We start from the raw sequence: 63,122 nt of genomic DNA on the forward strand, positions 1-63,122 counted from the left end.
ACACTCCTCCTACTTGCCCTAGTGGACTTCACTGCACCCACATCTTACCAAAAACCCTGTGTGCCTTTTCAGCATGCGGGCCCTGAGCAAAGATTTCAGGAACCTCCATTTCTCATGTCCTTAAGACCCAATCCCTGTAAATTACTTATATTCAGGGTTTCCTAAGCACAAGTTTCTATTTAAAGCCGTATAACTTTTCACGAGCTAATAAGGCTGGAACCCCCTAAGCTACAGGGCAGGATCATGAAGCATGAGAAAGCAAACTGGCACCAGGAAAACACTTCCAGAACATTCCAGAGCTGGATGACTTTAATTTGGAAACAGCATTTGGCCATCAACATTCAGGTTTAAGGCACATTCTCAATTACAAGAAGCCCTGTCACTGGCAGGGAGCTGGCTTTGTTCTTGTGGTTTGCGTGGAAGAAAGAACAGATGACTTTCTGGCCTTTTCTTTTCTAAAAAGGAGTGAGTTTGGCAATAACAAAGCTCATGACACATTTTCACCAGATGCAGAGTGTGTACCCTTAAGGGTTTTCCCTTTTACTCCTCAGTGAAGACACAGCACTCCAATCCCCACCTCTTTCACCCAAACTTTTTATGCAGCAAAGACGTGTATGCAACTGTCTGCAACTATATATTAAAGAAAAAAAAAAAAACCTTCTAAACATACGAAATTACATGGCTAAAAGGAAGCCAAGAGTTTCAGCCATAAGCAAAGGGGAATGACTGCATGAGTCAGGAAACAAAACATCTACTTTAGCTGCAAGAGGCTGTGAGGGGTGGGGATGGGCAGGAGGCATCCTGAGAGACTGACGAGGTTTGGCACAAGCACAGTGCACGGATCAAGAGGGTGGGGGAGGAGCTGGGGCCACGGCTCTACGGCTGGTCTGAACGGTGACACCTGGGGGCGGTTTTGTAGATTTGTTAGAAACAGACAAACATCCTTTTGGCCTTTTCCTGGCATTGCTGTTGCCAGCAGGTGGACCAGGTGACCCACCAGCCACTGCTCAGTCGTTGCCACCACAGATCTTCAGCAGAATCTTCCGGTAATCCCCTGAAGTGTCTCCCTGGTCACAGAAAGGAGTAAGACATCAAGTTAAGAAAGGCTCGACCAGTTCTGGCTTCCTGGCTCTTGATTTTCTTCTGCCCAAAGTGCCCTTACAGAGAGGTGGCCCTATCTTACGAAATTTCCCATTCTGCTGAGCAGATGAGCAGGTCACATGCTGGCATCACAAGTACATGGACCATGGACAGTGTAGCTCAGCCTCCCTAGTCTCCTCCCTGAAAAAAACTGAAAGCTGTACTCACCCCAATGATCAAAGTCAGAATTTGAAAAACAAACACAAAAAATTTTTGAACAGCCAGAAACACCCCTACCCAGGTCTAACTAATGGCGGCCTTTGCCCAGTGCATTTCTGCTGTACTCAACAGGGATTATACCATAAGGCACTGTACCCTGTACCGGAACTGTCATCTACTGTGATACGATCATCCAGTGGAGGAGAGAGTTACTATTTCAGCTCCCAGTTCACATTAAGCTCTCCTCCAACTGTCCCACTGCACTTAGACGTAAGGCCACAGTGAGCTAATTTCTAATCATTTTCTTCCTTGAGGGCAAGGCCTATGGCTTATTCCAGATGCCCACAGCCTACTGGCAAACACAAGATTGCTATCAGCAGCATTGTTTCTATAGCCAAGAAAAGAGAGAGAAGCTTCTCTCAAGAAGATGCCCAACATCAAACATCAGTGAGTCTGAAATCAGGACCTGGGTGTGGCAATTTCAAGATTCATGTGAGCTCAGACTTTAACTATCAGAATTCCCCTCCTTCCCACTCCCCCTGCAATAGGAATCAATTCTGTCAGACTGTCTCTAACACACAGTGATAAGAGAGGCACTACTATCTATTAGACACGTACATGTCATACAGTATGCTTTACATGGACCGCTTCCTTCAAGATCCAACACTTCTGGGGGTGGGATCATCTCAAGGATGATGGAACTAGGGTTCAGGGAGGTTTAAGCAAGCTGTGTGAGATCATACAGTGAGAAAATACTAATAGAAAAGCCAGAATTGGATCCCAAGTGGTGTGACCCCCGAGCCCTCGCTCTGAACTGCCTTCCTTTGCTGCCTCCTCCATAAAGCCGAAAGAGGTGACTCGTCAGGAAGCCAGAGCCATGCACCCTCTGGGGGGCCTGGGACCTGAGTTCTCACTGATGGATGCCAGATCCACAGGGTGGCTGGACTCTGGAGGTCAGGCACCAGGTGTACATGTGTGTGGGGGGTGGTACTGTGTGTCTCTCATGCTGATTGTGGACCCTCCTCTGCCAATCATTTCCTGAACAGCAGTTGTGCTAGATGCTGGGATAGAGGGAGGGTCAAGACCCTCCCTGCCGTCAGGAGCTGACAAGCGGCTGCTGTGAAAGCTGAAGAAGGCAAGCAGAGGACCACAAACAAGATGCCTGTGCTTGGCTGAGGCCAAGCCTATAGGAGCTCTGAGGAAGAGCAACGGGGATAGTGGGAGCAGCCAGGGAGACAGCCCAGACAGCCCCCAGAGGCCCGTACCGTGATATCGTGGTACAGCGACTTGCCATACAGCCGCTTATACTCCGCTCTGATGTCCAGGAGGTCGATCTCGCTGCGAGACACCATGATGCGGATCAGGGTCCGGTCTTTGGTTCCTGCTCCCTAAAGAGAGTGGCCCAAGGGCATGAGCTATGTACCTCCTCACCGTCCAGTCCCCAGCTTTCCTGGGCCCTGGGCCCCTCCCCGCCCCCTCTGGAGGAAGGGTGGCTCTCCTCAAGCTTCCTCCCCTGAGCAAGGTCCCAATCACAGGATGGGCTGAGACACCCCCCTCACCCAGACCCTGTACCTGGGGATTACTTACCCTCATGGCCTTGTTGAGCCTCTCAGCAAAGAAGGCTGGGGTATTCTTAAGACATTTCACTGGAAGAGAGAAACAGCATAAACTGATCTGCAGAAAACTTCAGTCAGGGGGACACGGGGCACACAGCCACCTCCTAGAAGGCCGGCTGTCCATCAAACACACCACGGCATCCATCTTCCTCCTCCCTCATCTCCTTCAGGCTCAATTATCCCACGATCCTGGCTCCAGCCCTCTGGAATAGAAACATGCAGCCTGGACACCAACGCAACCCCTTTCCTGGTAACCAGTGTGATGGAGGAAGCTGGTAGGGAAGGAATGTGGATGGTGGTAAGGAACCATATGGCTGCTCAGGCAGGAGGGAACCCACTGGGGATGGTGTGACCCTCGGGGGAAAGGCTGTCTGAGCAGAATGAATATCTAACTAGGGTTCTCAGGCCATGATACCTACCCTGGGGGACCTGGGGGAACCTGTCCCATTCAGAAAGCTCCAAGAAAAGCAAAGCAGAAGATGGACAACCCATGAGAGTCCCAAGTGGGTATAAAGAGGGGCCAAACCCGCAGGTGGAGGGCAGGGGGAGGACTGGCCTGGAGCATGCCAGGCCCTGCTCTGGAGGACAGGACCCGGGCACTGTGGGAAGCGCACAGCGTCCCGGGAGCTATGCCAGCTTTCCTCAGCCAGGGCCTGTTTTGCTGTTGCAAGTAAAAAAAATCTTTCCACGTGTTCCCATCACAAACATCTGACAACTGCCTGCAGGGATATATTTTTAGAGAAGACTTGGCAGGATGTGAGTCATCTTCCTCCCGGAGAGCGGCTGGTCGTGCTCCCACTGGTGCTCACACTGCAGCTCCCTCCCCGGGGCTGGGCTTGAAATATAAACAAGACCGCTGGGGGCACAACCACACACAGTGATCCAGGAAGCAGCCTGATTTCCCACTGCGTAGGCACCTGGATTTAACAATCTTGGACCCTATCACTATGCTCGCCCTCAACCGGAGGGTGGGTGAGCACCCAGAAAACTCACAACACACCCCAGACCCCAGCAGGAGGGCTGAGACACCTACCCACAGCCAGCATGCCCTGCTCCAGGTCCCCGGACATCTCCCGGCAGATGCTCTTCTCAATGTCACGTCCTGTCATTCTCTGATACTCATTAAAAACTAGTGGGAAGACAGAGGGACACGTTATGAACTGAATTCTGCCCCTGATGCTCGCCCCAAATCCCTATGTTGAACTGTCCTAACTCCCAGAACTTCAGAATTTAACTGTACTTGGAGATACAGTCTTTAAAGAGGTAATTAAGTTAAAATGAGGCCCTCAGCATGGGCTCGAATCCAATCTGGCTGGTGTCTTTTTAAGAAAAGGAGATTTGCACATACAAGCAAACACCAGGGCTGCAAACACAGAGCTAAGAGCATGCGCAGACACAGCAAGGAGGGGCCATGTGCAGGCCAAGCAGGGAGGCCTCAGGAGAAACCATCACTGCCGGCACCTTGATCTTGGACTTCTGGCCTCCAAAACTGGGAAAAAAATAGATTTCTGCTGTTTAAGCCACCTGGCCCATGGTATTTTATTATGACAGCTCGAGCTGACTCAGACAGGACACATGGTGAGACCTCTACCTCTTCCCAGAGACCCCCCTCTCCCCACTCTGCTCTTGGCACCCTAGGCGGTCCCAATGACCACACTAGCCCAGCTCTCAAGTCTGCCAGTTCTTCACCCCAAGGCAAGGGCACTCCCCCGCCCCCCAGGCCTGCTCACTCAGTCCCCTTACCAGCACCTCTGCTTCTATTGTACCTTAATCCCCTGTCCAGAAGCCCTGACACCGATATGCTCTTCTCAGATCCACCACTTCCAGCCCCAGCCCTTCTCCATCATTCTGTGTGTCGGTCTTTCTCAATCTGACTGTAAGCTAACACCCCTCCAGCACCCCAGCTTACCCTGGGTTGGGCTGAGCACCCGTGGGAAGTGGGCTGTGGGTTCTAAGAGAGGCAGGTGGAGCCATGGAGACCTGAGTCCTAACTTGAGCTCGGCCCCCAGGATGTAACTTCCTCTTCTCTGGCCAAGGTCTGTTTCTGTATTCTCCAAACTGCTGTCATTTGCATATCAGAATCATGATTTCTACTACCTCTGTATCCAACTCAGATCAGCTCCTCTTTTCTCCTGACTAGTATCATTCATGCAGTTGGGGTTCTGATGTGCTATAAACATATCTCATACTCACTAAAATAAATAATGACCAAGATGAACGTATGTGCACTCTTGCTCCATTATAGTACAGTGCGGAGGTTCACATGTGTGCTGTGGAGGCGGTCAGCCTGAGGGCAAATGCCAACTCTGCCACATTACCAGTTGGGTACCTGACTTCCCCAGCTGCCCTTCGCCCCACTCCTCATCTGTAAAGTGGGAGAATGGCGCCTATTGGAATTTATTAAAGGCTCAGTGCATGCCCATAGTGGGTGCTGGAGATCCCACCCCACTGCTAGGTGTGGTCATCGTTCTCCATCCTCACCTGCCCTCTTATACGCTGACACTGCTGGCCTCTAGGACACCCCTTTCTCTGGGTGCCCCTCCTAAGTCTCCTGCCATGGCCAGAGCCCTGTCCTCAGACCGCTGTGCTCCCTCCCGAGGGGACCACTTGCAGTCCCAGAGCCTCAAACTCCTTCGACCCACTCAGCTTCCAAACTTCCACCTCTAGCCAGACCTTTTCTGACCTCCAGGCTCACAAACCTAGTGGCTTCCACGGCACCTGTAGCTCGATTCCCTTGTCTCCTTAAAGCCTCCCACTCTCAGTCAAGGGCCCCACCCTCTTCCTCTTCCACTGGCTCAGCAGGGACAAATCCCGGGGTCCTTTCTCTCTCTCACACCCCACATCCAATTCATCCACAAACAGAGCCAGAATCTGACCCCTTCTCACCATCTGCTCCTACCAACTGTCCACACCACCATCACTTCTCCCCTGGACTGACTGCAGCCATCTCCTAACTGGTTTCCCACCATAGACCCCGTCACTCTTCTCAGCACAACTCTCAGTACACTTGCAAAACCTAAGTCAAATCACACCCCTCCCTCACACCACTCCCTCCACTGGCTCCCTGTTTTATTCAAGATAAACACCTAAGTCCATGCAACTGTCAGCAGGACTTCCTACTGTATAGTACAGGGGACTATATCCAATCTCCTGGAATAAACCATGGAAAAGAAAATTTTAAAAAGAATGTATAAATGTGTAAAACTGATTCACTTTGCTGTACAACAGAGATTGGCACAACATTGTAAATCAACTATATTTCAATTAAAAAACAAATTAAAAACTGCTCCCAAACAAAAACTCTGAAATTCCATATTCTAGCAGGTGAAGACACCAGCCACCAGGAGGCCCCCCTTCTCTCACCTCCTCCCCTGCTTTCCTCAGAACCAGATGCCAGCACATGCAGGAGACACGCTGAGACTATCTTGTAAATCGCCACTAGGGGGCTCTTTCAAGGAAGTGAAAGGTCCATGCAGTGAGGAACTGCCAAGTGTTTCTGCAATCCATTTCCTGGCTACAGGGAAGCCAGGACGGCCTTACCTGCCACCAGGTGGGCCCGGCTCCGGGAGCACAGAATTGCATTGAACTTGGACTCATCCGTTCCCAGGCGGTTCTCCCCAGCTGCATAGAGCTCCTGGACAGAAGATGGACCGATAGGCATGCAGGCCTCACCCCCAACTCCAGGCCCAGGTCACCTAGGACAGCTAGGCAGTCTCTCTGGGCCCTGAAGCCCAGAAGGGAGGGAAAGGGGGGCAGGGCCCCAGCTGAGTTCCATTCACTGTGCTGAGACAGATGCCATCCACACATCCTGAGCCAGGAGAGCCTAGGCTGCTGGGGTCCAGGACAGGCAAGGAACCGGGGCGGGGGGGGCAGCAGCACAAAGGAAAACATAGGTTGAGTACTAGCTCTGCCACCCACTTGCCAAGGGACTCGAGGCAGGTCACTGGCCCTCTCAGCGTTCTCAGCTCTAAAGTGGGAAGAGTGAATTAGATTCAGGGTCACCAACCTGAAAGCCCAAAGGGGCCACTGGGTAACTTAAATGCAGGAATCAGGGCAGTTGTAAGGCCAGAGAGTGGTGGGGACCATGGGGACTACACAGAGGTGTTTCTCAGCTGAGAACAGGACAGAGGAACAAGGCTCACAGCCCCCAGATCCACTTTCCATGTAGTGGTTTAGTTGCTAAGTTGTGTCCAATTCTTACAACCCCATGGACTGTAGCCTGCCAGGTTCCTCTATCCCTAGAATTTTCCAGGCAAGAATACTAGAGTGGATTGCCATTTCCTTCTCCAGGGGATGTTCCTGACCCAGGGATGAAAACCTGCACTGCAGGCAGATACTCTACCAACTGAGCTACCAAGGGAGCCAGAAATCCCGATGTCCATATGAAATTTCTCATCTTTAAAGGCAGTTTCCCTATCTATAAGCAGAAACACATAAAACAACAACTATTACAATTAATAAATCGCAGTTATGGATGTGGGGCTTTATGTGATAGGTGCCTGCCTGTCATTTTATTGCATACACCATTTTATGTTTGTAAATGGAAAGAATTTGCAGCTTCCTCTTAAGCCGTTGAAGGTCTAAGCTCAGTATATATGCCAATTGGTAGGTAACCTCTGAACCAGATGGCTCCAAAGTGCTTTCCGGGCCTCAGGTAGCAGTAGCTCGTGGACTGAAAGGCGCTGATATTTGAGGGCAGACGGTGCACATCAGGGGCTCAGAGACCCCACACGTCAAGGTGAGGCCAAGAGGTCCAGAACTAAGAAGGCAGAGTAGTCACCATGAAACCCTTCAACCAAGGCAACTTCTGCCTGAGCTAAGAAATGGCCTGGACAGGAAACAGCAATGGGAAAATCCCCACGGGGGCAAGGCCAGAGCCTGGGGCTTTGAGGACGTCCAGCCCTGAGTTCAGTTATGGAAATGGGGGCCCCAGCCAGAGAGATGTTAAGAAGGGATCTGGGACCAGGGCAGAGGCAGGCGCTGTCTGGGCACAGGGAGTGAGCGAGGTATGTGGGCCTCTGTCCAGGCTCTGCCTCCAGGTTTCTCAGGACACAGCTCTACCTTCCTGAGCCTCAGTGTCCTCACCTGGACACCTCAGTGCCCTCCAGCCCCCAGGAAGCCAGGGCCCTCTCCAACCAGAACTGCTATGGTGGTCTGACATCATCGGTAGGAAACCCAAACTCCTCTGGAGAGGCACTTGGATGCCTGGACAAGGAGAGGAAATGGCCAGAGACAGCTCCCCCTTTGGTCTGCAATTCACACCAGGCTGGGGACAAGGGCAGAATTCCAAGGCTACACAACTAACATGGCAGCTGGTTTCTAGGTTCAAATCAAAAGCTTAACAGAATAATGGTCTAGGCAATCAAACACATGTACAAAATCACATGAAATCCCACATCCATCACTGATCTACCAACTGCTAAAATTAGTATTATCCCACATGGTCCCTCCTACAGGGCGGGAGACTGAGGCCCATGGAGGTGGGGTGACCTGCTCAAGGCCACAGTTGATAAGCAGCAGAGCCTGTGAAACTTACAGCATCTGGAATCCACTCCTAATCTTTGCTGTTTCCACCCCTCATGACACAAGGAAGTGGGAGACGCCCCCTGCTCAAGAAGCCAGGTGAGCGGCCATCACTCACCTGCACATCTCTCTGGACGAGGGTCATGTCCACGTTCGTGCTTTCATCCCGGTTCCCCTGAAAGGAAGCAGGCTGTGAGGCAAGGCCACTCCTTGGAGTCACATCCCTCCCTCCCTGCTCCTCCTCCCTGTGGCTCAGACGTCCACCTCTCCCTGCTGTGAGCCCAAGCTCTGCCCTGGGAAAGTACCTGAGAGAGAGAGATGAGGAGCCGCTGGAAGTGCCCTGACGTGTCGCTCCGAATGGCCTCCTCCAGAGTCTTTTTGAATTCTGAAAGCAAGATGCAGGGAAGGGGCACACTGTAGCCCCGTGGAACAAGCTGCCCACTGCACACAGTCAACAGTGAGCCTGGCATGAGGAGACAGGTGGCCCACATGGCCCCCAGGAACATACAACTGGAGACCAGGAAGGGCTATGACTCCCAGGCTGACCTGGCCCTAGTCGTGCCCAGGAGGTTTCCCCCAGCCCTCCCTTAACCTCAGTCACCTGCTTCTGTGTAAACAGCAAGCAGGGCTGGGCCTGGGATAGAAGCCCAGTGTGTTGGGGATGGGAGGAGATGGGGAGATAAGGTCTGGAAGGAAGAGTTCAGGCCCCGGGAGAGGGTGTGGCCACGGCGGGTGAGGCCCTGGGGCCAGTCTAACCTGTCTTGTAGAGTCTGTTCAGTTCCCGGATGTGCTCATTGCTGCGGGAGGCGAGGATCTCAATCAGGCAGGCTTCATCAGTGCCCGCCCCCTGCGGAGCCAGAGCACAGGACAAAGCAGGAGCTTGTGACAGCCTCCTCGCTGGCAGGCAGGGAAGGGCAGGTGCCATGATCCCCCAGGACACAAACCCCAGGGGAAGAGGCCACAGACACAGACCCACCCATCATGCAGCTGCTGCTACCCTGGCCTGAAGCAGCCAAACTCCCCCACACAGTCTCAGGAAAGTACCAGGGAAGATAGCAACATGGTGACAAGTAGAGATCCATTTGAAGGATTATCCCCATTCCATCTTCCAGGACACCAAGAAATCAGAGAAGTGTGGTGACTTGTCCGAGGCACACAGTAAACGGTGGGGCTGAGAGGCAGCCCTAGATCTGTTTTACCCCAAGTTCAGTCCACAGATAAGGTGACAAACAACTGAGAAAACGGGTTGAAAGCGAGAGCATGGACACGTGGGAAAACCTGACTCCCAGGGTGGAGAGTCGAGCATCCTGAGACACTGAAGAAAAGAACATTGAGGATGGAAGGGACAGCTGAGGACGGGACAGTGAGAGGCAGGGGACAGGGTCAGCAGCCTGGTTTCTGTATTGGGTTGCATCTTGGTTCTGACGATCACTAGCTATGTGACCTTCGGCATGTTACTTCACCTCTCTGTGCCTCTGGTTCCTTGACCATAAAATGGGAGTGATACTAGGGGCAGATATGGTAGGGTGTCCTGGGAGCAAGAGAATCGAGAAGGACTTTCTTGACATAAGAGAAACCATTTCTGGTCTAAACCATTTTGTGATCTAAGCCTGGCCACGGTACTTGTCCTTAATAGAACAACAGGGCAATAGGAAAGATAACAAAACATATGTAAAGACCCTGGGTTCTGTGTCAATGGTAAAGACAAGCCTGAAGCACTTTCTTGAGCTGTTCTGCAGAATTTAAACCCCCTTGGGCACTCAACCACCAAAAGAAATGGAACCTAAGGGATGATGATGTTGACCTTTTCAGGTATGGACTCTGTGGACCATCCAAGCCCCTTCATGAATATGCACCTATTAGCTTAAAATTTTCCCAGTTTTGCAGTTCCAGGAGACACTGCTTTGGGAAAGATCCCTGATGTTCTCACTTGCTGCAAGTAATAAATCCCTCTCCTGCTTCTTGGGCTTCCCTGGTGGCTCAGACAGTAAAGACTCTGCCTGCAATGCAAGAGACTCGGGTTTGATCCCTGGGTTGGGAAGACCCCCTGGAGAAGGGAATGGCAATCCACTCCAGTATTCTTGCCTGGAGAATCTCATGGACAGACAAGCCTGGCAGGCTACAGTCCACAGAGTCACTTTCTCCTACTCCTTGGCTTAGTTGTGTCTTTTGACACCCTCGGAGAGATGGACCTAGTTTCAGGGGATGTCCCTTCGGGGCAGGAAGAGTCACTGTGCCCACTAGGCCCTGAGGAATGTTAGATTTCTTCTAGGGCACCTGCTCAGTTCACAAGGACTCCCCCATCTGTGGGAGTGGCCCCACCCCATCCATAGGACATCTGCTGAGGGACACCTGCTTGACAGTTACAGGACTAGGGGGAGGCTGAACCCAAAGTCCATCAAAACCTGCCTCCTATTCGGAATTTGGACCAAGGGACAGCTGGCCTCCTCTGTGGCTGGATCTCTGACAGGTACTCAGGAAGGGGTCCACAGGGATGCTGTGCCAAAGAAGGAGAGGCACAGAAGCAGATGGAAGAATGAAGCAGACACTCAAGCAGCAGACATGAGAAATTCTGCCCAGTCCCGTCCCTCTCCAAGTCAGGCTGCTGTTTCTATCCTGATTCTCCACCCTGGCTCTGCTTAAGCTCCTCAAGAGTGTTCTGTTACCTGCTAACAACAGAGTCCTGATGAATGAAGATGATATCATCCACTCCTCCCACCCCTACTAGCACTGCATCACTGATTTTCTCTGAGCCCCAGCTCCTACCATTTAAGGCAGAGAGACTTAGATGCTCCCTGATGATGAGTGATGCCTCATTTGCCTCTTGGAGGAGCCACCAGAAGTTCCCTTTTCTATAGTACTTGGACCCCAGGAGCTATGCTGACAACAGTAGCTAATAATCGAGCTAAGACATACAACGTGGTCTAGGTCTTTATGTTCATCATGTCCACACACACACACAGAACATACACACCTTGATAGCTTCCTTTATCTCATAAGCATCAAAGAGGACAGGCGTCTTCATCAGGGCCAAGATTGTCTTCTCAAAGTTTCCTGACAGTTCAGATTTCAGATCTTTGATCAAATCCTAATTGGACATTCAGACAAACAAACAAGACCTATTTTGAGAATCCATAGGAGGTGACCAATAGGGAACAATATCCCAGATCCAGCAGCATCTACATAAAAGACAATCCTCAGGCCCCAGCCTGACCTGCAGAATTGTAACCTGCATTTGAACCAGATTCCCAGGGAACTCATAGCCCATTAAAGTAGGAGAGACACTAGGCCAGAGCATTAACCTGCACGTACTAGTCTATATGTACTCAGTGGTTATCTATTAATTAAGATCCAAAAGCCCCCAAATTCAAACTTTCATGTGTTCAGTACTTAAAGCCTCTTCCTTCAAACAGAAATAACTTGCCCATAGTCTCAGTGAGTCACAGCAGAGCCAGGATGGAACCCAGATCCCTGGGCACCTCTCAGCAAACCAGTACCCTGTGGACTCTGGGATTTCTGCTTCAGAGCATCCTTTGCCTCTAGAAGATGCCATCAGTTGACAGCCACCGAGAAATGCCCTAACATGCCTTACAGTTCATCTAGGAGATCCAGGTCCTGAGGAAAAGCAGGAGTAGGCTGCTCCTATCAGGAGGATATGCCCTGATTCAGGAAGGAACCCCCACCAACACTCACCTTCCCATATGCTGTCTTGAAGGACAGGAGGATCTGCTGCCGTTGCTTGTTGGAGCGACTACCCAAGCAGTCAATGATGGCCTGCTCGTCAGTCCCTGGTGGAATGAGAGGTGGGAGTGGGCGTGGCTGGGGTCACAGGGATGCTCTGTGGCTAGAGACTTTCTTGGCCTGGATCCTCCAATTCTCCTGAGCATCCGCAATACATCCCCATATCCACCTTCTCTAACACGCGGGCCAGTCTGCCTCCACCCAGCAACCCCAGCCCACAGAGCCACTGTGTAACTGCCGAGGGAGTCAGGAGGAGGCAGTTGGGACTCATGCCACACTGGGTCTCTCACCAAAGCCCTTCATGGCCTTCCGCAGGACCTCAGCATCTCGCAGGGGGTCAAAGCCAGATGCATCTGTGATGGTGCCTCGGTTTCCAAACTACTCAGACAGACAGACAGACAGTAAGATGCTACATTTCCTAGATATGAGACTGCCTGGCCCAGACTCTGGAAATGACCTTTCTTCTAAAAGCTGGGGGACCTGAAGGAGCCTGCAGTTGACAGCACAGGGGACTCAACACTGAGCCGGCCTAATGTACATTACCTGTCCTCGTGTCCTGGCACTGAAGCATCTGCCTGGCTCCCGTGGCTTGGAGCCTACCTAGAGCTGAGTCCTGGTGCTGGAAATCTACCCTATGCCCAGGTCCTCCAGGCTGGGCTCTTGATGAAGGAGAGGCCTCAGGAACAGGGTCCCAGCCTCTCCTCAAGGCCTCAGCACTGCACATCGGGGCTCCCCTAACAGGCCTGCTCAGTCACTCTGTGCATATCACAAACAGGTGCTCCTCCGGGATGCCTTCATGTGTCCAGCCTTCACGACGGTACATGCAGACCGGCTACGATCTGGATTCGCTCTGGTTTCCTGGCACCGTGTTCTGGACTCTACGACCTGCTTGCCTGCTGGGCTTCTTCCTCAAATGACAGCTACACTCCAAGCACACTGTATTTTTCCTGCCTAAACTCTCCCTTGATGGATGATCTAGGACGAACTAGCTTTAACAGAGGAGATAAGCTGAGAGAAAGATGAGGGGAAGGCAGATAGGGACGATGCAGGGCAGGGCAGGGGTGGCGGGACGTGTGGGTATTGGGGAAGGAGGGGAATGGACCCTCTGACTAAAAATAGTAGTCAACCACATTCCACTAGCCCTGTGCTTGGCTGGTTTGGCTGTGTAACCATGACAATGAATTCTAGGCTCTGCAAACACGAACTGCTCTCCAAAATGAGCCAAGAGCAGTCCTGAAAGAACCGGCAACAATTTTACACACTCAAAGGGGCTGGTTTTGAGTCTGGGAGGGCACATCCAGGGATTAAAGACTAAGGGCCACTGGGCAAAGGCCTTTTGAGACAGTTCTCACAAAGCCCAGGCAGTAAATAACACAAGAGGATGAAGAGTACCTGGAGGCGTTCAGACCCGCCTCACACGGGGACCATCTAACCAAGCTGGGACAAACAGGGCGGCTCCCTGGGCCCTCAGGAGTGCAAACAGGGGTGGGAAGTCTGTGAGAAAGTGACACTCTGAACACTACAAGTCAGAGCTACAGGACTGAGCCCTCCCCCGTCCCTGCTAGGGGACACTAGGCCCCTAGGGGTCTCAGGCTCTTAGGGCCAGGCCCGGACAGACAGTAGCACAGGGTTGGCACTTACCTGGGCTGGGGACACGGCAGGGGTGACAGTCCCAGAACCTGAGTACCCTGGATAGCTTGGCACCGGCTGCTGCCCAGGAGGTGGCATTGGTGACTGTCCAGGGTAGGTCATGGGCGGCTGTCCAGGGTAGGCCCCCGGGGGCTGCTGCCCAGGGGGCAACATGGGCTGGCCTGGCACAGGGGCCCCTGGGTATGGCGGATATGAAGGCATCCCAGAGGGTGGGTTTCCTCCAGGGGGCGGGTACATTCCATATGAAGGAACAGGCTGCTGGGCAGGAGGGGGCTGCCCAAAACTCCCTGGGGGAACTGGAGGGTAACCAGCCCCAGGGGCCCCTGGGTACAGGTTTGGCACATTGGCTCCTCCAAATGTCCCGGACATGTTGGCTGCCTGAAAGTCCACAAAGCAGAGCCTTAGAATAACAGGCCTGGAGAGGTAAGGCCACACTCCATCCATCTATCTGCCCTTCCCCACCCTGAGCCTTGCAGTGGGTGCCCGGGAGCCACACTCAGCCCAAGCTGACTCCGAGCACCACTGGCTTCTCAGCAGGCCAACCGTGCCCACCCACCTTGTCGCACATGCCCTCCGCCTGCACCACTGACCCCTTAACCTGCCTGTGTACCAAAGCACCCACCCTCACTTTAACACCACACCACTGTTTCCTCATGCTACTGTCTGTCTCCTCCCAGTGGATGGTAGGTACTCCTAGGCTGGGGTTTTCTATCCCCAGCACCTACAATGGGCCTGGTGCAAATTAGACTATGTAGTGGTTACACTGTTCACACTGAGCATACGTTTATCTTTAGAGTATAAAATACACCATTTTATAAGCAAATCAAAAGTAGCACGCCTGCCTGTGTTACCAGGCACCTGCCCCCAGGCCCAACCAGGACAGTCATCCACATGTACCAACACGGACAACACACACCTGCATGTGGTCACATGTGCATCACACACACACACATACACACACACACAACCCCCCTCACCTTCCTCCCGTCCCTATGCTGAGCGCATACAGAAGGTGCTCAATGCATATTCCTCACCCCTACCCAATCCCCCAGCGCTGAAAGAAACCTGGAAGACCACGCAGCCCAACAAATTGCCCCACCCTCACTTTACAGTTGAGAAAAACGAGATGCACAGAGGGACTGTGAGGTGCCAAGAGCCTTGATGGAAACCCTTCTGTCCTAAGATACAGTTCGACACCCTGAGTGCCCACAGGTAAACACACACCCCTGACACCATGGAAGCCAGCAGCTTTTCTCCCTCTGGCCCCAGGAGAGTGACCCCCGGGGCAGCCCAGTGGGAGGGCTGGACTCACCACTCCTGAGAGGTAATCCTGGTTGAACTGCCCTGCGTAGTTGGCCACATTATCCAGCCCGATGGGAGGCATGGTGGGTGGCGGGTAGCCAGCACCTCCCCAGGCACCACCACCTGAAAGCAACACCGATCCATCAGTCCCCCGATCAGCCACCAAGAGGACAAGGCAGAGACATCAAGCTCCCAGGTGGTCAGAGAGGAGGCCAAATGGAGCCTTGGGCAGTCCTATAGGCCACAATGAAAACGCTCAGGCAACAAAGTCTAGCGTGATCCCACTGCCAGAGAAGAGAAGAAGGAACCTTCCCCACCTTTCAGGAAGGAAGGCACCGCTCAGCAAACACTCCCAAGACTCTCTGCAGGGTATTATGGTAGGAGGGCCACGGGCAGACCTGCTCTGCTGGGCTCACCACCACGGACCAGGAGTACAGACAGGTCACTCGGGGAGGCGTGCTGAGCCCAGCAGAGTGGGGGCTCAGGGAGCACTCAGAGTCCAGAGTGATGGGAAAGCACGGCGGGTGGGGCGGGGTGTCCTGCTCATTTGGTGGTATGCCGTCCCCACATGTGTGTAAGAGGCAGGGAGAAGCAGGATGACAGGACAGAGGGAGACAGGGCTTGGCTGTGGAAAACAGACACCTGTCCTAGTCAGGAGGACAATCGGGGAACAGCAGTACAAAGTCCCAGCTCTGAAACCAGCAGGACTGGAGTTTATGCCCTGGGTGAGCACTCAACCAGCCTGGCTCAGTTTCCTCGTGCGAAGTGGGCATAATCAGTGATGGCTCAAACTGCTACGAGGAGGATTGAGAGAGCTACTGCCAGGCAGGGCTTAGCCGGGAGCCCGGTGAGCATTCATGTGTGACAGCCCTCACCGTAGCCCTCACAAGCGGCACAGCAGCTAGCATCACGGCTGGCCTGTCAGAAGCAGCCCTGTCCACGGCCGCGAAAAGGCCCTGAGGGCCTCCAGTGTGGCTCTCCAGCTCCGGGACACTCAGGACAGGGCCTCCCCGGAATCACTCGCCAGTTCCCTCTCCTGCTGCTCAGGTGCTGACAGAGGTGGAAGTGGTGGGACACAGATGCCCAACAGGCTGGCGCAGCCTCCCTGCTACTGGCCCACAGCAGCAGCTGCAGCAGTAACATCTGACCCCCAGGGACCGCCTCTACTTCCTGCCCATGCAGGGGCCCTGCTGCTGGGAAGCCACGCGCCGTGCACACGGGGCAAGAGTGACGGGGCCTCAGAGGACACTGCCAGAGCCTTTACCCGGCTATCGGTCCTGTCTGGGCCAGCCCAGTGAAGGAGACGCTTGAATTCATTTGCAGAGGAGAAAACCGCGTCCCAGAGAATGGAACATGTTTGTCTGTTCCCAATACTGGAGAAGGAAATGGCAACCCACTCTAGTACTCTTGCCTAAAAATTCCTATGGACAGAGGAGCCTGGTGGGCTACAGTCCCTGGGGTCACAGAGAGTCAGACACGACTGAGTGACTTCACACCTCACACTCATCAGCTAATAAGGCAAGAGACGGGGGCCTGGCCTCATCCTGGCTTTTCAGAAGTGGCTTCAAACCCTGGCCTCGCCTGGCCCCAGGATCCAAGCTCTTCTCCAGCCCCTTCCCACCTGGCTGCACTGTGTGGTATGAAGGGAGCAAGGAAATGACTAGAAAGCACCATCACTCCTTCCCTCTGCATGCCTGGATGCTGTGAAGAGAGGGCAATCCCTCCCCCACAGGCCCCAGACCTTCTTACCTGGTGCAGCTGGTGGGTAGCCACCTGCGGGCGGGGGGTAGCCTGGGTAGCTCATGGCTAGATCTGAAAGGAAAGAGGAAAGCGTGCTCAGGTTCGGCCAGGGGCTCCCATTAGCTTTACTGGAGAACAGCGACACCCACAAGCCAGCCCCGGCAGGAGGAGCTGCATGAGGCCTGACCCGAGGTGGGGCAACCCAGCTCACCCTTTACCCACCAGGCCCCTGCCAGAAACCGCAATCGGGGAATTACAGGATTCAACACCCACGAGCTGGTGAGTTTCCTTCAAAACCCCTTCCACCCAAGCTCCACTCCCGCCTGTGCGGACAAGGGATGCCGCACGTGTGAAGCTGCTCTCCCGTCTCTCTCTCAGGGGTCCAGGTCTATTTGCCCGAATCTTCTTTATTACCAGCCAGCCAGCATTGGGGAAAAGCCCACGCTCCCGCCTCCCTGTACCCGACCTACAGACCCCGAGCGATCCACAGCGGCCTCCAAGTTTGATCTGCCCCAAACTACAATTTTTGTTCTCCAGCCTCTGGTTCACCCGGCAAGGGAATCCTTGGGTATGGGATGACCATTCCCAGAAATAAGGAGAGCCCTCAGGAGGGCTCATCTGATCAAGTGAGGCAATACCATCCTGTCCCTACAGATGGAGCTCAGACAGGGCAAGAGACTTGCAGGTCAGTAGTAAGGGAAAGAGACAGGCCCGGAACCTAGAATTCCTGGTGATGGTGGGAAACCTGTCCTCACAAACCCCTCTCTGTACAGATCCCTCTGCCGTGTCTCATGCTAGTGGAGCTGCCCAGAGGGACACGATCTATTGTGATATCACACTCTCAGACCATCAGCAACCTGCTTACTCCTGCCAATCAGTGGCTGTTGCAATTTGAGAGGCACCCAAGGACCAGTGAGAGTGAGGAGACCTGTAGGCTCCCCTAACAATCACACCTGCTGAGCCCAGGTGAGCTGCTCCTCCTTGCACGCCAGGCCCCAAGCGAGTTCTCAGAACTGCAGTGTGCATCAGAACCCACCTGGAGGGCTTGTTAAACACACTGCTGGGCTCCACCCGCAGGGTTTGAGTCAGCAGAGCCAGAATTCATATTTCTAACTAGTTCGCAGGTGATGTTACTCGTCCAGGAACTCTGAGAAACACCTCTCTAGACACCATTATCCACCTACAAGATTCTGGGCCGCCCTTCACAGCTGCACTGGAGAACTGTGCACGATGTTTTTAAGGAAGATGAAGGGCTTCCTTAAGGTGCCACTGGTCCCCACAAGTCTGGTTCTCAGCCCTCTGGGCATGGTAATATATTTGGGTCAGTGGGTCCACGGGTGACTGCAATGGGAGGCCAGATGGCGGCCTAGTGACCTTGCAGAGAGCTAGAATTGGCGACCTGTGGTGTGGGCCAAAGACCTATTCCCAAGCACGCTGCGAAGTGGCAACTAAGGTCCCCAGTGGTGCTTTCAGTCTGACCCCTCTGCCAGAACCCTGAGGCCTCGCTGGTGAGGCAACACCCTGGGGATCTGAATGATGGATGGGCCAGGAACCTCCTCATGGAATAAAGAGGAACTGCCCATCGGAAAAACAGAGGAGCTGCAGTCCTGTTCCTGACACCGTTCTCCCTGGAGACCACCCCCAAGAGGAATGAGCCTGGAGGCCTCATCCACAGTGGGATGGGAAAACAAAACGGAGGAGCAGGATACTGCCCTGTTCCCTACATCAACGTAAAATGTCAGCCAGACACTAAGCTTCAGACTTCAGAAGCAGTCCTTACCCCCAAAGATAAAATTAAGTTTCTGTGTAAGACAGAAATAAGGAAAATAACATAAAGACAAGAGAAAGGACAAATTTAGGAAAAACGTTTTATGGTAAGAAAAAGACCAATAACCTTTAGAGAAACTCAAATGATGCAAACTATAACAGAAAAGGAACATTAGATGTTCCCCCTCACTAACATGGTGAGGCTCGCCAAGTAAAAACAGAGAGATGTTAAAATTAAAAATGACACAGTCTTTGACTCAGAAGCTCTACTTCTGGAAATCTATTTCCCAGATGCACTTAACTGTGACATTTACTACAACAACAACAACAAGGAATCCCTAAATACCCACCTGCAAGAGCCTGGTTAAATAAATCACAACAGATCCATACAAGGGATATTCTGTATATTATATTCATATATCTATATATTATATTATATACTACAGAATTAGCCAGCTCTATGAGTGGCGATTTGAAATGATCACCATTATTAATCAAGGTGTAGTGCTGTGTGTATGCTAACTTTAAAAAAAGAAAATGTACAAATTTAGCGCTGAACACACAAACACACACACCCTACAATCCCTGGAATGTTAAACAAGAAACTGGGTAACACTGATTGCCTCTGGAGGGGAAAACTGGAATAGAAATGAAATTCACTGTTTATATTTGCATTTCTTGCCACATGCATTTGGGCCTATTAAAAAAACAACTTTAAAAAAGACCCAATTCAGTTGGGGATTTCTGAGCTCACTTGAGGTCGTGGCTGTTCTTCCAAGATTCGAATAACTCACACAGGGTCCATTCAGCGCAAGGCAGCCCAGCTCTGAGCCTGGGGTTAGAATTATTACATAAATACACCATCGTACTTGGACCTGGAGGGACTGCTAGGGTTCCCGCCTGGGGCAGAGCCACAGGCCAGCCTCAGCCACTCACAGGGTGATGGTGCTCATTCCCAGAGCTCCCTGATGATGAGCTCTGCCCTGCAGTGTCCACAGGCCGGGTCTAATCCTACATCCAAAGAACAGTCCTTCCTCCCGCCCCCCCACCCTGGCTTCTCCTCTCCCCAAAAGCCCACCTCCAGTCTTCCCCTCTTCTGAAAGAACAGTCTCATTTTCTTCCCACCATTTCCTGCCTGAAGTAGTTTCATGTTTGTGACCCACTCCCTTCTCGCTCGCAGAGCTCCCTTGGGAAGCAAAGGCTCCAGGTAGGGTGTGGAGAGCCCACAGCAGTAGCTCCCCCAGCGTCCCTGGACTGGTAATACCTGCATGTTCTGGACAATGGAGACAGGATGCTGATGCCTGTTAAATTTCCCCCCTCCATTCTACCTGTTGCTCCAGACTACAAGATCTCCTGCAATCTGGACCAGTATCAAGCATCTTAGAGCTCTCTCTCAGCTTTCTTTTATATTCACTGGTTGGGAAAACGTGGCATTTGCGTTCTTCCCAGTGAGTGACACTGAAAGGGCGCTCCTGCACTGTCTCTACCAACCTCTCCCCACCCAGGACCACTCAATCAGTTATTGGACCACCTAACTCTACCACAGCCCGATCGACACCCATTTCCTCATCTAGTTCACAACAGCAGGAAGAGGGCCTCCATCAAATGAGGATTCTAACACATCTACCCCAGCCCCCCGCCCGCCTAGAGCGCTCTAGCTTATCTGTCTAGGAATCTCCAGGAGAAAAGCAAAGGCAGCCAGGGAACCTGGGTCGACCTTCGGGGGCCCTATCCTCAGTCCCAGTGCCCTGGCTCGCCCCCTCCCAACGACCACATGTCCTAGGAGAGTCCAGGATCAGCAGGCAACTCTTAGACTCCCAACATCCACAGTCTTCGCCTCACCTTTTTAAAATAATTTTACTCATTTATTTTTGGTTGTGCTGGGTCTTTGTTGCTACGCAGGCTTTTCTCCAGTCGTGGCAAGTGGAAGCTGCAGTGTGTGGGCTTCTAGTTGCACTGGCTTCTCTTGCTGTGGAGCATGGGCCCCAGGGCACACGGGCTTTAATAGCTGCACACGTGGGCTTAGCAGCTGGCAGCTTCCAGGGTCTAGAGCACAGGCTCAGTAGCTGTGGCGCACAGGCTTTGCTGCTCCATGGCATGTGGGATCCTCCCGGATTAGGGATTCAACCCATGTCTCTTGACTGGCAGGTGGATTCTTTACTACTGAGCCACCAGGGAAGCCCCCCTTTTTCTGTGAAAATTAAGAAATTTGCTTATGGCCCAGTCTTTACATACTCTGGCCTCCACTTTTTCTCAAGAGGGCACCAGCAGGGTCTGCTGCCCTTGGCAAAGTTAGTCTGCACCCGGGGTACCAAATCCGGCTCAGAGGGGAGTTCGGGCAGGGCATGGTGGGGGCAGGGGTGGAGCCCTCACCTTCCCCTCCGCTCTGTCCAACCCTCACTCTGCACAACAAAAGGTAACACAGTGAATGACCTGCAGATCTGCTTTCTCTTTGGCATCTACAAATATCACACCTTCTATGCTGACCAATGCCTTCCTCCTATTTCTGCCCTTTAACAAAGAAAAAAGGTGCCTGCGTGGGGTGCTTCACATAGTGGACAGGCGGGATTCTGACAGGCCAGGCACTTCCCTGTTCTGTGCCGGTTCTCATCAGGGCACTCTGTCGTGGGACTCACTGGAGAGGGCCTCCAGGTGCCGCAGGCAGCTGGCCTCTTCCGGGACTAATCCAGTTCCTAGAAACCAGTCTCTGGGGAACTGTCAGCCTCAAGTACTGCCTCTCAAGATGCAGCACAAATACCAGCCTTCCCTTCCTTCCTCACTGGGACCATCTACCTGCAGCTGTGCACCAAATTTCATCCAGCTGTGGCCCTCTCTGGCTAAACTAGGGCTTCTCATGCTTCAGGCTGCAAGACAATCACCTGCTGGACTTGTTTTAACCCAGATTGTCAGGTCCTGGCCCCACAGTCTCTGCAGGGTGGGTTTGGGAACTGGCCCCAAAATGCTGCTGCTGCTTGACTCTGGACCAGTTTCTGCAGCACTGCTTACTCATGCATGAGAATCACCTGGACAGCTTGCTAAAAATGCCCAGGCCTTGGCCCCAATCAGTCTGGGCACTTCAATCTGGGATGGTCCTGGGAATGTGAAATATAAACAAGCACCCTATCCCCATCTCCAGGAATTCTGATGTAATTGATTCTGCACTCCACAATCTAGGAAACACTTTTTCCTTTAAGGTACTTGGACACTTTCTAGCATATTCTATCTAATCTTTATTCTCAGCAGTAAGTAAACTCTGAGGATAAACACCAAGATCTGAGCATCCCAGGGTCCCTTGAGACCAAGCCTCAGGTTACTTGGTGAATGTTGAAAGCAGAAAGCAGGTACAGAGGGGGCTTCTCGGGGCCTGTAAAGGGGCTTATTCCCTAAAACCGTGTACATGTATACAAGAATACCATTACATTTCAAGGATTCCACAAGAGTAGGCACCCAGAGTCCTCAAACACAGCAATCTAGAAACGCTGTATTGGGAGAAGAGGCAAAATCACCCAGAACAAGAGGTACCTCACTGCCCTGACCTAGCCACCGCCCCCCATAATGAAGTCTTGTCGTTCCCCCACCTCAAGAGTGGGAGATGGAGATATATGTTAGGCTGGCTATGCTCTCTGCACATATTCTCGTGTCCTGCCTGACTTCCAGTGATGTGGAAGAAAAAGGATGGTGGCAGGGCCATGCATGCCTGGCACAAGGATCATGCAGTGTCCTCCCCAGCGGGCCAGGGTTGCAGCAGGCTAACACTGAGAGGAGGCAGAAACCTGGAGCTCTTCCTGGGCCAGAAGTCACATGCCGTGAGACCTCCCGCCCAATGCCCAGCAGCAAACCAAAAGGGCCTGGACTAGAGTGCATGCTTTCATGGGATGACCCCTTCCCAGTCTGGGGGCTGGAGTATTTACTTGTGTGTTAGTTCATTAATATTAAATCTTCAATCTGTTTTTATGCGAAAACTTACATGTAAAGCTTACACCATACAGTTCAGATGATCCCTGCTGGTTTCTTTTTAAAAATCAAAGGAAGAGAAGACAAACTACAGAATGGGGGGAAGACGTTTAAAAAGACACATGTGATAAAGGATTGTTGCCCAAAATATAAAAGGAACTCTTAAAAACTCAACAGTATGTATATCTGAAACTAACACAACACTGTAAATCAACTATACTTCAATTTTTTTAAAAAGGTAAGAAAACTCAATTAAAAATGGGCAAAAGATCTGAACAGATACTTCCCCCCAAAATATATACACATGGCCAAAAAACGTACAAAAAGATGCTCAACACCACACATCCTTATGGAACTGCAAATTAAAATAACAGTGATATACCACCACACACCTATCAGAATGGCAGGAATGCAAAACACCGATGACACCAAATGCCAATGAGGGTGTGAAGCAACAGAAACTCATTCACTGCTGCTGGAAATGCAAAATGGTACAGCCACTTTGGAAGGCAGTTTGGCAGTTTCTTACAAGCTAAACATACTCTCAGCTTACGATCTAGCAATAGCACTCCATGGTATTTACCCAAAGGGGCTGAAAATATATGTGCACACAAAAAACTGTACATGGATATTTACAGCTGCTTTCTTCATAACTGCCAAAACGTGGAAGCAAGCAAAATGCCTTCAGATGGTGAATGGATAAACTGTGGTACATCCAGACCATGGAATATTATTCAGCATAAAAGAAATGAGCTGTCAAGCCATGAAGAGACAAGGAGCAACCTTAAATGCATGTTACTAAGAGAAAAAAGCCAGCCTGAAACGGTTATGTTCTGCACAGTTCCAACCATACGTTATTCTGAGAGAGGTAAAACTATGGAGAAGTTAAAAAAAATCAGTGATTACCAGGAGTTAGGGAAAGGAAGGCATGAACAGGCAGAGCACCGAAGATTTTTAAGACAGTGAAGCTATTCTGTATGACACAAAAACAGTGGATATATTAGTCAAAGCCCACAGAATGTACAACAGTAAGCATGAATGCTAACAATAAACCATGGACTTTGGGCGATAATGGTATGTCAATATAGGGTCATCAACTCTAACTCTGATATGAGATACTGATAGTGGGGGAGGTGATGCTGTGCAAGCCTAAAGCTGCTCTATAAATTAAATTACATTTAAAAATTAAAAATAGGGCTTCCCTCAAGGTTCAGTGGTAAAGAATCCTGTTGTTCCGCCTGCAAATGCAGAAGACACAGGCTGGGTCCCTGATCCGGGAAGATCCCACATGCCATGGAATAACTAAGCCTGAGTGCTACAACTACTGAGCCGGTGCTCTAGAGCCCGGAAACTGCAACCTCTGAGGCCCACAGGCCACAAGTGCCGAAGCCTGCAAGCTCTAGAGCCCACGCTCCACAACCAAAAGAAACCACGCAATGAGAAGCCCACGCACCGCAACTAGAGAGTGGCCTCCATTTGCCAAAGCTAGAAAAGAGTCCGTGTGGCAACAAAGGCCCAGCACAGCCATAAATAAGTAAATAATCATGAAAAAAAATAAATAAAACGAATATAAACACATTGTGTGGAAATTCAAACAGAACAGAAAGGCACAAAGTGAAAAGCAAAATTCACTCTCTCCTCTAATCCCCTAGCCAAAGGTCACCACTGAGCAGTTTCCAAAGTAAAATTCAAGACAAGACACACTTTCACACACACACACAAAATGCAAATACATATATGTTTATCTATAGTTCATATATGTTCATATATAGAGAGAGAGATCGAATTTTTAAAAAACAAGAAAGAAATCTGTCTATCAACAGACTCTTGCTCCAGTTCAGATCTAGGTTTGGGCAGGCTCTGGTGTAATTAGTCAGCCACATGCCTCCCTGGCCCACTTCCTGCACCTGGCTGTTGGGAAGATGAACAGTTAACCAGCCCTGAGCTGGTCTGAGCAGCTCCTGATGACCACACACAGCTGGGAAGCAATGATCCAGAGCAGGGTGCAAACGGGGCCCAAAGCAAGACTATTTAAGGTTCAAAGAATCTCAAAGAATCTCAGTTCAAAGAATCTCATGGAAAAGGGTCCCAACCAGGGACCTGGAGCTAGGCCCTCACCTCCGCAGACCTTGGGTGTGACAGGTGGCTTCACCTCTCAGGGCTCTTCCTAGTTGGACTTCACAACTTCTGAAGGTGACACCTCTTCAGGTTTTCACCCCAACCCTAGACTTAGAGGCTCCCAAAATATCTATATTGGAAAGGAACTTGCAGTTCCAACCATCTTGGTTTTGCAGCTAAAATATGCCAGGGACCCAGCTCACTCAAGTCACAAGCACATGGGGAGAGGGTCCAAGGTGGAACTCTGCCTTCCTGAGAGAGCAGAGGGTCCAAGGTGGGACTCGGCTTTCCTGAGAGAGAGCAGAGCCTCCCTGCCTTCCCGAAACAGGGCTGTGTTACAAAACCTGTGACCACCGCAACCTGGGCTGGGCTGGTTTGTTTGGTGGTCCTAATCGGTCTTGCCATTGATGACCTACTTTAAGACCTCTCTCTCCTCCAAGGGCAAAAGGAAGACAGTGCAGTAACTGCTTTGAACTGGGGTCAGCCAAGGTCACTCCTCATGGCCAGGAGGTTCCAGAAACTCTCAGGCACCTCAGCTGATTCCACAGGCCTCTACCCATACCTAGAGGGAGGAGGGGAGAGAAGCCTGGTACAGCCAAGCTCTGCCACACACAGGCCCTCCAAGCTTCACTCAGATCTAGCCTGGTCCATCTCCAGCTCAGCCCAGTCAAGCAGAAACAGGCAGCACGGTACAGAGCTCTGTGCTCCCTGAACTGCGTTCCCCGACACCAACTTAGGTCTCACAAGTGAAGAATTTACCAGGTACCCACTTCAAAAAAGAGGCTAGTTGTCCAAAAACTTTGAAAACTGCTGCCTACTACATCCTCTTCCAGGAAAGTGCTCATTTTTGATAGTGTAATAAAGACTCTGAGAAGTCCTATAACAGGTGTCTGCTTAACTTTACCCCTCAATTTCCCAAACTTACGAGACAACAGTGATAGTTAACATTTATCAAATACTCATCATGTACTAGGCCCTCTGTCAAGTGCCATATGTGAAACTGAACTTTACAACTTCCTAAGACACATAACACTGAGATCATGATCTCTGTAGTAGAGATAAGGAAACAGAGGTATGGAGAGATTACACAGCTTACCCCAAGGTCACGGCTAGTAAATAAATGAAAAGCCAGGATTCAAACCCAGGCAGCCGAGCCCCAAAGTTCAGGACTTCATCCCTACAGTGCACTTCCTTCAGGGCCCACCAGCCCCAGAAACTACTATTTCAAAGACTGAAACTTTAAAAACACTGGTTGATGAAACAGAACGGAATTAGGAAGCAGGACACTAGGTTTTACTGTGGTCTCAGGTATTTCACTAAAGGCAATCTAGGGTAGTGGGAGGAACATGAACTCTGATGCCAGGAGGCCCAGGTTCAAATCCCAGTTCTGCTCCACTGGGATGTGTGGTCTTGGGCAGGTTATTTAATACTCTGGGCCTCACTTTTCCACATCTGTAAAATGCAGATAGTAACAGTTTAATATCAAATATGTTCTCATTATGTTAGGGGAAGCACACTGACTGAAACCGCCCACCCTGGCCAGGCACCATAGTAACCATTTGCATGAGTTGTTTTATGACAGGAGATTCTGATAAGGAATATGGAACTAATAAGCCACCACCAACCGGAAGAGTTCGGGAAAGGTCAAAAGGAAACACCGCGTGTCTGTCCACTTCCCAGAATCCCTCTTGCTAGCATCCATCTTGGCTGAGCGATGCGTGCGCCACCAGGAAAGACTCTGAATTAGAATGATTGGCCAAAGACTACCCGGAAACGAATCCCATCACCATAAAACCCAAGACTGCAAGCCACGCGGCAGAGCAGTTCTCCTGGGTTCCCTTACCTACTGCTCTCCCCCCGGGCGCCCTTTCCCAATAAAATCTCTTGCTTTGTCAACATGTGTCTCCTCGGACAATTCATTTCCGAGTGTTAGACAAGAGCCCAGTTTCGGGCCCTGGAAGGGGGTCCCCCTTCCTGCAACAATTATATCATTGTGAAAGTGAAAGTTGCTCAGCCGTGTCTGACTCTTTGCGACCCCATGGACTATACAGACCCCATGGAACTCTCCAGGCCAGAATACTGGAGTGGGCAGCCATTCTCCAGGGGGTCTTCCCAAACCAGGGATCGAACCCAGGTCTCCTGCATTGCAGGTGGATTCTTCACCAGCTGAGCCACCAGGGAAGCCCAGGAATACTGGAGTGGGTAGTCTATCCCTTCTCCAGCAGATCTTTCTAACCCAGGAATCGAACCAGGGTTTCCGGCATTACAGGCAGATTCTTTACCAGCTGAGCTACCAGGGAAGCCCCCCAAAAGTTCTAGTCACTCAGTCATGTACAACTCTTTGCAAACCCCTATAGTCCATGGAATTCTCCAGGCCAGGATACTGGTGTGGGTAGCCGTTCCCTCCTCCAGATCTTTCCAGCCCAGGGATCTAACCCAGGTCTCCTGCATTGCAGGCGGATTCTTTACCAGCTGAGCCATCAGGAAAGCCCCACATGTCATCTAACCTCTCACTATATCAGTTTCCCTAAAATAGCAGGTTAAATTAGAGGGTCCCAGAGGACCCTAGACCACTTGATAACACTCAGGATGAGAGATGTGGGGGCAGGGAGGGCACGCGGTGGAACACAAGAGCTTGGAGAGTCAGGACAGTGTGAAGGGCAGAGGGTGGGGGCACGGCACGGAGAGTAAAGTCTGCTGGTTCCTTCTCCACTCCAAGCCCAGCCCCTAGCAGCAGATTCTGGGTGGGAATGGCTGTATTGGATTTTCCAATCTCCCTAAGAAACCACCAACAGGAAACTGGCAATCTTTCCTTTCTATCCCTGGGTGCCTGGGGGCTTGGTCCAAACTCCACAAAAAAAGCTGGGAGTGAGGGGCGTGGAGCTTCCCAGGTGATGCTAGTGGTAAAGAACCCGTCTACCAATGCAGGAGACAAGAGATGCAGATTTGATCCCTAGGTCAGCAAGATCCCCAGGAGGAGGGCATGGCAACCTACTCCAGTATTCCTGCCAGGAGAATCCCATGGACAAAGGAACCTAGCAGGCTACAGTCCATAGGGCTGCAAAGAGTCGGACGAGACTGAAGCAATTTAGCATACACGCCTGCAGGCACACAGGGGCCAGGGGTGGGGGTGATGCAGGAGGAAGCACCTCTGAAAAGACCTTAAGAAGAAACCTGCCCCGGGAGGAGTGACTGGCAGAAGCAGAGTCTCAGTCTGCACACAATTTCAGCCCCACCACTACCTAGGAGCCTGCTGCCTGTATGTCCACTCTGGGCTCGGCCCTGACAGAAACCATTTTTTCTGCTTTTAGCTGAGAAGACCTTTCCAGGCCATGTCCTGGTAACTGAGAAAGAGGGAGTGAAGCAGAAGCGGACACTTCACGGAAAGGCACCTGCAGGCAGACACAGATTCACAGGAGGTCACTCTACAACCTCTCCACGGCACAGCCCTGGTAAACCTTGGTCTATTCAGTTCATGGGAAGAGTCCCCTCTGACAGATGCCCACACTAAACAGGCTTCTGGAAGCACCAACACTTAGTCAAATGCCAACCCTGATTCAGGATTTCTGAGGAGTGAAAAGTGGCCACAGAGGAAGCAGGTGAACCTAAATATGGTGTCAATATCTGGCAGACAACCAGGCTGTGACAGGAGATGAGGCTGAGGTCCCTGGAGTCACCAAGGTTCCTCTGACAGACACAATTTCTGTCACAAAGGCAGTGACAGAAAACCCCTCCCACCCCCACCAACTTAAGTCCTAGGTGTGGCCAGGACCTTATTAGGAAATACCCCCTCCCCCAAAGGGAAACGGAGGTTTGTTTCTAAATGCCTCTGGGGCTGGGGAGGCAGGCCTGTATCAGTCAGTTTCACCACTTCCGCAAGCAGAAGCCGCTTGCAATTAAACCACCTGATCAGAATGGGCTCCTCAGGATCAGCCGATTAACTCAAGCCCAACTCCAGAGAGTACAGAAAGCCTCCTTGCTGTCCCCGACTTAGCTCTCAAGCCCCTCCATTTCCTGCAAAGTCCAACCCAAGAGTTGTTCCTCTGGAACCACCTGGGCCCAACAGGGGTCCAAGCTCTGTGGAGGGTACTGTCTGCACAACAAAACCATCAGCAGCTCAGCTGAAAGGGAACTTGGGGAGTCCCTTCTCTGAATCCCTCCTTGGTCTGGGTGGGGAAAGGGAGGCTGGGCAGCTCACACAGCCTAAGCATCACCAACACTGGGTCTCATAACATTCCCCCAGGTCCTCTGCAGATTCTTCTACTACCTCCAATTACTCTCTCTTCCATCTGTGCACAACACACACTCCCCTATCGAGCCACAAACATCACAAGACAGTCCTAAGAGACTTCTCAGCTCCATCATATGAACTTTACCCATGGCCCACACAGCCCTGATATCATCTTCTAACGCTGCTGCTGGGCAACCAGGGTGAAAAACACGGTCCAATGACAATAGTCCTAACACTTGCTGGCTGTGTGAGCTTGGGCGTGTGGCTTGACCTTTCTGTGCCCTTCTCCTTAAAACTGGGAAGGTATATTCATCTTACTACGTGGCCATGAGGGTCTGATGCAGAGATACATGCGTATAAAGCTATCCACCATGTAGCTTATTAGCATACAGTAGGTGCTCAGTTAATCTTAACTTACTCCCTAAGAAGCATTAGCTTGGTAGCTAGGGTCTAGGTCCTTCCTAATTTCACCTGTGTGACATTTTCAGAACAACTTAACTTCTCTGAACTTCTAAGCTGTCTGCAAAAATATGACCTGCCAACCTATTTTGGTATTACTGTGAGGACTCAATGAAGTAAGAACAGGGAAGACTTTTGTAAAATAGGGACCATTTTCTGTGCTTTGTCACCAATTCAACCTGGGTTGTACCCTTCCAAGTGGCCAAAGAGGACAGGCTCTGAAGTTTGGAGAGGGGGGGAAAGGGTCATCAAAGATCCTGAACAGACTTCCAAACTTATTTAGTGTCTACTAGGTGTCCAGCCCACACAGTGAGGGGAGTACCTAACCAATCGTCATGGTCACAGGTAGTTCAAGACAAGGCTGGGAAGGGAGAGAAAGGAGGGCTTTCAAAGCCCATGATCAAGGCACCATGAAGTTTCTGGATTAGGTCTGTCAAAAATATCCCCAACAGACAGTCAGTATCCTGACCCCCCCAGAATCTGTGACTATGTTGCCCTAAACGACAAAGGGGCTTTGCAGATGTGATCAAGGCTACAAACCTTGAGATGGGGAAGATACCCTAGATTATCCAGGCGGGCCTATGAGTCCTTTCCTGGCTATGGTAAGGATGAAAAAAAAAGGATAAGGAGAAATAAAGATGAAAAGAAAGAGCTAAGAAGCTTGAGAGGGATTCCATCCACACAGGAAGGGTGCCAGAAGTCAAAGGATGCAGATGGCCTCCAGAAGCTGGAAAAGACAAGGAAGCAGATTCTCCTCCAGAGCTTCCAGAAAAAATGTAATCCTGCCAACAAACACCAGGAGACCCGTGAGAGAAAACTGTACAACAGAAAGGTCGTGTGCTAAAATGGTGCAGTCACAGTGGCAAACAGTAGGGCAGCTCCTCAAAATTAAACATATGACCTAGCAATTCCATTTCTGTAAATGTACCCAAAAGAACTGAAAGCAGGACTTGAACATATTTGTCCACCAATGTTCCAATGTTCACAGCATTTTGACTGTTGTTCACAACAGTCAAAATGTGGAAATAACCCAAATGTCCATCAACAGATGAATGGATAAACAAAATGTGGTATATACATAACAAAACAGTATTTCACCTTAAAAAGGAAGGAAATTCTGATACATGCTAGAATATGGATGAATCTTGAGGTTATTATGCTGAATGAACTAAACCAGTCACAAAAAGATATTCTATGATTCTACCTATGTGAGGGGGCTTCCCAGGTGGCACCAGCGGTAAAGACTCCACCTGCAGATGCAGGAGACGCAAGAGACACAGGTTCAATTCCTGGGTTGGGAAGATCCCCTGGAGAAGGAAATGACAACCCACTCCAGTATTCTTGCCTGGGAAATCCCATGGGCAGAGGAGACTGGAGGGCTACAGAACACAGCATCACAGAGTTGTACACAACTGAAGGGATTGAGTACGCATGCTCCACTTAAGTGAGGTAAGTAGAGTAGTCTGATTCAGAGACAAAGTAAAATAGTGATGCCAGGAGCTGAGGGGAGAGTGGATTGGGGGTTAATGTTTAATGGGGAGAGAGTTTGTTTGGGAAGATGAAAAGTTTTGGAGATGGATGGTGGTGATGGCTGTACAATAATGCTTTCCAATTGTGGTGCTGGAGAAGACTCTTGAGAGTTCCTTGCACTGCAAGGAGATTAAACCAGTCAACCCTAAAGGAAATCAACTCTGAATATTCATTGGAAGGACTGTGGTTGAAGTTCCAATACTCTGGCCACCTAATGCAAAGAGCCAACTCACTGGAAAAGACTCTTATGCTGGGAAAGACTGAAGGAAGATGGAAAAGGTCATGACAGAGGATGAGATAGTTGGATGGCATCACCAACTCAATGGACATGAATTTGAGCAAACTCTGGGAGATAGTGGAGCACAGAGAAGCCTGGTGTGCTGCAGTCTATGGGGGTCTATGAAAGAGTCACAAACAGTCAGACATGACTTAGTGACTGAACAACAACAACTTAATACCACCAGACAGACACCTAAAAATGGTTTTAGAAAAAAAAAAAAAAAGGCACTGTGGTATTAAGCCCCTAAATATGGATATTTTGCTACAGCAGCAATAGAAAGCAAGTTCATACAGAGACCACTGCTTCTCTCCTTCCCTCCAGATCCTTCCATGGTGTCCTCTTTGAAAAGGCTCCCTCTGATTAAGAGATCAGTGCAGTCTGAACTCACTCAGTAGAAGCAGCAATAAATCCCCAAGACCACAGGAAAAACCATTCCACCAAGAAGGGAAGGCCCAGGTGCATGTCTCCTACATGTCTGGGAATAAGAGCTCAGTCAATAAAGCTTTTCTTGCTTATAGTATCAGTCAACAGAGTCACCATGGCGAGACCTGGGGCTAGTGAGTGGGTTCTGTATGCCCAGCCAGACACACCCAGCCAGCAATGCAAATGCTCCTGGGAGGGAAAATGTGGGCAGTGTGATGCTTGGGTGGGTGGGGTGGGTGAACACACCCAACCAGCCAGGACCAAGCAACTGGAATACCAGAGGTCATTTCAGCCTAGAGATGACTCAACTCATTCCTGCCCACCCCACCTTGGCTCTTATTTCACAAATGGAGAAACTGACAACCAGAGAGGGGAAGTGACAAGGCCAGGTGACACAGCAAGATCCTCCCAGGGCTGGTTCAGGGCCCTTCCACTCCTGCCTCCAAGCCCGGGGCCCACTGTCCAAAAGGCAGGACCGCAGCCAGTTGCTGGTTTTTCACAGCATCTCTGGTGGGGGAGCCTCAGGTTTTATGGAGTCTGAAACCTATATAATTTTAGGGGTCCTTTTTAAGATGCCGGAAACAGAACGCTTTTTTTTTTTTTTTTTTCAAATTCTACAAAACTATATGACTTTGTTAATTCACTGCCAGGGCCTCTCCCACAGCCTTGGAGAGACCACACGCAAGTGACTAGGATGTGGGGGTTGGGGGGTTTCAACTAAGGACTGTAGCCCACCAGGCTCCTCTGTCCATGGAATTCTCCAGGCAAGGATACTGGAGTGGGTAGCCACTCCCTTCTCCAGGGGATCTTCCCAACCCAGGAATGGAATCCAGGTCTCCTGCACTGCAGGCAGATTCTTTACCGTCTGAGCCACCAGGGAAGCCCTAAGTTTCACTAGTTTCACACTGATTTTACCTCTGGCTCAAAGAGTCACCCAATGCTGGGGCTAGACTCCCCTGAGAACAGGAGTTAAAAAACAGAGTCCTGGCCTGCACTAGGCTTTCCCTCTATCTGGAGAGATAAATACAAAAGAGCAGTCACAGGAAAACACGCACCAAGTGTTTAAGTGCCACTCCCAGGCAGAATGGAGATTAAGGTTGAGAGTCAGGAAAGGGCTTTTTGGGAGTAGAGAGGATACGTGTCTAGGAAACCCACTTCTCTCTGATGGCCCTGGCCAACCCCACGCTCCCCTGGGCATCTCTCCCTCCTCTGTGAAATGAGTGAGCCTGTGAGGAATCCACAGTTGTCAACTTGTCCTGCCCAGGGCCTGGGGCTCCTGGGAGGTTCTGTAGTTCACAAACATTAATTTTGTTGTGGGGAGGGGAGGGGCAGGGCTGCAAAAGAGTCTCTCCAACTTAAATTTTGTTTTAAATGGAAAAAGAGGAGACCTGAACACCAGGAGCCACGTGGTGGCACACAGCTAGGGCTGTGGCAGCTGCCCCTTCATCCAGGGATGCCTGCCTGGGCTGCCCACTGTCCCCACCAGGGCTGTCCCCGCAGGCACCTGTATTTGTAATGAAAGGCACAGATGTTCACCCAGGGCTCTGCTAGGTAAGATGCGATCAACCACCTCACCTTCATATTCTAGTCAATCACAGATCCTGTCCAACAAACTGGCGAAGAGGGGTGGAGGACAAGATGAAACATCAAAGGCAGCAGGGAGTCCCCGGGGCTTCCACAGACCTGGGGCCTGTTCAAATGCCTTTGGAAAGGCCTGGTCCCTTCAAACCTCAAAGACCTGACAGAGTATCTATTTCAGCTCCAAAAAGTGGAGCACCCCACCCTGCCTAGGAGCCCCAGAAACCTCTCCTTCAAATAGCACTTCTCAAGAGCGGCTCTTGAGACCAAGTCCCCAGCCAGCCTTGTTCAGCTGGCAGATGAAAAGAAATCCCCACCAGGGCCTACAGATTACACTGGAGGAGGAGATGCTCTTTTAGATCTCAGGGGGACCTGACTGCTGAGCAGGTGGAACCCTAAGACCTGGAAAGAAAGAAAGCAGGAAATGCATGTCTATAGCTCAGTCAAACCAATACCTCAGCATTCTGAATCCATCTTCAGAACTTCTGCTCAGTCATCTCTCTACCTAGTCTGTCCTCCTGTCTCCTTTGCTCCTTTGTCTGCCCTCTTAAAGCCTTAGTCAATTCTGGCTTTTCCTTTAAGCCAGATGGAGGTCCACTTCTTCCAGGAAACCCACCCTGATCTCTCCACCCACAACAATGACCCCTCTTTCTGGAACTTACCAGCACTTGGCCTAAAATGTTTTCTATGTCCTCTAGTGTTCTAATAATACTCCCCTCTTTCCAGTACCTAAGTCGCTTCAGTCATATCTGATTCCATGCGACCCTATGGATTGTAGCCCACCAGGCTCCTCTGTCCATGGGATTCTCCAGGCAAGAATACTGGAGTGGGTTGCCATTTCCTACTCCAGGAACACGTATTACTTCATCATGTATCACCTCATTAACCTTCACAACAATCCTGCAAGATAGGTATTATAACCTCAAGGGGACTACAGCTCAGAGATGATTCTTGACAAGCAAGGATCACACACCTGACGTGTGCCAGAGCCAGAATTATTTTTTCTAGGCCTCCCAGCGAGAGAGTCAGTGCTGCGGCTGTAGGACAGGCCTCTCTCCTCTCCTCCTTCACCAGTTAGCACGGGCAGGGCACTTCGAGGTTCCTGACAGGACATCAGTGGATCCTGAGTATATCTCTTTCACACCCTGGTGGCACCTGTCCCAATGACATCTTTGGTATGGAGGCTCCAGGAATTCTGGGGGCAGAGAGAACTCATCTAAAACATTCTTTCTCTCCCTCCTATGATAAGGCCAGACCTTGAGTGATGTAAGAGGCGTCCGAACATTCCTGACTCTACCGGGGCACTGCCTCACCTCCAAGGTGTGGGTCATGAGGTCATCAAGCCCCAGAAGCGATCGAGGGAGCCCCAGGGCAGCACCCCACCAACCTAGACCATCCTTTCCCAAGCACTGAATAGAAAGCCCACAGAAGGTGCTGTTACACATTCAACACCCACCCCGCCAACACACACACCCATGAATCAAGAATAGCTGGAGCACACGTCAATCATTAGGCAAGTAGTGCCTCCGACTCTGCCCCCCTCTGAAGGCTGGCACCTGGGGTGGCCCCGCCTGGAGGAGCTCCGGATACAGCAAGCTGAGGGAGTGGCCACGGGCCAGTGTCCAGGCCTGACCAAGGAGCTGAACATGAGCAAGCAGGCTCAGAAAGACACTGCTGGGGAATAAAGTCAGTTCCCAGCGTGCTAGCTTTGGGATTACACAGGAATCCTGCAACAACAGAGCTGGAAGGGGCCTTCAGGAGACCCTTTGGCTCCACTGGCTTATTTTACTTAGGTGGGAGCCAAGGCCTGGAGAGCAAAGCCTGCCTGGGCTCTCACCATTGGCTGGGGTGGAGCAAAGACTCAACACATGTTTCTTGACCTCCAGGCCAATGCATCCAGGCCCAGACTGGCTCCCCTCCACTCACGCTGCTGCGTCTACTCCACCTTCCTGGGTTAGAGAATGGACTTGGAAATGTGAAGCCTATCCTGGGAGAGACAGAATGAGAAGGTGACCCTGCTGCCTCCAAATAAAGTCCCATGTCATCAAGTCACAGAGAAAGTGTCCTCTGCCCAGGGAAGCCTCTGTGACATGGCTTCTCCCCAGGTTCTTGCCTACGAGTTAACAAGAGCAGAGAGCAGGGATTGGCAGCCACTTGTTTTGATCTCTCTGGGGTATCAGGAGCTGCACTGACCATCAGCCCAACTCAGCTCAGGGTTCAAATGGGCTCTGTCTCCACGCTTTCCCAGAAATAAGTTACTGATGTGTCACACCTGGAGTTGAGGCAGGTCAGTCAGGAAAAGAAAGCACAGTAAGATACTCTCTATCCCAAAGCTGGGTCTTGGAGGGACACCCGCCCCCAAGGCCTCTAAGGTGGCTCCACATGCAGAATGCATGGCTGCCAAACCCGACCACTGGGAATGGCCTGGAAGCAGTGATGACCCTCAGAGCATCAGCAAAGCAGCAGCAGCAACCTGCCTGCTTAGTCACCAGCCCACTGGATCAGATGCTGCCCCCCTCTGCACTGCCTGCTGGCATGCCACTGTCATGAGATCCCATTCTTATTATCCCTCAGTTTCAGACTGAGGACAGCAGTGGGTGGTGTTCCAGAAACTTCTGGTTGTCCCCCCTCAACCATCTGCCCATCTCGCTTCCATAACAGAACACTACCAGCAGCCCGGCACCGGGCAGCCGCAAATTAGGACTATGCTCCCGAGCTTCCCTGGCAGCACGGCAGGACACTGGCAGGAAGTCAGCTGTGATGGGCCACACAGGTAAGGGAAGCAGAGCAGCGCTGTGGTGCCCGGACGGCCGCATCGGCACAACCTAAGTGACCATTAGCAAGGGAATTTCTCGGTCCTCATCACAGACCCCTTAAATCAGAGCCTGTAGGGATGGGGCCCAGGAATCTGTGTTTTAACAAACCTTCCAAATTAGTCATAAATGTGCTCAGGTTTGAGACCAGAGCCCTGGAGAACGCCAGGAGCAACTGTGCCTAAGGAGTCTGGTGCCTGGACAACCTCATGGAACAGGCACTTACTAACTCTGGACTCCAATTTCTGGAGACAGAGGGAGAGAGAGACTCCTCTTAAATCATGGCCAAACCTGAATCCTAATGAGGTGGGTGAGGAAAAGGAACGATGAGAAACTCAACCAAGACAGCAGAAAGTAGGAAAGAAACAGCATCCAAGTGTAATAAATAATAAACAGACAACAAGACGCAAGAAACACAATCAAGACTATCTGGCACGCAAACAGTCTGAATTCTCTACCAAAGACAGAAATGACCAAATTCGGTTTGTTGTTATTATCACTGCCTCCTGCCATCTCCCCTCAATTCCAGTCACATGCTGATTACAAGAGAAACACTTTTCTTAAAAAAAGGAAAAGAAAAGTTGAAAATTAAGGCAAAGACATATTAGGTCAGCACGGAGAAAAACCAGAAGTGGAAATATTAATATTAAAACCATGTTGAGAACTTTCCAATAACCCTGCCTCTGCAGACTGAGGGTTTTTTCCAGCCACTTCTCAGCCATTTGCCTTTATCTGGAAACACAGGACTTGGAAAACTACTCACTAGGATTTCATGGTACAACACGGCTTAGGCCCTTCTAGTCCCATGAAATAGTTTACATGACTTAAAACACAAGCACAGAAAAGACTGTAAAACTTGGGGCCCAAGCCTTTATAGCTGACATTTGGTCTTAGGACATTTTTGTGTACTATTTTGTCATATCCCTTGGGGAACAGAGAGTCTGTTTTGCCGCTGTAGATGAGGAAGGAAATATAACTGTGCGTGAGAGCCATCTACTTGGACCTATGGGATGGGGGAGGAACCAACCACAAAGTCAGAAGTCCATCCCTGGGTTTTGCGAACTGACCTCCTTTTATCCATCTCTCCTAAAACCTGGCTATCATGGGGGCCACTGAGACAGACAAGAAGAGGGAGCTCACAGTCATCATAAGCCTAAGAAGCAGGCAGAGCCAGCCTGATTACTACCTACTCTGCATAAGCCTGAGTGGAAACTAAAGGATGTGGCTTACCCCCTGCCTGACTGATGCTTGCTTCCAAATTTCTGAGCCTTTTACTTACTGTCCTATAAAATGCATTTAATTACTAATTCCAGGACTACAAAGAAGGAATTCTCCCAGATTATTGACAATATATGCTCCTAAAATAGATAATATGGAATTTAAGGCCAAAGGTACAGAATAAGTAACAAATGACACAAGGTACAATCCACAAAGATAAGCTTGATAAAGCTGTATACACCAAACATGCATGCCAAATTCACAAATCCAAAGCAAATGTAAGTCAAGTTTGACTCAAAAAAAAAAAGATTCAATAAGCAAGGATGCAGAGGGCACCCTCAAGATCAAAGAAATATCTGACGTCTGTGTTCCACAAAGAATACATGTCACGAAAGCTTTTCAGGCTGATCATGTAGCTGGCCACAAAGAAAATCTTAAAACAGTCCCACAAGAGATTCTGCCAAGCACCTTCACTCAATAGAACTGTGCATGTATGCTCAGTGGCGTCCAACTTTGCGACCCAGGGACTCCGACCCACCAGGCTACTCTGTCCATGGAATTTTCCAGGGAAGAATACTAGAGCAGGCTGCCATTTCATACAGGGAATCTTCCCGATCCAGGGAATAAACACGCATCTCTCCCATCTCCTGCATTGGCAGCTGAGCCACCAAGGAAGCCAAGAGAACTAGCAGCCAACATTAAAATATGATCAGACTGCCCCAAAACTTCCTCAGAAATTAAAGATGCTGCCTTCTAAAAAGTCCTTGGATCAGAAATAATCTACAGAGTACTAGGAAGCAATGGAAAGATAAGCATTTCATATAAAGGCCCACTGGCTAGACTGGTACTCAGAAGAAAATTCTGACGTCTACATAATTTTTAAATTAAAAAACTAAAAATAAATGAACCAATTTAGACGTGAAAACTAGAGCAATGAAGCAAAAAGTAAGAAGAAATGAGTAACAATAAAGGTTGAAATCAATGACCAAAAAAGTAGAAAGAATTTTCAAAAAAATATTTACAAGTAATTTCCAAATTATATAACATATTTTATGAAATATACACCTCCAGCATATCCAATTAGAATCCCATTCTTAGTATCTAACGAAGACATTATCACAAGGCCTGTAATCTGTCCTTGATCTGGAAGACTTAATATTATAGAAGTGTTAACTCTTCCTTATAAAGATTCCTACTGGTGGCTCAGTGGTAAAGAATTCGCCTGCAATGCAGGAGACCCAGGTTCGATCTCTGGGTCAGGAAGATCCCTGGAGGGGGACATGGCAATCCACTCCAGTATTCTTGTCTGAAGAATTCCATAGACAGAGGAGCCTAGCGGGCTACAGTCCATAGGGTTGCAAAGAGTGGGACACAACCGAAGTGACTGAGCATGCACAGACTATTTACTCCAACACTGTTTCAAACTATAAAAATAGTCAATAGCCTCCATACCCAGCAATAAGGGAAAGGTTGAATAAATTATTTTACATCTGTACTACAAAACAGCCAGGGACAACCTAGGGTGGGTGGGGGTGGCCTCTGCTTTTGTGCTCACAGTACAAGGCTAGGCAAACAGTGGGTACTCACTAACTATGAGTTCAACAGCAATATGCTTGTCACTAGCTTCCTAAAATAGCCATGACCTTTTAGGTGAACACAGCAAGCTCAGTCCGCTATCACCAGCCCCCTCACAGACACACCCTTTTCCCCAAGGATGCCATCCCCAGGCTTACCCTCCACCTCCCTGTCATCAGCTCTGAGTTTCTCCTCGTCCCTCACTCACTGTCCTCCAAGCCAGTCTCTGCCCATGTTACAGGTGTAAGAGGCTCCGGGCACCTGACTTCCCTTCTCAATTTCAGGAGTCATTCCTCCCCCTTTTTCCTACTAAGGCAGTGGTACCTTCAGGACCATAAGCCCTTGGAAGACTAGAACTCAAGAGATCACAGAACCAGGAATCAGCTACCTACCACCCACACACTCCAACCCCAGCTTCAAGATTCCTTGCAGCAACCCAAGATATCAACACTGCCATCACCACCCCCTAACTGATATCAAGCCCCTTTTGCAAACATCTTCTCACCAGATTCTGCAAACAACCATTTTACTACCCAGAACACTGGGACCCTGTTGTGGCTATGTGGCTTGTCCCAGGATACCCAGCACAGATGGGAACTCTGCCTCCTCACCCCTCCATTGACCCCACCTGTTACTTTCTCACATCAGGAGCAAAGTCAGCTGCGGTTTGAGTCACTATTCACGCCACACTGTCAGGATCCTCCCAGACCACCACATGACATCTGACCTTTATTTCACCGGGTCCGGGATCAGGGTCAGCAGGCCTCCTGTGGTATGGTTTCAATGTTATTAGAAAGCTCCGTTGAAATTTCAACAACTGCTTTTAAAAATGCAAATTCCCAACAAAAACATTTCAGTTTCTCCATTTCTCCTAAGAGTGTTCCTATCTAGGTATCCCTCAGATTCCTTATGTTTTACAGGCAATGGGCTCACAAGGTGCTGTTGAGAAAAATCCAGAGAAACCTGAATCCGTTCACTTGGCTGCGATTGTGAAATACACCTACACACAGAATCTTCCTCCAGTGCCCGCCATGGGACAAGTGCTAGGAACTACTTAAGGGGGAAAAGACAGCAGCTGAAAAGAGAGAGGAAAGAACAGGAAAGAGTGAGATCCAGAAAGGCCCTAGGTTCTCTGAAGATTCAGCACTCAGCATAGATTTGGTTTCTACAGTCACCTCCTGCCCACACCAGCTTTTTTTTTTTTTTTGCAGTGAATACCCAGGAAAATCCCACACTCACCTATTCGGGCTCAATTCTCACTCCTACCATCCCAAGCTACCCATCCTCCCCAAATCACGTGGCCAAGGCATCACTAATCAATCTTGGCCTTCTAGGTGCCGCAATCCAGGACAAGCCCTGACAACAATCCTTGACCTGATAACATAAAGGAGTCCAAGGGGACTTCCTCTTGACCTCTCTGCCAGGTCCTATGCCCATCTCTCAGTCTGAACTCACGTCCATCTCACTCTCCCCACTTTTTCTTTTTTTTAACCTATCCAAGTTAAGCTTCTGAGGTCAAATATCCCTGGCCTGCCTCTTCACTTAGCTAACATCTGCTGAGTACCAACATCAGGCAAGGTCCTTTCTGGATGCCGTGAGACCAAGAGATGAGTGAGAAATACTACCCACCCTCCAGACAGAGGACGGGGCAAAAAGATGTGCTGTACAATTACTTCTGCAGGGTGAATACTGAGAAGTGATGTTAAAGGAGTAGAGGAGGGCTGTGTGGGCTGACCACGTGTCTTGCCCCTTCCTGCTCCAGGTACCTGGATGGCTCCTAGAAGGGCAATGAATAACAGGCAGAACTGGGGGAAGGAGGGCAAAAGAACATCAGCGAAGACAGAGCAACAGGTCAGAAGGAGAGCAATTCAACTAGGCTGACCTTCAGCTGCATGAAGGGAGTAATAAATATTATTGACTCTTACCGATGAATACTAATGTGTCAGGCCCTGCTGTAAGCTTTACGTCTATCTGGGACACAGAAGCATGGTCACCACCTATTCAGATCAGTGACTGAGTTGTATGGTTGTTTAACAGTATATTAATTTATTTACTCCTCACAATAACCCTGTGAGGTAGGTATTATGATTGTTGCTGTTGTCTTCGGTCACTAAGTCGTGTTCGGCTCTGCGACCTCATGGACTGTAGCCCACCAGGCTCCTCTGTCCATGGGATTTCCAAGGCAATAATACTGGAGTAGGTAGCCATTTCCTTCTCCAGGGGATCTTCCCGACCCAGGGATAGAACCTGCGTCTTCTGCACTGGCAGGCAGATTCTTTACAGCTGAGCCACCAGGGAAGTTCCAGGTATTATTATTACCCCCATGTTAAAGCGAAGGAAACAAAGGCAGAGAGACTAGTAAGAGGCGAGATTTGGAAGGGATGCCCAAGGTACTGTGCATCCCATGCCGGGGCAACAAACAGCCCTGGAACCTCACCTAGTTTCTCCTGTCAGGGAAAACCTTGTGGCAAGGAGAGCGCCTTGTGCGAAGGGGCCCTGCTAATTCTCCTGGCATCCCGAACAACTGACTGAAACAAGGAAGGAACATAAGCAGAGCCAGTTGGGGGATGAGCAAGATAACACGCCCTGCGTGGACTCAGCCTGGCACTGCCCTCTAAGCTTTTGTTCCTGCTGTGGGGGTTGGGCAGAGGCTCACCCCGTGATGGGTCACTCCAAGTCCAGGTCAAGGCAGCCGGGGAGCAAAGTGAAGGCAGGGAGGGAAGGCAGAGGGGTTGGCTACCAAAGATACCCTGGGTCTGTCCTAAAACACCCAATCGCCAAAGAAAGGTCGCTGATTTAGAGGGGAAGGACAGAAATGTGCCAGGCAAACTGCTCCCAGCTTGGGCTGGAACTGTCTAGCTAGGCTTCAGCTCCCCAATGTCTCAAGTTGATGAACTGCACAACTCTCCGTTAAATCAACAGACGCATTTCTTAAAGGTTTTTCAGGGGCAGAAGTCAAGAATCCCTCCCTGAAACTGTAGCTCAAGGCTGAGATGAAGGAACAGGCAGAGAAGGTAAACACACAGGTGAACACAGCACCTGGGGTAGATCCCGCATTCTCTCAAATAAAGTGCCTTATAAATCAACTGCAACAGCAGAGGCTCCCAGGAATTTCCGTCTTTCCAGTTCCGGAGGAAAGTTCCTGAAGGCAGCCACCCCTCCTAAGTCTCCTTACAGAAGCCTTTTCCGGAAGGGTACACACACTCTCCAGAAGTCAGCGGGGTCAGAGGGGTCGCGGCCACCGCCATCCCCACACCAGCCAGCCGCCTTCTTGTCGCAGGTTAACGGGCTCCCAGGCCCTGAGCCCCGGACCCCAGCGGAGCAGCACAATCACGCGGCCCTGGCCACTGGGGGCCCCGCCCGTGCACCGCCCACCTCACAAGGAGCGCCCCCAGCCGCTGACAGAACTGGGCAGGCAGGCCGACGAAGCCCGTCCGGGACCAGCCCGACACCCGCGCCTTTACCCCCATGCTGTGTAACCAGGAAGCCTCAGGGCCGGGCTGAAGGTGGCGCGGGGCAGTCCGGGGCCTCCCGGCGCGGGCCGCGGCGCCCTGCCTCCACCCCGTCCCGTGCCCCCCTTAAGCCGGAGAACCCTCACTCACCTGGCCAAGGGGCAGTGGGGAGCCGCGAGGGGAGAAGTGGGACGCGGGCAGCAGCAGCTCTCTCTCCGGGCGTCCCAGGCGCGGCACCTCCCAATGGACTCGAGTTTTGTCCCACTCCCACACTCGGAGCACTCGGGGAACTGGCGACCCGCAGGCTCCTCAGCCGTCAGGGAGGAGCCGGAGGAGGAGCCCACTGGGCGGAAAACCCCCGGCCAGAGGCCCAGCGTGCCCCGGGGCGGGGCCGCGTGCGCCACGGAGGGGCGGGGGCAGAGGGTGGGCGGGGCCTGGGCGTGGTAAGCACGCGGCCCCGCCCCCAGGTGAGAGTCGTTCTGGGCCAGCACACTACGGAATGTCTCTACCAGTCTGGGAAGGAAGCCACAGGCCTTCCGCCACGGGAGGTTACGGCAGGCTCCCGGAGGTCGGCGAAGAACAGGTTCACTGCACCGCCTTCCTTGACCTGTCCTGCCCTGCGCCGCACTCCGGGGGAGGGGATTTCCCCAAGCCCCCTCCAGCTCAGTGTCCCTTCTTTATTAACTCTGTACATTAAAAAGTGACACAACAGGATGGAAGTGGAGGTGGCGGAGAGTAGCTTCATGGTGCAGAAACTGCAGTCAACTATTAATATCTCAGCCGGATGGTCAAGGTCAACGTCAAGAATGATAGATCAACAGTGATAGTATGTACCGACTGTGGTCTTCTTTTCAAAAATGCATAATCCTAATCTAGTCGTGAGAAAAACACGATTAATACTGGTTCAGGGATATTTTACAAAACACTTGACCAGTATTCCTCAAAATTGTCAAGGTCATCAAAAAAGTCTGAGACACGTTGGTACAGTTAAGAGAAGCCTGAGAAAATGTGAAAACTAAATGTAATGTATCCTGGATAGGATCCTGGAAAAAGCACATTAGATAAAGACTAAGGACACCTGAATAAAGTATGGAGGTTAATTGATAATAATGCATCAATACTGGCTCATTCATTGTGGCAAAACTCCATGCTAATAAAAGATGTTAATGATAGAAGAAACTGGAGTTTATGAGAACTCTATCTGAAATTTTTTGTAACAAACTATTCTAGAAAATAAAGTTTATTTGTTAAAAAAAAGGTCATCTATGTAATATATTAGTATATTTATTGTACTTATTTTAAAATATAATACATATTAAGTATTATTTACATAGCAACCCACTCCAGTATTCTTGCCTGGGAAATCTCTTGGACAGAGGAGCCTGACTACAGTTCCTGGGGTCGCAAAGAGTCGGACAGGGCTGAAGCGACTAAGCATCCATAATACAGTTTAAAAAAACAAATTCACTCTTCATTCTCTCAGCCCACTTTTAGACGTATCTTTCATACATTAGGTAGATGTACTGTTTACAAAGTGGTGTTGCGGTGTTTTTCTGCAACGTGGTTTTTTAGTCACTATATATTGGAGGGTCTTAGCTAGCAAGTGCACCGGGATCAACTTGGTTCTTCCCAACCACTGCACAATAGAAGCGGTTTTGCGGGTCATCATTCTTTGTTACTTAGCTCCTTACAAAGGACTTTTAGATTGTTGCCCATTTGGGGCCGTTAAAAACAAAGCTGCTGGTTCGATTTGCATTTTAATAGCGAAGGAGCTGGACAGGCCGAGGAGGATGCCAGGTCAGTGTGCTGCGCGCAGGGTCCCTGGTGCAGGCTTGGCCGAAGGAGCCCAGCTAAGAACCCTGGGTATCCAGTCATCTTCCGCAGCCTCTCCAACACCCCCACCTCCCCCAAGGCGCGGCTCTTTTTTGGGACCGTACTGCATTTTTTGGAGATGATTAGGCGGGTGAGGGTGAAACGCAGGCCAAAGGCTCGAGAGCTGCTCGAAGGAAACGCGCCCCGGAGCAGAAAAAGAGCGGAAAGAGTCAGAGGCACAGGCGACTCTTGCAGGGTTGTTATTACTCTGATGCGGGCGCCTGCGGCGTTGTTAGTGCGGGCGCCCGCTTGAAGCGCCCAGCCGAACCCGCAGCTTTCCGGGGGCGGGGGCGGGGGCGGGGGGCGGGTTATCTTGTTACCTGGCGCTCTCTCTGGGCTGGGGGTTTTGTCTGGTAAGTTCACGTGGCATCCGCCCAGCCCGAAAGCCTGAATACCCAGCACCGCGGTGTTCCCAGCTCCTAGGTAGTTGCAAAAGCGAGTTTCTTTGATTGGCTCATTTTTCTCCTGACTGAGCGAATGCTTTTAAATACGACGTTGATAGATAAGTCAGTCATTTACACTGAAATTCTTTCTTTGTGTAGCACAAACTTTTCTGCCTTAGAACTGAGCCCCTCGAAGCCAAAATAGTTACCGCTGGGTTTTGCGACTTGGTAGGAACACCCTGTAGGGGAAAAGACTAGATTTGGTGTTCAAATACCTGGTTTCTAGTTCCCATTCTGACACTTGGAAGGGATGCGTTCTCCAAGCATTGGTTTTCTCACCTGTAAAATTTTCAAATTAATCTATAAAAATCTGTAAAGTAACCTCTACTTCATTGTTGCTCAGGGCTGATGCAAACATCAAATGAAGCAAGGGAAAGTAAGTGCCTTGTAAAAATGTCAGGTGCTGTAGACCTCTGAGTAGTACCGTATTAAATCTTTTTTACATTGATTCACTCATCTGACCATGGTTGAATACAGCCAAGGTGACCCAGCCAACATGACCAGCCCTGTACTAGGTGCCTCAGGAAGAGGTACAAAAGAAAATCACATTACTCTAAATACAGTTCTTCTTTAATGGGAAAAAAATATTAAGTTGTAAATATCCCACACAATCAGTTCAGTTCAGTCGCTCAGTAGTGTCCGACTCTTTGCAACCCCATGAATCACAGCACGCCAGGCCTCCCTGTCCATCACCAACTCCCGGAGTTTACTCAAACTCATGCCCATCGAGTCAGTGATGCCATCCAACCATCTCATCCTCTGTCGTCTCCTTCTCCTCCTGCCCCCAATCCCTCCCAGCATCAGGGTCTTTTCCAACGAGTCAACTCTTCGCATGAGGTGGCCAAAGTATTGGAGTTTCAGCATCAGTCCTTCCAATGAACACCCAGGACTTATATCCCACACAACAGAGACTTGCAAAAAGGACCCCGGGGTGAATCAGAGGCAGGTGAGAGGCTGGGGTCCAGAAAGTCTTCTGATCTGTCTTGCCAGATTTTGCAGTGAAAGTGAAAGTCACTTAGTAGGTGCCAGATTCTCTGTGACCCCATGGGTTATACAGTCCATGGAATTCTCCAGGCCAGAATACTGGAGTGAGTAGCCTTTCCTTTCTCCAGGGAATCTTCCCAACCCAGGGATTGAACCCAGGTCTCTGGCAATGCAGGTGGAGATTAGGTAATCTTCTAGTTTTTAAAATCATATTAATTCTCTCTCTCTCTTTTTTTTTTAAGGATCTATTCCTTTTATTTCTGCTTTTATCTTTGTACTTTTGTTCCTTCTACTTTCTTTGTGCTTGCTCTAGTGTTCTTTTTCTGGTTTCTAGAGTTGAATGTTATTTATTTTTAGAATCTTTTGTTGTTGTTTTCTCTTGGAAATGCCATACAACTACTTTTTACAAGATTTAAGAAATAGATCTGAGTATCTGCTTTTAATTGGTGAGTTTAACCAGCTTATATGGATAACGACTACAGAAATATTGAGATTTATATCCACCCCTTTTATGTTGTTGTATTTGTGTGTGTGTGTGTGTGTGTGTGTGTGCCTTCAGGACTGATATAACAAATTGAAAAATTTCCATCCTGTTCAGTAAATAGTTGTTGTTGAGACCTTATAGTACCCCACCCTTGACCTTCCCCTGGATCCAGCAACAAAAGAGGCATTAAAAAAAGAAAAAGAGGCATTAAGCCATACAGGTGGCACATGATATGTTGAATATCACATGGTATATACTTCCTCTTTGTTTCTTTTTTCTTTTTCTACCTTCCTTTGGATTGTTTCAATTTTTTCATTTAAATAGGGGAGTGATACTAGAATTACAAATGAATCAATAACTTCTGTATACCTTTACCAAAATATTCCTCCAAAAACTCACACTTATAATGTCAAAAAAATGAACTAACCATCTTTCGCTCTCAATCTGCTTTCCCTCTGGGTTCTATATCCCAAGTGAGATACCACCTTCTGCCAAGGCATCCAGCCTAGAGCTCTGGTAACTATTTGCTTTCCCTCTGCCAGAATCACCACCGTGAAGTTGCAAGCCCCTGGTTTCCGTGGATTCCTCGTGGGAGAGGCTTCATGGTTTTTACTTCGTAGTGTTTTACGTAGTTATCTGTTCTTGTAGGATTTGCAAAAGTAAGCAAGCTATTGTAGGAACAAACAGTTCAGCCGGCAGGCTCTGCCTCTCCCTCTGCAGCAGCTTGTACGGCTGTAATTTTTCTCAAAATGTCAATTGCCTCCGGGGGGAGAAAACCCGGAGAAGCCAGCTATTTCTCTCCACCCCACCCCCAGAGTCTCAGAAAAACTCAGCCCTTGAAGATGTGAGGTACCTGTAAGACTGCACACAGGGCCGCAGGGCCTGGGTGGAAACCCTAGGTCACTTTCTCTGTTTCCTTCAGGGAGATATGGGAAAAGGGAGAATTATTTGTCGCATATGTTGAACTGTGGGGACTGCAGAATGGTAGATGTAAGGCAATGAACTTGTTTTTGTTCTTGTTTTTGTTTTTTAATTGGAGGCTAATTACTTTACAATATTGTGGTGGTTTTTGCCATACGTTCACATGAATCAGCCATGGGTGTACATGTATTCGCCATCTTGAACCTCCCTCCTCATCCCATCCCTCAGGGTCATCCCAGTACACCAGCCTGGAGCACCCTGTCTCATGCATCGAACCTGGACTGGCAATCTATTTCACATATGATAATATACATGTTTCAATGCTATTCTCTCAAATCATCCCACCCTTGCCTTCTCCTACAGAGTCCAAAAGTCTGTTCTTTACATCTGTGTCTCTTTCGCTATCTCACATATAGGGTCATCGTTACCATCTTTCTAAATTCCATATATATGCATTAGTATACTGTATTGGTGTTTTTCTTTCTGACTTACTTCACTCTGTATAATAGGCTCCAGTTTAATCCACCTCTTTAGAACTGATTCAAATGCATTCTTTTTAATAGCTGAGTAATATTCCATTGTGTATATGTACCACACTTTCTTATCCATTCATCTGCCAATGGACATCTAGGTTGCTTCCATGTCCTGACTATTGTAAACAGTGCTGAGATGAACATTGGGGTACACATGTCTCTTTCAATTCTGGTTTCCTCAGTGTGTATGCCCAGCAGTGAGATTGCTGGGCTGTATGGCAGTTCTATTTCCAGTTTTTTAAGGACTCTCCACACTGTTCTCCATAGTGGCTGTACTAGGTTGCATTATCACCAACACTGAAAGAGGGTTCCTTTTTCTCCTCACCCTCTCCAGCATTTATTGTTTGTAGACTTTTTGATAGTAGCAATTCTGACCGGCGTGAGATGGTACCTCGTTGTGGTTTTGATTTTCATTTCTCTGATAATAGTGACGTTGAGCATCTTTTCATGTGTTTGTTAGCCATCTGTATGTCTTCTTTGGAGGAATGTAAGGCAATGAATTTGAAAGAAGGAGGTAAGTAAGATACTGGGCTAAGCAAGGAATAAGCAAAAATTTGCATATTGAATAATGGGACCTCAGACCCTGGGAAGTCAGCAATCTGATTTACCATCCACAAGCAGGGAATTGGAGAATTCATTTGTGCAGAAAATGAGCATTTCAGACAAACGTCCTCCAGTGACTGATATTTACTGTTTCCCTCAGTGCCAGCAGTGAAGGATGGTTAAACACCCTGCGGCGAACTCCATCAGTCAACAAACCCTACTCCCAGGCAGAGATTCCAGGCAGTGTTTAGTGCTTCATCCCCAAATGTAGATGTCCAGCCTAGGATCACCAGCTTGTGAGGAAGGCCTCCAGATAGGGTGACCCACTGTCCTGGTTTGCCAGGGACTGAGGGTTTCTCAGGACACTGGACATTCAGAGTCAGAATGGAAAAGTCTCTGGCAAACTAGGGTGAGTTGCTCCAACAAGTATGAGCAAGATCTATCAGTTTGGCTTTGGTTTAATAATTTGCAAGCCTGACTTTCTCTATGCACAGCTTGCAAGCTGTGCATAGTCATCTGCTATAATTTATAGGGTCTTGAGGCAAAGTCTGCCAAAAATCGGATTAAATGGTTTATGACTTTTGCTGATCCTTTCCCAGCCTCTGACACCATATGTAGCGAAAAATATGGTCTACATTATTTGTAACTTCCAGCCCAGTCAACTAAAGATGTGACCTGGCTTCTTTTATTATTAACTTGATCTTCTTCTTCTTCTTCTTCTTCTCTTTTAAAGATCTAAGTAGCTTTAGCGCTTCCCAGATGTCTCAGTGGTAAAGAATCCGCCTGCCAATGCCGGAAATGCAGGAGAGGGGGGTTTGGTCCCTGGATCAGGAAGATCCCCTGGAGAAGGGAATGGAAACCCACTCCAGTGTTCTTGCCTAGAAAATCCCAAGAGAAGAGGAGCCTGGTGGGCTACAGTCCATAGGGTCGCAAAGAGATGGACACAACTGAGCGACTGGGCACACAATCACAATTAGCTTTATTCAGCAATTATGATTGGGCAGTAAATAGTAAATTGACTAGATCACACTTAATTCGATCTTTAATCAACTGAAACCACTTTTGGATGTTTGCTTCCTGCTGGACTCAGTTGCAGCCCACCAGCCAGTGTCAGTTCTGCAGGGTCAGTGTCTGTGTCAGACAGGTAGTTAAATGTGGTCTTACCATGCCATCCTGCCCTGCTCTGGAAAACAGAAAGCCAAGCAGTCTCTGGGATGTAAATTACCTGATTTTCAGGTCATGGACCAGGAATGGTCTTAATAGACAATTGATACTACTATCTAATTATCTCCGGAAACAAGGGCTACCAGTTCTGGATCTGAAATAATAATTATGATATTAATAGATAGCCTCCAACTTTAGGGAGATTTATAGAAAATAATTATAAATAGTAAGTTTATTTAGTTTCTTTGGGAGGACATTCCACAACCAGTTTAACTAGCAGGATCTGTTGCTCAAAATGAAATGTGCTGCAGATTTTTGCACGTGTCGCCAAACAGAGTAGATGGTTAGCAACCCGCTTTACCATTTTTCCAGGCTAATTTTTATTGCTGTCTCACTTTAGGATGTTGAATTGTGGGGCTTCAATTACCTCCATTACTTGTTGCACGGCTAGAGAACTCTCAAAATTCCTCCCAAAGCAAATCTTGGCTCTGCCGGCAAGGACTCCCTTGACGCACTTTGGAGGGGATGTGGGTTGGCCTTCTTTTAGGATCATGTACTTGTCGGCGCCTGAGTTTTCATAAGAGGACTGAATCAAAGTCTCAGCCCAGTTTATTATTAAGGCATGCAGCTCATTTCTTAACTGGCAATGGAAAGCACCACCGTTCCAAGTAGAATCCAAAACCCACAGCCACAAAGGACTTTTCAAAAGCTTGGCTAACTGAAATGCTGTTTGTGGACAAGTGCCTATAAAGTATGTATTCTGTTCAATCTCTAGATATGTGTTCTAAAATATATCACCAATTCAGCCACAGCAGTAGAGTTCTGGTCTTTGACTAGAATGCATGACTTCTTGGAGAAGTCATGCTTTGGTTGGAGGCCTTTGACCTACACTGAGGAACATGATACATAATACAGTTTTGAACATTGATCCCCTATCTGTTGTTGGGATGTTGTTGAGGGCATCGCTTAGTGTAATCATTCACAGTGATTACACATGTGGACCTCTCGTAGAAGTGAATGTGCTCTTTGGTCTTACTATCTGGAACAGTTTCTTTTTCTTAGCAACCTGCAAATATTCTGAATCTTATAATGTTTCATCTTTCCCTCTATCAGCTGCTATGTCACTAACTAAATTAGTGAACAACTATGTGTACATGTGTGCTAAGTCGCTTCAGTTGTGTCCAACTCTTTGTGACCCTATGGACCATAGCCCCCCAAGCTCCTCTGTTCGTGGGATTCTCCAGGCAAGAATACTGGAGCAGGTTGTCATGCCCTCCTCTAGGGGATCTTCCCGACCCAGGGATTGAACCCAGTTCTCCTACATCTCCTGCATTGGCAGGTGGGTTCTTTACCACTAGCACCCCCTGGGAAGCCCAGTGAACAACTATGAGATCATACAAAGGAGACTCATCACTCAGGTTGACACCAATGATGCGCATGGAATCAGAGCATACAGGACTGGCAAGATGCTCTAGGGGACCGTACCTGCCATGTTAAGTGTCCAAGAATCCCCTGGAGGAGAGTTGGAGACAAACATAGGTACCTCCAAACCAGTCCTATAGAGGTGCCTTCAGATCATCCCTCTTCCTTAGAGTGAGGTTTAGGGTCAGGTATAGGAGGGCAATGGCAAGGGGAGAAAGACATAGCTGGTCCTATATCCTTCTCCCTCATCAGATTTCTATCTTGTAACACACAGGACATGATTGGAAACTGGTGGGCCCTGAATATGAAGTCAAGCACCGTGTGCTTTCTGTTTGTTTCAGCCATCGTGGTCCCCAGGTCAAGGTGCATTCTTACCCCAAGTTCACGTCCAGTATGTGAGCTGGGAAATAGTACACTGTAGAAGTTAAAAAAATGTGGGCTCTGAATTTCACGCTGCACATATTTAAATTTTTTTCCCAAGCCATTGTTGGTTTTTAAATTTTATGTTTGCTATCTTTTGCCATTAGAGATTATTATTATGTTATTTGTTTAGGGTAAAGTCTTCTGTGGGGGTGCAGAGGATGAGATGGTTGGATGACATCACTGACTCAATGGACATGAATTTGAGCAAACTCCAGGAGATACTGGAGGACAGAGGACCCTGGCGTGCAGCCATGGGGTGACAGAGTCAGACACACTTTAGCAACTGAACAACAACTTATGTATATGGGTATGAAATTCAGCCTATGTGTATAATCAAGTCTTTTAACAATTTTCTTTATCCCTGTGCTCTTGTTTGTTTAATAAAGACAGTCCTTACTAACAGTCCAACATTAAGGGGGAAAAAAAAAAAGCATGGGCTCTGGAGTCAGAGAGTTAACATCAAACCCTACTTCTACACTCACTAGCTAAGTGACCTTGGATAAGAAGCTCTCTTCATCTCTAAATGTATAGAACTGCTTACCAAATACAGTTACTACAGGAAATACATTATATAACCACTGTGGATTCATCTAGCCCAGAGCTCGACATTGCGATAGATAGTTGCTATGAAGAAATACATCATGGTCATTAAGAGTTTGGGGCTTTGGAATTGGATATACTGGGGGTTCAAATTCTAGCACTCCCTGGGCCAACTGTGAAACTTTGGGCAAGTTTCTAACTTCTTTAGATCTTTGCTTTTTTTTTTTTCCATCTGTAAAATGGAGTAATAGTACACATAAAACCTTTGCATGCCATTTGAAATGTGTGCTCTGTAAATGATGCTCTTAATTGCTTGTTATTTCACTGCTCCACTAGAGAGCATGCAGCTAAGCTAAGCAGGCAAGAGAGACCACTTAAGGGAGATTGTCCAGAGCTGCCAGCCCTCTGTGGCAACAGAGAAACTGATCTCCATCCCTAAGATAGGGTAGTAACACTGTTCTCTGTGAGCTCAGCAGTGAGCTGTGAGTTTTATATTTTTGTTATACTGGGACTAGGTCAGGTGGATCTTAATATTTTAAGGGCCACAAGTAGACAAGTATCAGTCCGGGTCCAATCAGGAGGCAGAAACCACGTAGGGTTTAAGAAATGGAAGTTTGATATAAAGAGTATTGATACACTATGATAAAAGAGTAAAACTATAGGATGTAAAGGCTTCCCAGTGGCGCTAGCGGTAAAGAATCCACCTGCCAATGCAGGGTTCAATCCCTGGGTCGGGAAAATCCCCTGGAGGAGGAAATGGCAACCCACTCCAGTATTCTTGCTGGAAAATCCCATGGACAGAGGAGCCTAGTGGGCTACAGTCCATGGGTCACAAAGAGACAATACTGAGGCCACCCATCATATATATATATAACATAAGTGGACCCCTATAGGGCTACTCTTCCTTCAGCTGAGGAAGAGGACCCATGAAGGAGGCCCCCTCCCCAGGCTGGGGATCAAACCTTGTTGGAGGAGATGTCATGGCCCCACTGGAGGCAGAGAGATTAGCTGGTGCCTGGGCCAAAGCTAGTCAGCAGCTGCTGGACAAGCAGGAAGCAATTACCTGGCCGGTGGGTATGTGGGCAGGTAGAGGGAGTCGAGTGGCAGTGTGGGCAGGCGACACAGAACGTACAGTGTCTGTGTTGGGAGGGTCATGGGAAAGTGATCACCAGGCCAGGCAGGACTGCAAAGGTCACTGGAGGCCCTTCTGGGCACGTGGCTGGGGCAGAGCACCACAGGATGTCCTACGACGCCTGCCCAAACCGGCGAGAACTGCCCCTTCCTCCTGCAGTGTTCTCCCAGCACCCTCTCCTAAGAAAGCTTACATTATAGCATTATGCTCACTGTAGAGGAGAGTCACCTGTGGGAATTCTGCCCATTATCACAGAGCAGGTATTGGTGAGTGAACTTGGAGTTGAGGAATAATACATGAATAACTAGCACAGACACCTTGGGGGATTTGAAGAAAGCTGGGAACATGTAAGTGTGGATCCATATGCTCATGCATGTGCTCATGTACATATAATTTCCCTTGCTTGTTGGGGTTGGGAGGGGATACTACTCCTAGGGTGTTCACAGACCTCAGGTGAAGAGCACTTGGAGGGGAAGTTATCCAAACGCAGGCTCGTCTATGGTTCCAGGGCAACTACAGGAAAGCCTCCACAAAGCATTGAACTTTTGCGGGGAGGTGGGGCATTCTGCATTATTTTTTAACTTTCAGATTTCCTGACTGCGTATGTGAACTGAAAGTGCCTTCAGAGTAGATTTTGCCTTTGAGAAACTAACCTGGTGCCCTCAATTAGGAGTCAGAAAATCTGACCTAGCTGTGTGTTCCAGAGCACATCACCTTGCCTCTTGGAGCCTCGGGTTCCCCAAGCAAAAACAGGAACCTTGAGTCAGCCACTTTCCCTGCAACTGTTTTACACCAGCATTTCAAGCTTCCAACGAGGGTTCCGATCCCTGAGCCGGGAAGATACCCTGAAGAAGGAAATGGCAACCCACTCCAGTATTCTTGCCTGGAAAATCCCATGGACAGAGGAGCCTGGCGGGCTACAGTCCATCAGGTCGCGAAGAGTTGGACACGACTGAACACACGCAGAGAGTAAAAGGATTAAAGTCCTTGTTGCAAGTCCCTGTGCTCTTCCACCAGCGTGTCCCAAACTGCAGCTTCTGCAGATGCTCACTACGTCTTTTCACCAAAGGAGTAGGAGGACGGTGCTTCAAATGGAAGCAATGAACATTTCGGAGGCATTCAGGAGTTTGGAGATTGCAGGACAGCCAACTTTTCTCCGCTTATCCTTGCGATAGGGACGTTAAGAGTCGGGAAAGCTCAATTCTGCCATCTGCTGGTCACTGTTTGTATAGCAGCATCAAAATATTCACAGTTTTATAGTTTTATAGCTAGAGGAGGAGATGCTTGAGTGGCATCACCGACTCAATGGACCTGAGTTTGAGCAAGCTCGGGGAGATGGTGAAGGACAGGGATGCCTGGCGAGCTGCAGTCCATGGGGTCGGGCACGACTGAGCGACTGAACAGCAACAAATTTAAACTCACCTAAGGATCGGAGAGAGGAAGTGGCATTTACTGAGTACCTACTGTTTACAGGCTGTTTCCCAGGTGGCACAGTGGTAAAGAATCCTCCTGTCAATGCAGGAGACTTCCAGGAGATGTGGGTTCGATCCATACAGTCCATGGGGTCACAGAATCAGACACAACTGAGCACACATGCAAGCACTGTTTACAAGGGATCCACCCTCTTCAAGGGTGGTCTGAATGCAGATATAAGTTATCCTTGGACGTTGCCTGTAAGGGCTTCCCTGGTGGCTCAGTGGTAAAGAATCTTCCTGCAGTGCAGGAGATGCAGAGACGTGAGTTCAGTCCCTGAGTCGGAAAGATCCCCTAGAGGAAGACATGGCAACCCACTCCAGTATTCTTGCCAGGAAAATTCCATGGACAGAGGAGCTGGCGACCTACAGTCTATAGAGTCACAAAGAGTCAGACACGACTGAAGAGACAGCATGCACACTGCCTGTAAACAGGGCATGGGTTCCAGAGAGCCAGGGCTGAGTTTCCCAAGCACATGCTTCAGCTGCTCTCAACTTCAGTTTTCTCATCAGGTGGGTGAACAAAGGATTTGGAAGGACGGCCTTAAAAGATAAAGAGGTTGTTAAAGGGTGCTGAGAAGGAAAGAAGGGCATCCTAGGCAGGACCAAGGTGAGGGTTTCAGAAGACACCGTTGGAAAGCCTGACACGTGTCCTTGTCTTGTCCCCCTGTTTGTGAAGCCACTTAAGCTCCAGATCTCTAGGTGTCTCACCTCCTGATGTCTGGTCAGGGGCAGGGACAGAGGAATTGGAAAGATTTCTTCAAGGAAGAATGAAACAAACAAAAAAAAAAGAATGAAACAAACACCTGTGTAGATTCCACCAACTTTAAGAAATAGGAGCCATATCATTGTCTTTGAAGTATCCGATTATATGAAAATATTGCCATTTATTTACACATTCATGGCAAATAGATGGGGAAACAGTGGAAACAGTGGCTGACTTTATTTTTCTGGGCTCCAAAATCACTGCAGATGGTAATTGCAGCCATGAAATTAAAAGACACTTACTCCTTGGAAGGAAAGTTATGACCAACTTAGCATGTTAAAAAGCAGAGACATTACTTTGCCAACAAAGATCTGTCTAGTCAAGGCTATGGTTTTTCCAGTGGTCATGTATGGATGTGAGCTGAGCGCCAAAGAATTGATGCTTTTGAACTGTGGTGTTGGAGAAGACCCTTGAGAGTCCCTTGGACTGCAAGGAGATCCAACCAGTCCATCCTAAAGGAGATCAGTCCTGGGTGTTCATTGGAAGGACTGATTTTGAAGCTGAAACTCCAATACTTTGGCCATCTGATGTGAACAGCTGACTCACTGGAAAAGACCCTGATGCTGGGAAAGATTGAGGGCAGGAGGAGAAGGGGACGACAGAGGATGAGATGGTTGAATGGCATCACCAACTCGATGGACATGGGTTTGGGTGAACTCCGGGAGTTGGTGATGGACAGGGAGGCCTGGCATGCTGCGGTTCATGGGGTCACAAAGACTCGGACACGACGGAGCGACTGAACTGAACTGAACAGCATATGGACATTTGAAATGTTTCCCATTGCTTCCAGTTTTTTGCTGCTTTGGACATTCATACACATACGTATCTGTCAAGTATACAATCAGGGAGTGGAATTGTTGGGTGGTAGACCATGTGCATTTTCAACTTTATAGATAATTACAATTTATTATCCCAAGAGGTTCCACCAATCAAAACTCATGTTAAAAGTGTGTGTGTTCATGTGTGTGTGTGTGTATGTGTGTGTGTAGGAGGGAGGATATTCCTGTTACACCAAATTCACTGCAAGAACTTGATATTGTCAGATTTTTTTAAGTTTTGCTAATTTGGTGGGGTGAGATGATGTCATTTCAATTTCCATCCAAAGGTGACTCTGTAATTGTTAGTCATCTTGAGGTATACCATAATTACTTTTCCTAATTTGTGCATTTAAAAATTTTCTTGGAGTAAATAATTTTTTCTTTATTGATTTACCATATTTTTATGTACTCAGAACGTTTCATTCCCAACTCTTACATCACATGTGAAGTATTCTGTAAATAGAAGTGCCTTGGAGATCTTTTTCCTGGCCTGGAGCTTTCTGACCTGCCCACTTCTGTGTTAGTTCTGCAGGCTCACTGCACGGTTGCTAGATGGAATTTTTTTTTTTAACAGTCATCCTGGGCATTCTCATTGCCATTTTCTTCTGTTTTCCTGGATTCCTTATCATCTTCCTCCTTCCCAATTTACTCTCTTATTTTTTTTTCCAGTACATCCTCTACTAGTTTCCTGAGAAATAATTCTCAGAAGGTAATTTTTTGGAAGTCTTGCATGTGTATAAATATCTCTACCCACAAACTTGAGTGATATTTTGTTTTGATAGCTAGTTCCATGTTGGAAAACATTTTTGCTCTGAGTTTTGAAGGCATACCTGCTTTGCCTATGGGGTATGGTTTTATTAAGAAGTCTAATGTCTGTGAAGTAATTAGCCTCCAACTAATAAAAAATAAATAAATAAATAAATAAATTTAAAAAATAAAAAATAAATGCACTAAACTCTAAGAAAAAAAAAAAGAAGTCTAATGTCTAACTCTTGATATTTTTGTATTTTTCACTCAAATTTTTTTCTTGGAACTTGCTTTTTATTCCTAGGGTTCTGTAATATCCTGGTGGTGTATTATATATGAATTCATCCATTTCACAGGGTGCTTTGGGTGTCCTTTCAATCTGAAAACTCATGCCTATCTATTCCATAAAGGTGTTTTGTTAGTTTTTTTTTTTAACTATTTACCTAAAACGTCTTTCCCTAATCTGTTTTTCCCTTATTTCTTTCTGGAAGTTCTACTTATCAAATGCTGCCTCTCTGGATGAATTTTCTAATTTTCTCACCTTTTTTTTTCCTCCGGTTTTCCATTTCTTTTTCTTCTCATACTAGATTTTGGAGGACTCCTTTACTTTTATATTCTTTTCTATGGAATCATCATACTGCTTTTTCTTAAATAAAATTCATTGGATATTTTTGTCCTGTGACCATTCCTTTTTTTTTTAACTACCTGCTCTTGTTTCTGAGTATGTAGCTGGCATAGTTTTAGGTTTTTTTCTACCTGAATGGTTTTTGTGTGTTTTTTTTTCTCTTTTTTTTAATGTTTATTTTTTTCCATTTATTTTTATTAGTTGGAGGCTAATTACTTTACAATATTGTAGTGGTTTTTGTCATACATTGACATGAATCAGCCGTGGATTTACATGTATTCCCCATCCTGATCCCCCCTCCCACCTCCCTCTCTACCCGATCCCCCTGGGCCTTCCCAGTGCACCAGCCCTGAGTACTTGTCTCATGCATCCAGCCTGGGCTGGTGATCTGCTTCACCCTAGATAATATACATGTTTTGATGCTGTTCTCTCGAAACATCCCACCCTCGCCTTCTCCCACAGAGTCCAAAAGTCTGTTCTGTACATCTGTGTCTCTTTTTCTGTTTTGCATATAGGGTTATCATTACCATCTTTCTAAATTCCATATATGCATTAGTATACTGTATTGGTCTTTATCTTTCCGGCTTACTTCACTCTGTATAATGGGCTCCAGTTTCACCCATCTCATTAGAACTGATTCAAATGAATTCTTTTTAATGGCTGAGTAATATTCCATTGTGTATATGTACCACAGCTTCCTTATCCATTTGTCTGCTGGTGGGCATCTAGGTTGCTTCCATGTCCTGGCTATTATAAACAGTGCTGCAATGAACATTGGGGTGCACGTGTCTCTTTCAGATCTGGTTTCCTCAGTGTGTATGCCCAGAAGTGGGATTGCTGGGTCATATGGCAGTTCTATTTCCAGTTTTTTAAGAAATCTCCACACTGTTCTCCATAGCGCTGTACTAGTTTGCATTCCCACCAACAGTGTAAGAGGGTTCCCTTTTCTCCACACCCTCTCCAGCATTTATTGCTTGTAGACTTTTGGATAGCAGCCATCCTGACTGGCGTGTAATGGTACCTCATTGTGGTTTTGATTTGCATTTCTCTGATCATGAGTGATGTTGAGCATCTTTTCATGTGTTTGTTAGCCATCTGTATGTCTTCTTTGGAGAAATGTCTGTTTAGTTCTTTGACCCATTTTTTGATTGGGTCATTTATTTTTCTGGAATTGAGCTGCAGGAGTTGCTTGTATATGTTTGAGATTAATCCTTTGTCTGTTTCTTCATTTGCTATTATTTTCTCCCAATCTGAGGGCTGTCTTTTCACCTTGCTTATAGTTTCCTTTGTTGTGCAAAAGCTTTTAAGTTTCATTAGGTCCCATTTGTTTATTTTTGCTTTTATTTCCAATATTCTGAGAGGTGGGTCATAGAGGATCCTGCTGTGATTTATGTCGGAGAGTGTTTTGCCTATGTTCTCCTCTAGGAGTTTTATAGTTTCTGGTCTTACATTTATTTAGATCTTTAATCCATTTTGAGTTTATTTTTGTGTATGGTATTAGAAGGTGTTCTAGTTTCATTCTTCTACAAGTGGTTGACCAGTTTTCCCAGCACCACTTGTTAAAGAAGTTGTCTTTTTTCCATTGTATATCCTTGCCTCCTTTGTTGAAGATAAGGTGTCCATAGGTTCATGGATTTATCTCTGGGCTTTCTATTCTGTTCCATTGATCTATCTTTCTGTCTTTGTGCCAATACCATACTGTCTTGATGACTGTGGCTTTGTAGTAGAGTCTGAAGTCAGGCAGGTTGATTCCTCCAGTTCCATTCTTCTTTCTCAAGATTACTTTGGCTATCTGAGGTTTTTTGTATTTCCATACAAATTGTGAAATTATTTGTTCTAGTTCTGTGAAAAATACCGTTGGTAGCTTGATAGGGATTGCATTGAATCTATAGATTGCTTTGGGTAGAATAGCCATTTTGACAATATTGATTCTTCCAATCCATGAACACGGTATGTTTCTCCATCTGTTTGTGTCCTCTTTGATTTCTTTCATCAGTGTTTTATAGTTTTCTATGTATAGGTCTTTTGTTTCTTTAGGTAGATATACTCCTAAGTATTTTATTCTTTTTGTTGCAATGGTGAATGGTATTGTTTCCTTAATTTCTCTTTCTGTTTTTTCATTGTTAGTATATAGGAATGCAAGGGATTTCTGTGTGTTAATTTTATATCCTGCAACTTTACTATATTCATTGATTAGCTCTAGTAATTTTCTGGTAGAGTCTTTAGGGTTTTCTATGTAGAGGATCATGTCATCTGCAAACAGCAAGAGTTTCACTTCTCTTCCTATCTGGATTCCTTTTACTTCTTTTTCTGCTCTGATTGCTGTGGCCAACACTTCCAAAACTATGTTGAATAGTAGTGGTGAGAGTGGATACCTTGTCTTGTTCCTGATTTTTAGGGGAAATGCTTTCAATTTTTCACCATTGAGGGTAATGCTTGCTGTGGGTTTGTCATATATAGCTTTTATTATGTTGAGGTATGTTCCTTCTATTCCTGCTTTCTGGAGAGTTTTAATCATAAATGGATGTTGACTTTTGTCAAAGGCTTTTTCTGCATCTATTGAGATAATCATATGATTTTTATCTTTCAATTTGTTAATGTGGTGTATTACATTGATTGATTTGTGGATATTAAAGAATCGTTGCATTCCTGGGATAAAGCCCACTTGGTCATGATGTATGATTTTTTTAATATGTTGTTGGATTATGTTTCCTAGAATTTTGTTAAGGATTTTTGCATCTATGTTCATCAGTGATATTGGCCTGTAGTTTTCTTTTTTTGTGGCATCCTTGTCTGGTTTTTGTATTAGGGTGATGGTGGCCTCATAGAATGAGTTTGGAAGTTTGCCTTCTTCTGCAATTTTCTGAAAGAGTTTGAGTAAAATAGGTGTTAGCTCTTCTCTAAATTTTTGGTAGAATTCAGCTGTGAAGCCATCTGGTCTTGGGCTTTTGTTTCCTGGAAGATTTCTGATTACAGTTTCAATTTCCTTGCTTGTGATGGGTCTGTTAAGATCTTCTATTTCTTTCTGGTTCAGCTTTGGAAAGTTATACTTTTCTAAGAATTTGTCCATTTCTTCCAAGTTGTCCATTTTATTGGTATAGAGCTGCTGGTAGTAGTCTCTTATGATCCTTTGTATTTCAGTGTTGTCTGTTGTGATCTCTCCATTTTCATTTCTAATTTTGTTAATTTGGTTCTTCTCCCTTTGTTTCTTAATTAGTCTTGCTAACAGTTTGTCAATTTTGTTTATTTTTTCAAAAAACCAGCTTTTAGCTTTGTTGATTTTTGTTATGGTCTCTTTAGTTTCTTTTGCATTTATTTCTGCCCTAATTTTTAAGATGTCTTTCCTTCTACTAACCCTGGGGTTCTTAATTTCTTCCTTCTCTAGTTGCTTTAGGTGTAGAGTTAGTTATTTATTTGACTTTTTTCTTGTTTCTTGAGATAAGCCTGTAATGCTATGAACCTTCCCCTTAGCACTGCTTTTACAGTGTCCCATAGGTTTGGGCTGGTTGTGTTTTCATTTTCATTCGTTTCTATGCATATTTTTATTTCTTTTTTTATTTCTTCTATGATTTGTTGGTTATTCAGAAGTGTGTTATTTAGCCTCCATATGTTTGAATTTTTAATAATTTTTTTTCCTATAATTAAGATCTAATCTTACTGCACTGTGGTCAGAAAAGATGACTGGAATGATTTCAATTTTTTTGAATTTACCAAGGCTAGATTTATGGCCCAGGATGTGATCTATTCTGGAGAACGTTCCGTGTGCACTTGAGAAAAAGGTGAAGTTGATGGTTTTGGGGTGAAATGTCCTATAGGTATCAATTAGGTCTAGGTGGTCCATTGTGTCATTTAAAGTTTGTGTTTCCTTGTTAATTTTCTGTTTAGTTGATCTATCCATAGTTGTGAGTGGGGTATTAAAGTCTCCCACTATTATTGTGTTATTATTAATTTCCTCTTTCATACTCGTTAACATTTGCCTTACGTATTGCGGTGCTCCTATGTTGGGTGCATATATATTTATAATTGTTATATCTTCTTCTTGGATTGATCCTTTGATCATTATGTAGTGTTCTTCTTTATCTCTTTTCACAGCCTTTATTTTAAAGTCTATTTTATCTGATATGAGTATTGCAACTCCTGCTTTCTTTTGGTCTCTGTTTGCATGAAATATTTTTTTCCAGCCTTTCACTTTTAGTCCGTATGTGTCCCTTGTTTTGAGGTGGGTCTCTTGTAGACAGCATGTATAGGGGTCTTGTTTTTGTATCCATTTAGCCAGTCTTTGTCTTTTGGTTGGGGCATTCAACCCATTTACATTTAAGGTAATTATTGATAGGTATGGTCCCGTTGTCATTGACTTTGTTGTTTTGGGTTCATGTTTATACAACCTTTCTGCATTTCCTGTCTAGAGAAGATCCTTTAGCATTTGTTGAAGAGCTGGTTTGGTGGTGCTAAATTCTCTCAGCTTTTGCTTGTCTGTAAAGCTTTTGAATTCTCCTTCATATCTGAATGAGATCCTTGCTGGATACAGTAATCTAGGTTGTAGGTTATTCTCTTTCATTACTTTAAGTATGTCCTGCCATTCCCTTCTGGCCTGAAGGGTTTCTATTGATAGATCAGCTGTTATCCTTATGGGAATCCCTTTGTGTGTTATTTGTTGTTTCTCTCTTGCTGCTTTTAATATTTGTTCTTTGTGTTTGATCTTTGTTAGTTTGATTAATATGTGTCTTGGGGTCTTTCGCCTTGGGTTTATCCTGTTTGGGACGGGACTCTCTGGGTTTATTGGACCTGTGTAACTATTTCCTTCCCCATTTTAGGGAAGTTTTCAGCTATTATCTCCTCGAGTATTTTCTCATGGCCTTTCTTTTTGTCTTCTTCTTCTGGGACTCCTATGATTCTAATGTTGGGGCGTTTCACATTGTCCCAGAGGTCCCTGAGGTTGTCCTCATTTCTTTTGATTCTTTTTTCTTTTTTCCTCTCTGCTTCATTTATTTCCACCATTTTATCTTCTACCTCACTTATCCCATCTTCTGTCTCCATTATTCTACTGTTGGTTCCCTCCAGAGTGTTTTTGATCTCATTTATTGCATTATTCATTTTTAATTGACTCTTTTTTATTTCTTCTAGGTCCTTATTAAACATTTCTTGCATCTTCTCAATCTTTGTCTCCAGGCTATTTATCTGTAACTCCATTTTGTTTTCAAGATTTTTGATCCTTTTTATTATCATTATTCTAAATTCTTTTTCAGGTAGATTCCCTATCTCCTCCTCTTTTGTTTGACTTGGTGGGCATTTTTTATGTTCCTTTACCTGTTGTGTATTTCTCTGCCTTTTCATCTTGTTTAGATTGCTGTGTCTGGAGTGGGCTTTCTGTATTCTGGTGGTCTGTGGTTCCTTTTTATTGTGGAGGTTTCACCCAGTGGGTGGGGTTGGACGATTGGCTCATCAAGGTTTCCTGGTTAGGGAAGCTTGCGCCGGTGTTCTGGTGCGTGGAACTAGATTTCTTCTCTCTGGAGTGCAATGGAGTGTCCAGTAATGAGTTTGGAGATGGGTCTATGTGTTAGGTGTGACTTTGGGCAGCCTGTATGTTGACACTCAGGGCTATGTTCCTGCTTTGCTGGAGAATTTGTGTGGTATGTCTTGCTCTGGAACTTATTGGCTCTTGGGTGGTGGTTGGTTTCAGTGTAGGTATGGAGGCTTTTGGATGGTCTCTTATTACTTAATGTTCCATGTAGTCAGGAGTTTTCTGGTGTTCTCAGGTTTTGGGCTTAAGTCTCCTGCCTCTGGATTTCAGTTTTATTCTTCCATTAGTCTCAAGACTTCTCCAACTATACAGCACTGATAATAAAACTTATAGGTTAATGGTGAAAAGATTCTCCACCGTGAGGGACACCCAGAGAGGTTCACAGAGTTACATGAAGAAGAGGAGAGGGAGGAAGGAGATAGAGATGAGCAGGAGGAAAAAGA

General features: G+C 47.8%; 1 protein-coding gene across 1 annotated transcript; it reads right to left on the bottom strand.

The window, feature by feature from the left end:
• Positions 1–291: 291 nt before the first annotated feature.
• On the bottom strand, positions 292–42,629 carry ANXA11 (annexin A11). Its single transcript, XM_043476395.1, has 15 exons — positions 42,420–42,629; positions 16,881–16,943; positions 15,142–15,254; positions 13,821–14,207; positions 12,470–12,557; positions 12,132–12,226; positions 11,413–11,526; positions 9,195–9,285; positions 8,744–8,823; positions 8,557–8,613; positions 6,456–6,549; positions 3,949–4,044; positions 2,887–2,945; positions 2,565–2,687; positions 292–1,067 (listed from the first exon to the last, which is right to left on the bottom strand). Exons 2-15 carry the CDS (start codon positions 16,933–16,935, stop codon positions 1,008–1,010), a joined length of 1,512 nt encoding a protein of 503 aa, XP_043332330.1. The 5' UTR covers positions 16,936–16,943; positions 42,420–42,629; the 3' UTR covers positions 292–1,007.
• Between the last annotated feature and the right edge of the window lie 20,493 nt (positions 42,630–63,122).

Source organism: Cervus canadensis, chromosome 8 (assembly GCF_019320065.1).
Source record: "Cervus canadensis isolate Bull #8, Minnesota chromosome 8, ASM1932006v1, whole genome shotgun sequence".
In the NCBI taxonomy this organism is placed as follows: domain Eukaryota; kingdom Metazoa; phylum Chordata; class Mammalia; order Artiodactyla; family Cervidae; genus Cervus; species Cervus canadensis.

What these genes read in the sequence shown, in the direction of transcription:
- ANXA11 (XM_043476395.1), bottom strand. Translation starts at nt 16,935, where the DNA reads ATGAGCTACCCAGGCTACCCCCCGCCCGCAGGTGGCTACCCACCAGCT. An exon ending in CTGCCGTGTCCCCAGCCCAG is followed by an intron (nt 12,558 to 13,820) that starts GTAAGTGCCAAC and finishes CTGTCTGAGTAG; the next exon opens with TTTGGAAACCGAGGCACCAT. An exon ending in CCGGGCCCACCTGGTGGCAG is followed by an intron (nt 4,045 to 6,455) that starts GTAAGGCCGTCC and finishes TCTTCCCACTAG; the next exon opens with TTTTTAATGAGTATCAGAGA.